General features: G+C 39.7%; 1 protein-coding gene across 1 annotated transcript; it reads left to right on the forward strand.

Annotated features, from left to right (window-relative positions):
• The first annotated feature begins 419 nt into the window (after positions 1 to 419).
• On the forward strand, positions 420 to 47,263 carry RALBP1 (ralA binding protein 1). The gene is made up of 10 exons (XM_039219090.1): positions 420 to 528; positions 24,096 to 24,394; positions 26,379 to 26,837; positions 30,335 to 30,684; positions 32,137 to 32,298; positions 33,302 to 33,433; positions 38,295 to 38,402; positions 44,706 to 44,827; positions 45,073 to 45,196; positions 46,906 to 47,263. The coding sequence occupies exons 2-10, from the start codon at positions 24,151 to 24,153 to the stop codon at positions 47,170 to 47,172; spliced, it is 1,968 nt and encodes a 655-aa protein (XP_039075021.1). The 5' UTR covers positions 420 to 528; positions 24,096 to 24,150; the 3' UTR covers positions 47,173 to 47,263.
• Positions 47,264 to 52,341: the final 5,078 nt, after the last annotated feature.

The following is a 52,341-nucleotide window of genomic DNA, read 5'->3' on the forward strand; positions in this document are numbered from 1 at the left end:
AAGCGCTTCCCCTGCTCGAGACCACCACCGCAGGCACTGCCCCCAAACCCTCACTGAAAATTCGCAGGAGGTAGGTGTTCCATCCCACCCAGTCCCCCAAGACCGCGGACTGCGCAGGCGCTTGCTGAGCACCCGCGCGGCGCGTTCTCTCGCGCGCTCCCTCAGTCTCCTCAGCGAGCCCCTGGGCCGAAGGAGGCGCGGTGCTTCCAGGGTGTTGTAGTGTGCTTCCTCGACGAAGGGCCCTCACGTAAACTGGGCGCTGGGCGTCGGAGAACTACGCCTCCCAGCGTGCCCCGCGCGAGGGCACAGGGCGTTTGCCCTTGACGGCTTTAGCCGTCCGCGCAGAGAGGAGGACCCGGGAAGCCGGCAGCGGCGGTAGGAGGGAATGCGCGTGCGCGCTGGGCCGGCTCGTCCCGTTCTGTCCCAATCATTGTAAACAGGCGGAGGCTGGGGCGGGGTGGGAATGGGGCGCCCGAGGCCGGCCAGGGGCGCAGCGCAGGAGGCGCCTACGGTGGCTGCGGCGGCACGGTGAGCGCTAGGAGGCGGCGGCTGCGGCGGGGGCGGGCGGTCGCGCGGCGGCAGGCACAGGTCAGTGGCGGGCAGCGGTGGCGTGCGGGGGTCCTGGCGGTGCCCCTCGCCTGCCCGCGGACCCCTCTCCGCACCCGCCTCGCAGCGGCGTCTGTCAGGCAGCGTGCGGGGCTGGAGTTGGGGGTGGGGGGCGTGGCTGCCCCGAGTGCGGGTTCATCCCGGGCCGGCTTCTCCCCAGTTCTCGCCCCCATGCCGGCCGTTCCTCCCATTTGCCGGCCGGGCCTCCCTCGTGGCACCCGCATTTGTGATTTGGTGTTCTCGGGGTCCGGAGGAGGAGAGTCGGGAACCGGGCCCCTCCCCCCCACCGTGAGTCTCCAGGCCTCAGGGCAGCTCTTGGGCACCGGAACGGAGGCGAGGGGACTCTGTCTTTTATATAATCATTACTTTTTAATCGCACCCGGAGTATTGACCCGTCTCCGGGACTTGCCCAGTGGGCCAGGAAAGGCTCTTGATGTTTCCCACCGCTGGCATGGAAGCCGCGGAGCTCCTTTGAGTGCTTCGGGCTCTCGTTCAGGTTTCAGTGCGAATGGACGGACAGATCTGGAGTTGAGAATCCTTCTTACAGCTCATTTTCAAGTGTGCTTGTGCCAAGAGGTCGCACCCCCTACCCCCTTTTTAAATTTATCCTTAGGAGAGTGGAACAGGCTTTACAAAATATTCCACACCTCAGCCTTAACCTGAAATAATTTCCCGCTGTGTCGAGTTTTGCGATTCTTTACTTCAGAGCCTCCCTCTTGCCGCAGCAACTTGTTTCTCCTAAGGCCTAGTAGAGTTCTTGAAAAATAATTAAAATGTGAAGTCGAGATACTCCGAATGTGCACGGCAAGAGAAGTACAGTCGTTTGGACCTTGCGTTCACACAACCATCCAGCCTCATGAGAAAAGCTTTCGCTGAATTTTTTGTTTAGTGGAGTGGGCAAGTTCAAATGCTGCTGCACTTTAGGTAGCATTCCATCATACTTGGCAGGTATTCATAAAATATTTAAGTGGTGATAAGGAGCAGGCTCACTTTTGGTTCGGTGACTATGGAGGCAGCACTTCTAAGTGAAAAAATGGCCCTGTGAATAAGAAAGGTAGCCACACTTGACGCTTTTTCAGTTATCGTGGTGATTTGATAGTTCCTTTCTGTCTTTCTGATAATGAGTAATTGCTGTGAACCGTATTGGCAGTGGGAGAGGTAGGAAGGAAGTTGTTAGAGTGGTTCCCACTTTTCAAAGTGACCCATAGATTTAAGTGGAGTAGGCTAATTTAACCAGCCGTAATTTTTGAACAAAGTATCTTGAAGCCATGTGACATAGCTTAATCTGTTCTCTGTTCAAAATAATCTCTCATTTTAGGTCTTTCTAATTTAGAAAACTGGAAGTAGCAGAAAAATGAATATTTAATTTGTATAGTTGTATTTGCACAGCTGTTTGCTTGGCCAGCGCAGATTGGGCCTGAACATAACCCCAAAGTATGTTCTTTTTTGAAAGAAGATTCCTGATAGAAGCCTAAGTTAGTATATGTGGGAGGAATAAGGAAGAATGCAGGTCATTTAGTATGGAGGAATCACTAGTAGTAATTCCATAACAGCAGGTACTATGCCAGGTGAAGAGGACTTGCAGATGGGTAAGGCACTGACTCTATCTCTTTCTTGAAACTGTTACCAAGTCCAATATGTTTTTAAGATTTTTTTGCCTGGAGAAAGTGTGGGCATATACAGGGTGTACAAAGGAGATAGCGTCAGTTTCCTAAGAGAAGAAGAGGTTGAGGAAGGTGGCAGTGGTAAGGAAAAACTATGTGTAAGGGGATGAAAACAGTAAGGATGGGCATTTAGGGTAGAAGGAGCAGTGTGAGCAAAAGCACAGGGGTCTAAGCTTCCCTAGTGAGTTGGCAGAGACAAAATTATGGATAGTCTTATACACAGTTGAAGTAATTCCAACTTTTATCTTGTAAGCAAGGAGTTACTGAAACAGGGTAAAGAAGAGAAGCCTGAGCCAGCTCAACCCATTTAACTTCCTCCTGTGTGTTAAGTGTTATGTTAGGTACTTCATGCTTTACCTTCTTAAACTTGAAGGTTTAGGCATGACCGAGGTAGAAAATGAGAGAAAGGAACTTAAGGCAGAAGGAAACCTGGACATGATTAGAGAGAGCATGGAACACGTTTAAGAACTAGAAGTCGTCCTCTACAACTGTAGCATTGGGCTTATGGTGGTTAAGTAGCAGGAGAAGAGGCTGCATAGATAGATCCTTGAAAATTGCATGCCACTCTAGGGATTCTAGAGTTTTTTCCTATAGATAATAATAGAGTTTATGGATTTTAATCAGGAAAGAGTCATGCAAGGTTTTCCTTTTAGAAAGATCATTCTGGTATTATAGAATGCAGATTTCAGAAGGGATGGAGGGGAGGTAAGGCGGGTGCAGAAGGACTGGTTAGAAGATTTTGTAATAATTGAGGTGACAAGTAAGACCCTAAACTAAGGTAGAGTCAATGGAGATACAAAGGAGTAAGTCAATAGCACAAACATTTAGAAGGTAGAATTCATAGGATTCAGTTACAGGTCGATTTTAACTTGGGTGATTGAATAGACCATGGTACAGCACAGCTGACCCTTGAACAATGTGGGGGTTAGGGGTGCCAACCCCCTCGCAGTCCAAAATTCATGAATAACTTTGATTCCCCCAGAACTTAACTACTAATAGCCTGCTGTTGGCTGGAAGCCCTACTGATGACAAAAAATCAATTAACACGTATTTTATATGTCATATGTGTTATATACTGTATTCTTACAATAAAGCTAGAGAAAAAGTGTTAAGAAAATCATAAGGAAGAAAAATACATTTACAGTACTGTTTATCAAAAAAGACCACATATGAGTGGACCTGCACAGCTCAAAGCCATGTTGTTAAAGGGTCAACTCTGTACTGAGACAGGGACTTCAGGAAGAGGAGCAAACTTGGGGAGGAACAGTATTTTAGCTTTGGGATATATTGAGTAGGGAGTTATCTATGAAATATTCAGGTGGAAACATCGGCTCCACAGTTGGATGGGTTGGTTTGGACTCTTAAGAGGAGTCTTGCTGTGAGAGTCAGCGGGCTGTATTATAGGTGTTAGCTGAAGCCTTTGATTTAGGTAATACCAATGTAGGAAGAGTTTACCAATGGAGGATCGTTCTGGAAGTAGACAATGGAGAATATCATTTAAAGCCAAATAGAGGAAGAAGACCTGGAAAGGGAAATTCCTGTGTTTAGAAGATGCAGAGAAATCATGAGAAAATGTCACAGAAGCCTTCAAAAGGAAGCTGTACTTCACAACCAACTCTGTAGCAAATTAAAAAAAAGTTCAGACAAATAAAAACAGCTGTGCTTCAAATGCTTTGAGAGCTTGAGTAAAACAAGGATTGTTAGGAGTCTGTTGAATTTAATAATAACTAAGATCCCTTTTGGGGAAGGAGCTAGGTTTCATTGAATTGAGGAGTTAATAGGTTATAGAGTGCAGAAAGTAAATGTAGATTTTTTTCAAGAATAATTAAATTTTAGCTGTGAAGGGAAGAATGGAAAGAGGTGTTAGCAGATGGTAAAAAGGGTTAAAGGAGTGATTTTTAACACGGCAAAGACTTAAACCTGCTTTTTTCTTATGTCAGTTTAATTGAAATGTAATTCATATAACATAAAATTCACCCTTTTAAAGTGTACAGTTTAGTGGTTTTAGTATATTCATAGAATTGTGCAGCCATCTCCATGGTCAACTCTAAAACATTTTCATTACTCCGAGAAAGAAAACTTTTACTCATTGTCAGTCACTCACTATTCCCCCTACTGCCACCGATTAGCAACTGCTAATATACTTGCTCTCTCAGGATTTGCCTATTCTGGACATTTTGTATAAATGGAATATATTTATACAAATATGTATATTACACAAATATATTATCATTTGTGACTGACTTCCTTTACTCAATATAATGTTTTCAAGGTTTATCCATATTGTAGCATATATCAGGACTTCATTCCTTTTTATTGCCAAATAACCTTCCATTGCCTAGTTATACCATGTGTTGTTTATCCAGTGATCAGTTGGTGACTATTTGAGTTGTTTCTACTTTATGGCTATTGTGAATGATTTTGGTGTGAATACTCATGTGCAAGTTTTGGTGTGGATGTATGTTGCTTCTGGGTATGTACCTAGGAATAGAATTGCTAGATCATACGGCTACTCTTATGTTTAACATTCTGAGGAACTCCCAAACTGTTTCCCAAAGCAACTGCACCATTTCATCATGCAGTGTAAGGATTCTGATATCTCTGTATCCTCACCAACATGTTATGTTCTGGGTTTTAAAATTTTAGCTATCATTGGGGCGCCTGGGTGGCTCAGTCGGTTGGGTGCCCGACTTCGGCTCAGGTCATGATCTCCTGGTTCGTGTGTTCGAGCCCCGCATCGGGCTCTGTGCTGACAGCTAGCTCAGAGCCTGGAGCCTGTTTCAGATTCTGTGTCTCCCTCTCTCTCTGACCCTCCCCTGCTCACGCTGTCTCTCTCTCTCTCAGAAATAAATAAAACATTAACAAATTAAAAAAAAATTTAGCTATCATTGTGGGTGTGAATTGGTATCTCATGGTGGTTTTGATTTGATGATGTTGACCATCTTTTCATGTGCTTGTTGGGTATTTGTAGGCCTTCTTTGGAAAAATATCTACACATTCCTTTGCCTATTTTAAATTGGGTTGTTTGTCTTTCTGTTGTGTTGTAAGAGTTCTTTTTGTTCTGGATGCTAGATGCTTATCACATAGATGATGTACAAATATTTCCTTCATTCTTTAGGTTGTCTTTTTACTTTCTTAATATCCTCTGATGTATAAAAGTTTTTAATTTTCATGAAGTACAGTCTATCTATTTTTTTCTTTTTTTTTACTCATGATTTTGGTGTCGTATCTAAGAACCGAAGATTGTAAAAATTTACACTGTACTCTTCTTTTTTTTTTTTTTTTAATGTTTTATTTATTTCTAGGAGAGAGACAGCGTGAGCAGGGGAGGGTCAGAGAGAGAGGGAGTCACAGACTCTGAAACAGGCTCCAGGCTCTGAGCTGGCAGTCAGCACAGAGCCCGACGCTGGGCTCGAACCCACGAACCGTGAGATCATGACCTGAGCGAAAGTCAGACACTTAACCGACTAAGCCACCCGGGCGCCCCTACACTGTACTCTTCTAAGAGTTTTATGGTTTTAGTTTTTATGTTTCGGTAGGTCCATTTTTTTGCATGTGGAAATTCAGTTTCATACCCATCTGTTGAAGAGACCATTCTTTTCCCATTGCATAGTCTTGGCACCTTGTTGGTAATCAGTTGACCATAGATGTTTGGGTTTATTTCTGGACTCCAGTCAATTCCATAGGTCTGTATGTTTATACTAATGCCAGTACCACATTGGTTTGGCTACCCTATAGTTCTGTAGTACCTTTTGAAATTGGGAAGTGTGAGTTTTCCACCTTTGTATTTTTTTCATTATTTTTTTGTGGCTATTCATGGCCCATTGCAATACCATGTTAAACTGAGGATCAGCTTTTCCATTTCTGCAAAAGAGATTGTTGACATTTTGATAGAGTTTACATTGAATCTATATTTCCTTTTGAGTTACAGCATTATTTTGCTGTCTTAACGTTATTGAGTCTTCCAGTCTGTGAAAAGGCTGTATTCCCTACATTGTATCTTTTACCTCCACAAATGGAATTTTTTTAAAATTTCATTTTTGGAATGTTCATTTCTAGTATGTTGACACAGTTTATTTTCTATCTTTATCTTGTATCCTTTAACTTTGTTAAACTCATTTATGGGCTCTAATAATTTTCTAGTATATTCTTTTGGGTTTACTCTGTAAGATCATGTCATCTGTAAATGAATGGAGACAGCTTTACTTTTTCCTTTGCAGTGTGAATGCTTTTTTTTTTTAAAGCCTAATTGTCTTGGCTAGAATTTCCTGTTCAATGTTGAATAGAAGTGGCTGCTCTTAGGAAGAAAGCTTCCAGTCTTTCACCAATAATTGTAATGTTAACTATGGGTTTTTCACTGATGCCCTTGATAGTTTGAGGAAGTTCCCTTCTATTCCTAGTTTGTCAGATGTTTTATTAAATGTTTGTTAAGATTTGTATATGTTTTTTAATTAGAAAATTATTTTTCAAATTACTGATTTTTATTGCTATTTCATTATGGTCACAGACGTACTTTATGTGCTTTCAGTCTTATCAAATGTGTTCAGATTTGTTCATGGCCTAACATACGATCTGTCTTTAAGAATGTTCCAAGTGCACTTGAATGAATCAGTATTCTGCAATTGTTGAGTGAAGTGTTCTGTGGATTTCTGTTAGGTCTAATTTGTTTAAAGTATTGTCCAAGTCACTTCTTATTGGTGTTTTGTCTAGTTGGTCTATGTATTATTAAAAGGGGGATTTTGAAGTCTTCAACTGTTGTTGAACCGTTTTTCCTTTCAATTTAGTTAGTTTTTTTTCTAGTTTTTTTTTAGGGTTCTGTAACTAGGTGCATATATGTTTGTAATTGTTATCTTACCATTTTATCATTAAATAATAGTTTTCTTTATCTCTTATAGCATAGTTTTGTCTTAAAGTTTATTTTGTTCGTAGTATAGCCAGTCTTCCCAGCACTCTTTTGGTTACTGTTTGCATGAAATATCTTTTTCCATCCTTTTACTTTCAACTTGTGTCTTAGAACCTAAAGTGGATGTCTCATGGGCAATGGATAGTTGTATCTTTAAAAAAAAAATCTGTTTTGCCAATGTCTGCCTTTTAATTTTGGGAATTTAACCAGTTTACATTTACAGTAATTATTAGTAACAACTTTGGCCCTATTGCTGCTTGTTTTCTGTATATTTTATATCTTTTTTATTCTTCATTTCTTCCATTATTGGCTTCTCTGTTTCTTGCAGTGTACTATTTTAATTCCTATATTTTATTTACAGCATATTTTTGAGTTATTTCTTAGTGATTGGCCTGGGGTTATAATTAACATTTTAATTTATATTAGTCTCGTTCAGATTAATACCAGATAATTTCAACAGTGTATAAATATGTTACTCCTGTAGCTCCACTATCCTTTATGGTGCTGTTGTCACAAGTTATATCTTCATACTTTGTATGTCCATCTGATTTAAAACTGTTGCTTTATGCAGTTGTCATTTAAATCAAATAGGAGAGAGAAAAGAGATACAAACAAAAAATACATTTATGCTGTCTTTTATATTTACCTATGTAGTTACTTTTACTATCATTAGTTACTTTTACTATCCTTCTTTATTTCTTCATGTGGATTCAAGTTACTGTCTAGTGCCTTTTCATTTCAGCATGAAGGACTCCCTTTAGCATTTCTTGTAGGATGGGCCTGTTAGCAATGAATTTTTTCAGTTTTTTTTCTTCTGAGAATGTATTATTTTTCTCTTTCAGTTTTGAAGGATAATTATACAAGATAAAGATTCTTGGTTGACAGGTTTTTCCTTCCAGTACTTTGATTATGTCATCCCACTGCCTTCTGGCCTCTATGGTGTCTGATGAGAAGTAGGCTGTTAATGAATATGAAGATCCTGTGATGAGTCACTTCCATGGGCTTCTTTCAAGATTCTCTCTTTGTTTTTGAACTATTTGATGAAGATGTGCTTCTGAATTTCATTGAATTTCTCCTGCTTGGAGTTTGGTGAGCTTCTTTGATATATAGATTAATATTTCATTAAATTTGAGAAGTTTTTAGCCACTTTCTTCACATATTATTTCTGTACTTTTTATCTCTCCTCTCCTTTCAGGGCTTCCATTATGCTTGGTGTGCCAGATGGTGTACCATAGATCTCTTATGTTCTGTTATATTTTCTTCATTAATTTTTCCTTTTGATCCCCAGTCTGATATATTTCAGTTGACCTATCTTTAAGATCACTGGTCTTTGTCCTGCCTTCTCAAATCTGCTATTGAGCTAGTGAGTTTTTCATTTCAGTTATTATACTTTTCAGCTCCAGAATTTCTATTTGATTTTTTTTAAATTATTTTTATTTATTTATTTATTTTTAATGTTTATTTACTTAGAGAGAGAGCATGCGCACATGCAAGCAGGGGAGGGGTGGAGAGAGAGGGAGAGAGAGGATCCCAAGCAGACTCTGTGCTAATGGCAGGCTAATGGCAGGCTAATGCAGGCTTCGAAGCTGTGAACCATGAGATCATGACCTGAGCCAAAATCAAGAATCAGATGCTTAACTGACTGAGCCACCCAAGTGCCCCTAAAAATAATTTCTATCTTTTTATTAATATTCTCTATCTGGTGAGACAGAGTTCTTAACATTTTCTTTTAGTTTTTTTAGGTATAGTTTTCTTTAGGTTTTGAACATACTTAAAACAGATTTTATTTATTTATTATTTTTTACTTTTTTATTTTTTTATGTTTTTATTTATTTCTGAGAGAGACAGTGTGAGCAGGGGAGGGGCAAGAGAGAGAGGGAGTCACAGAATCCAAAACAGGCTCTAGGCTCTGAGCTTGCTGCCACCACAGAGCCTGATGCGGGGCTCGAATCCATGAACCGTGAGATCATGACCAGAGCTGAAGTTGGACGCTTAACCGACTGAGCCACCCAGGCGCCCCTTAAAACAGATTTTAAAGTCTTTGTCTAGTAAGTCTAATATCTGGGATTTCTTAGGGAGTTTCTGGTGATTGCTTTTTTTCCTGTGTGTGGGCCATTCCTTCTTGTTTCTTTACATGTGTGTGGTTTTTTTTGTTGAAATTGAACATTTTGAGTAATATAGATGGCAGTTTTGGAAATTAGGTTCTCCTCTCTCCCCAGGGATGTTGCTAATTGTAGCTGTTGTTGTTTAAAAACTTTTCTGAACTAATTTTCTAAAGTATATATTCTTTGTTATGTGTGTCCATTGAAGTCTGTGTTCTGGTAGCTTATTGGTCAGCTAATTATTGGATAGGTATTTGCTTAGGAAATTTCATACCAAAAACGTCTCTTAGTATCTTCAGAGGGATGTTGTACTACTGTTGAAGTATTCACTGAGCATTCCACCACTTTACAGCTCTGGTTAGTTTTAATTTCCTGTTTGTGTAGAGGGTCATCCAGAGGTGAGCCTTCTTGGGTACGATAAACTCAGATTCACACTGAGAATCTTAAACAGTTGAAAAACAAAGAGAGATTCTTGAAAGAAGCAAGACAGAAGTGACTCCTCATATATAAGAATCCTCAATATCATTTAACAGCCGACTGCTGTGACTTATTAGCAGAAATCATAGAGGCCAGGAGGTGGAGGGATGACATAGTCAAAGTACTGGAGGAAAAAAAAGTTAAGAGCTGGCAAAATTCCTGAGCATGTGCCCAGCCCTGGGCATACACATCGCATCCTAGATTCCCAGGAATCTGTTGAATCTGTTCAAGGTCCTTATTTCCTAAAACATTTCATTGTCCAGCCTTACCTCTCAAGGTTTTTGATCAGTTTGTTTGCCCCAACTGTTACTCATTGCATCAGGCCACAGCACTGAAAACATCTGCCTGTAAATGTTTTTGGCAAACATCCCTTGTGTTCTGTAGTGGCTTTAGCTTTGGGGAAAGTCTGAGGTAGCAGTATTAGGTGAGATAAAGCAAGACTTTTCAGCAACTCTTCCAGGGAGCCCTTCGATAGGTCAAAACAAATAATTTCAGTTTGTTTGTAAATGATGTTGGTTTTGCCGGGCCAGTGCTGGGAACGTGGGCTGTTGCTTTCATGGCCCCCACTGATCTGGGGACTCAGGGTAGGACGACAGTAAAATGTCACAAAGCTCTATGTTTTTACCAAGATTTAGCTTTGTTTCTTGAATAAGTAATCCTTGGATTGCTACAAGCTTTGGGTTAGTTTCTGGTGTTCTGGAAAAGTTGATTTTGACAGTTTTTGGTTGCTTTTATGGAGGGGTGGACTTTTGCTGTGTCTCATGCCAGCATTTTACCAACATTTTCCTATCTATTATGCTGTACTACACTCACCTTTTAGGCTGCCTGTATTGGTGTAGTTCAGGTGAGTTTCATGTAGCATACAGTAGTAGGTCAATATATTTTCTTTCTCAGTGCTTTATTTTTCAAAGATTATAGACGCATTTAGAGAAGCAATATAAATAAAGGTTTTTTTGACTGTTACAAGTACAGTGTTAAGTATCCTTTCAGTTATATTCTTGCTTGCTTTTATGTATTTGAGGATAAGATTTTAATAGTGGAATTGCTAGGTGAGACTTAATTTTTGATAGGTTTTTGCTAAATTGCCCTTTTAAATGTATCAGCTTACACTTTTACTACTAGTGTATTAGGGTGTCTCTTTCTACACACCCTTCTGTTACTGGGTATCAGACTTGTTCATCTTCAGAAGATTTGCAGTTGTAAAAGAACATCTCTTTAATTTCCTGTTCCTTCATCTTTAAAATATCTTTTTTGTGTGTGTTTATACCCTCTACCATTTTTTTGTTTTTCTTTCTTAAAAAATTCTTTAACGTTTTTTATATTTTATTTTATGTAATTTATTGTCAGATTGGCTAACATATAATGCGTAAGGTGTGAATGTTTATTTTTTTTGACCGGGAAGTTGATAGAAAGAGTCCTAAACAGGCGTCATGCTTTTGGTGCAGAGCCTAGTGTGGAGCTCTATCCCATGAACTGTGAGATCATGACCTGAGCCGGAGTCAGATGCTTAACCGACTGGGCCACTCAGGTGCCCCAACGTTTTTAAAAAATGTATATATCATTTTTTAAAAATCTAGATTTTTAAAAATCAGCTTCATCATTTTAATTTATAGTTCCCTAATGATAATGGAACATTTTTCATATGTTTATTTGTCATTTGTATATTTTCTTTGGTGTCTTTTGTGGTCTTTTGTCCATTTTCAAATTGATTTGTTTACTTACTGTTGAGTTTCAAGAGTTCTTAGTACACCTTGGATAATAGCCCTTTTTTATATAGTCTTTTATGAATATTTTCATCCACTCTGTTGCTTGTCTTCTCATTCATGGTCTTAAGTGTCTTAATTTTTATGTTTACCCTCCCCACTCTCTTTTTCCTACAGAGTATTAACTAAAGAAATTAAATTCCATACTCCATAGATTTTGAAGCTTAATCAGATTAAGATTTTATTTGCTTATTTTTGCAAGGCTGATGTGTGTGTCCATCAGAGAGCATATTAAGGTGTTTCTTTTTTGTGTAAGATGTTAGCAGCAATTAATAGTCATTACCAATATTTGTTTTTAAATTGCTTATTAACTGGTGATAGTCTTTCATTTGTTTATTAGGTGGAAGATTTTGATCAAAATAAATTTGCTGCATCAACACTTTGTATAGGAAGTTCAGGATAAATACCTTTCCCCCCCTTTATTTACCAGCTATTCCAAATAATGAGATGGTTCTCTGGCATCCTCCAAAGGAAAGGGACCAGTGAACTTTATTTTTGAGTATTATGAATTCATGGATTTAAGTATACTTGGTACATTTTAGTTCGTTGCAATTATTATATTAAATTTTGGCCAGTGGGATCATCTTCTAGTTGGCTTCTGAGTCATTTTGACTTGATTTTGAGCATCTTTTGTAACTTTTTACTTTTTTAAAAAATACATTTTTTAATGTTTTATTTATTTCTCAGAGAGAGAGACAGCATGAGCAGGGGAGGGTCAGATAGAGCAGGAGAGACAGAAACTGAAGCAGGCTCCAGGCTCTGAGCACAGAGCCCAATGTGGGGCTTGAACCCACGAACTGTGAGATTATGACCTGAGCCGACGTCAGACGCTCAACTGACTGAGCCACCCAGGCACCCCTACTTTTTTTTTTTTTTTTTAATGACATGGTATTTTAGCTTCATCTTGTATATATCCTGCTCTGAGACCTGGTGTCAGCCTAATGGAAATACCTAATAATTCCATGTGTTATGTTATGTTCACACAACTTAATGTGTATTAATGTCATGATAATTTAGTAGATATTTGGAAAAAAATACACACAAATTTAAAGAGAAAATATTTTTATTTCACTCTTAAGTAACTACAATTAATGGTTTGCCTGTGCCTGCTGCGTACTGTAAATATTAATACTTTGTAATCAGATGGACATTACCACTCTCATTTCTTATCCCTTGCTGATTGTCACATGGTCCTTAAAAAAAAATTATAGCTACTATCCCCAGAATCTCATTTCACAAAGATAACGTCATTGAAAGGAATGCAGCTCAACCTAATGTTGAAATTGAACTTCTTTTAGCTAGTAGTTTGTACAGTGTCTGACAGATATTGAGTACTGCTCTTTGTCTCAAATTGAAGATACCCCGTGGCTCCTGTATGACTTGATTTATGATACTCTGGGTACCTCAGTCCAGTGTTTGGGAACAAAGACTAAGTATTCCTGCCTAGCTTCTATTGCAACCAGTGGTGTTCATTTTCAGTTTGTTTGTTTGTTTGTTTTTTAGTAATCTCTACACCCAACATAGGGCTTGAACTCATAATCCCAAGATCAAGAGTGGCATGCTCTTCCTACTGAGCCAGCCAGGCACCACCATTGGTGTGTGTGTCTTAAAAGTTACTGTTAAATAAAGTTGTTGGTCCTTGTACTCTCCAGTTAAATTCTTATTTAAGATTTCCTTAAGAATAGATTATCTGATTATGAAACGTGACAGGAAAGAGGCCTGTCTCCCCATCCCTCAAAAGGATATACCATTCCTTTAAAAATGTTGTTTCACTGATAAGTACCAATGATATTTATTAATGATTTTTTTAAATAAGAAAAATTTTTGTCCTCTGTATAGAGTGACTGCTAGTGGTATATAGCACTTTGATTTTGTTTAGAGGCAAGAGTCTACTGTGGGTTTCCCCTGATATATACTCTTTGATTTGGGCAGCTGCATGTAGGACTGAACTGTGCCCTTTCCAGCCTACCTTGTAGGCAGAAGGTGAAATTATTTTCTCTATGTTTCGGCTGCTCATTTTCCAACACCTGATGTTCCAATCCTTAGAGTTTCAACTTTGACCTTAAATAAAGGACATATAAGCTAAGCTCTTTTATTTTATTATTATTTTTTACATTGAAGTTCAGTTGACACATTGTTACATTAGTTTCAGGTGTACAATGTAGTGATTCCACAAGTCTATACATTATGCATTGCTCATCACAAGCCTAGCTACCGTTTGTCACCGTACAACCCTATTACAGTATCATTGACTATATTCTCTGTGCTGTATTTTCATCCCTGTGATTTATTCACTCCATAACTGCAAAGCCTGTACCTCCCACTATCCTTTACCCATTTTGCTTAACCGCCCTCCCCTCTACCTACCCTCTGGCAACCTTTAGTTTTGTTCTGTGTATTTATGAGTCTATTTCTTATGCTCTTCAGATTTCATTCTCATCTGGAGGTTGATTTTACAGATTGCATTCAATTTCCTGAACTACCTTGTTAGTTTTTCTGTTTTCTTGTCATTAATTGTATAGTAGTGGTCGGCATTGAAAAGGCATTCATTTTCATTATAAAGAACTTCAGAATTTTAAATTTTTAAATTTTCTTTTACATGTATATCTTGGGCATATTGGTTTTTTTCAGTTTATTTGCTGGGGGAGGGGCAGAGAGAGAAGGAGAGGAGTGAGAATTTCAAGCAGGCTCTGAACTGTCAGGATGGAGCCCTGTGCGGGGCTTGAACTCACCTGACATCATGACCTGAGCTGAAATCAAGAGTCAGACTGACGCTTAGCTGACTAAACCATGCAGGCGCCCCTAGGCATACTATTTTAATCAGTGACACTGAGAATGTTGGGAAGCTGAGTGGAAAACATGAAATCACTATGTCATTCAGTGAATTTCTGTGAGTGGCATCTGGGACTCTAATTAAATGTTTATTTGTTTGGATAGGCATCTGAAGATTAAGTCTTAATATATATAAGAAGAAGGGTATAGAAAAAAAACAATAACTTCACAGAAAGAGTAAAATCTCTATTAAGGTATAGCCCTAAATGGTTGTAAATAATTTTTAAAGGACTAATTATGAAGCAGCTCAATTGAATGACAGTTGATCTGTGGGGATGTGCATGAGAAATTATTGTCAAGCTATAAATGTGAATACTAGGTTGCGTTTACTGGGCACAGGTCATAAACCTCAAACATACTATCATGAGGAGAATCTCACTGCTGATGTTATGAACTCCTCTAAACCATATCTGCTTCATCTGAAGGATTATATATGTCCCATTTTGTTTATAAACTTAAATTTTTTTCTTGGACAGTAACATTTATATTTTAAGAGAAAGCCTTTTTTTCTTTTATTTGGTTTTAAAATAAGATTGTCAGTATTTTTTTGACATGATTTTTTTTAAGTTTTAAAATTTTATCAGAATAATTCATAAGATAGTTTAAGATACCAAGTAGTGCTTGTGTGGAGTTACTAACAGCAGGCTGAGACTGCTGTCCGTAGAAAGGCCTGCCTGCAAGGTCAGTCCTTGGCTGGCAGAGGAGAACTTGACTGTTAACATTCTACACAGTACATTAAACTTTTCCTAAATGAGAAGAGTGGCTCAGTGTGTCTCAACTGTTGGTAAAAACAGTGTGGTTTCTGCTGAATACTTGCTTGCTTTCTGGGAGCCTGGAATTCTGTACCTGCTAGGCTCCACAAAGACCTTGGGCTCAGTGTAAGGAGCTGCCTGGCAGACAACACGTCCCACGTTACTGTTGCAGCTTGTTTCTGTGACCCCACTGCAGGAAGGCTCTTGGAAGCTGGAGCCTGGTTTCCTCTGGATTTCTCTCCACGCGCCTTTTCCTTGTCCGTTTTTGCTTTGTATCCTTTCATGGGAATAAATCTCAGTCTTGGGTATGACTGTATGCAGAGTTTTGTGGGTCATGGGGGTGATCTTGGGGACCCTCTAACATAGACTGAAAGACTGAAAGCACTATTCCTTGCCTCATTCTTGTACCGTCTGTCTTATTTCTTTTGTTATTTATTTCCTTATTTCTAAATAATAGGCTTACACTGCTATTTTTTAAGATTCCAGTTGTAGGTGTGTTGTCGGTTAACTGGGTATTGCGGCAGATGAGGATTTAGGTCTCTTAACCTTTTCCTGAATTCCCTCCCTTAAGCCCTCTGATGTAATCATGCCTGTCACAGTGTCTGATTGAGTCAGTGTTCATTGTTTTCATTTTGATGACTGGACAGATGTTGTATAATGCTGAACCAGTCAATAGACCACAATTTCATTTTCTTAGCTACTTTTTTCTTTTTCTTATAGTTAATGCTTATCTTCTGTTTTTTAAATTTGATTTTCTATTCTGTTCTTATGACTGATTTATTCCAAAGGCCTCAGCAGCTCTTCACCAGATTTTACTGTTCTTTTCCACATGGTCAGAGGTCTGTAAATCCCATTGTCCTCAGGAGCTCTCCCTCCTGTGTCACTGTGGACTGTGTCAGTAGTTGCTCACAGGCCTGCTTTTCCTGGGGCTTCCTTTGCTGCTTTTCAGGGTTGCATTCCGGCCGTTGGAACTCTGGAGTAAGTGTATGAGAAGTACATTCCTTGACACTATGTCTGAAAATGTCTTTATTTTACCTATACGCTTGAATGGTTGTTGGAACTAATTTTCTTTCAGAGTTTTGAGGATACTTCTTTATTGTCTTTAAATTTCCAGTGTTCCTGTTGGGATATTGATCCTGATCCTTTGTAAGTACTTTTCCTGGAGGGATTTCTTAGCATCCTCTTTCTCTTCCCTGGTGCTCTGAAACTTTGTAATGTGCTTCAGTGCGGATCTCTTCAGTTACTTGTGGGGTGCTTAGTGGTCTCTTGTGATCTGAACATTCTTGTCTTTTAATTCTGAGAAAATTTCTTTCCACATCATTTGAAGAACAAGAATGTATTGTGTGTGCAGGTATTATTTACAAAATTTGGCATTCCCAAATAGTAGGTTAACGCTAGTTAGAGGTTCAGTACGTAGGGTATTGATGAGCCAGTATTTGGATTCTCTTGTAGAGATTTAGATTGGAGACTCCTAGTTTACAGCTTATTTTTTAAAACTATAAAAACAAGGAAGACCTGAGTTTTAGCCTATTATTTATTATTAAAGAACATTTATAAAATGCTGAATTTGTTTGACTTGTAAACTAGTTAAGCAAGTTCTTGGTTTTCTGGCATAGGTCTTTTTCTGTGTAGATATTATCAAGTATAATAAAACATTAGAGTTATTCTCAAAAGCCCATTTTGGGAGACTTAAATTTAGCAATCTTTCTTTCTTCCCTACTTATATTACTTTGTCCTTTCTCATGGGTGAGTGATTCTTATAACATGTGCTGATTAATACTGGTACCAGAGCAGAAAAGACTATTTTAAGAATAGTATATTTCGGGGTGCCTGGGTGGTTCAGTCTGTTAAGTATCTGACTTTGGCTCAGGTCATGATCTCATGGCTTGTGAATTTGAACCCTGCGTCGGGCTCTGTGCTGACAGCTCAGGGCCTGAAGCCTGCTTCAGATTCTGTCTCCCTCTCTCTCTGCCCTTCCCTCACTCACACTCTGTCTCTCTTGCCTTCAAAAATAAATGAACGATGGGGCGCCTGGGTGGCTTAGTCAGTTAAGCGTCCGACTTTCACTTAGGTCATGATCTCGTGGTTCGTGGGTTCGAGCCCCGCGTCGGTCTCTGTGCTGACTGCCAGCTCAGAGCCTGGAGCCTGTTTCGGTCTGTGACTCCCTCTCTCTCTGACCCTCCCCTGCTCACCTTGTCTCTCTCTCTCTCCTAGAAATAAATAAAACGTTAAAAAAAAAATTTAAAAAAAATGAACGTTAAAAAAAGAATAATGTGTATCCTAGTTCTATGGAGAAAAAGTGAATGTTTTTATTTTTATTTATTATTATTTTTTAAATTTTATTTTGGAGAGAGCAGGGAAGTGGGGGAGAGGGGGAAAGAAGAGAGGGAGAATACCAAGCAGGCTCCATGCTGAGTGCAGAGCCCTATGCAGGACTCGGTCCCATGACCCTGGTATTGTGACTTGAGCTGAAATCAAGAGTTAGACACTCAACCAACTGAGCCACACAGGTGCCCCTTAATTTCGTTTCATTTCATTTATTTTTGTAGGAAAAGTGAATGTTTTTAAACCACTGTTTGGTTAAACTTGAGTCCAGTTTTATGAAACTTTTTTTTTTTTTTTTTTTTGCTTTACCTCAGTGGTAACTGTCATAAAATTACTTAACACTTTTAACTTAGTACTTTTTCTTAGATACTGCAGAGGTAATATTTTTACCTTTAGTGTAGTGCAACTTCGGGTTCTGTACTGTATTTTATATGTAACAGATAATCTTTAGTATTTTAATGTTTGTACATTAATTTCAATTTGTTTAATGATTTTGCTGCTAAGATTTTGCCATCCCATTCCCATTTTTTTCCTTTACAATTTTATCTTATTTTAAAGTTTATTTATTTATTCTGAGGGAGATAGAGAAAAAGTGTGAGTGGGGAGGAGCAGAGAGAGAAGGAGAGAGAATCCCAAGCAGGCTCCACAGTGTCAGTGCAGAGCCCAATCCGTGCAGGGCTTGAACTCACAACAGTGAGATCAGGACCTGAGCCAAAGTCAGACGCTTGCCTCACTGAGCCACCCAGGCTCCCCTCCTTTACAATTTTAATTTTTTTAATGTTTTATTTTTATTTTAGAGAGAGAGAGAGAGAGACGGAGTGTGAGCAAGGGAGGGACAAAGAGGGGGGAGACACAGAATCTGAAACAGGTTCCAGGTTTTGAGCTGTGAAGCACCTGAGCCTGATGGGGTGCTTGAACTCATGAACCGTGAGATCATGACCTAAGCTGAAGTCAAGAGTCGTATGCTTAACCTGCTGAACCACCTAGGTACCCTGTGTGTAGTCATTATTGTTAAAATGGATCTTTTGTAAAAAGCACATAGCTGAATCTTGCTTTTTGTGCAGTCTGATAATCTCTGTATTTTTAAAAAATGTTTATTTTGAGAGAGAGAGTGAGCATTTGTGGACAGGGGAAGGGCAGAGAGAGAGAGACAGACAGATTCCCAAGCAGGCCTTGCGCTGTCAGTGTAGAGCCTTATGTGGGACTCAAACTCACGAACTGTGAGATGACCTGAGCCAAAATCTAAGAGTCAAACACTTAACCTACTGAGCCACCCAGGCGCCCCATCTCTCCCTTTTTATTGGAATGCTTAGTCCATTGCATGTGATGTAATTACTAGCTTTTATTCTACTTTGTTGCAATTTGTTTTCTCTGTAATTAATCTTTTCTTTGGAGGATTTCTGTTTTCCTGTTTTGCTTTTGGTTTCCCATTCTCCATTGACACCCACGTGGGGTGGCCTCAATATCACTGAGCGATGGTGAAAATCCTGACTCTTCACTAGGCATCCTGTGAGACTGCCCAGCAGGAGTGGAGCAGAGCACTTCGTTACTTACAGTTTGGGGGTGGGGGTTCAGATCCTTCATGTGGTCTGCATCGACACCCCTGCAGGAGCAGAGCACTCTTACCAGCTGGCAGGTGTGAAAGGCCCTAGCTCCCTACTTGGCCTTTTTGACAACCTCCAGCAGGGGTGCTAGGGCAACCCCTGTGGGCACAAATCTAATCTCCCTCTTACTGGTACAGATAGGGGCAGAACTACAGATTTTTTTTTGGTGTTGCCTGGAGTGGACCATTATTTGAAAGTTTTCATCTTGCAGGGCAGCCCTTTTCCTGGTCCTTTGGCTCGAGAGAGCAGGTTTTTGTTGCTTTATCTGTGACTGTCAGTGTTTCTGGGTTTCCAGCTTCTTGAGCTCCACATCTGGGATGTAGAGGCAAAAAGAAAACTCAGGCAACTTGCAGCTCTTGTTCTTAGAATCCTGAGGTCCCTAAACCACCAGTCTTCTTCCCTGCCTATCTTTTTTTTTTTTTTTTTTTAATCTAGGATCCAGGATTTCTAGGGATCCAGGAGGAATAGGGATAGGTATTCTTTTCTTCATGTGTTTACAAATTTAGAATTAGGAGTTTCTAATTTTTTTAAATTTTCTTATCCTTGTCTATTTATACTTAAATTTACTTTGAGGCCTCTTCTGCCCTTTTATTTGGTGAAATTTAGGCTTGCTGTGGCTCTAGTGCTCAAAACAGTGTGCCCTAATGGCAACACAAGTTGTTGCTTTTACATCATCCTGTATTCATGCCTTCACCTCTTCACATACGCTGTTACTTGCTGCCCTTCTTTTCACTCATTCCCAACTTTAGGGGAAGCAAGCCAACAAATATTTCTCTAGTTTTTGCAAGATAATCTATTAGGTGCTTTATGAACAAACGTGTCTTCTTCATCAGTCTAGTATGGAAACTGAGTAACGGTGATGAAGGAGCTGGGAGAACACGTGCACGTGCAGGCATGAGGTACGAAATGCTGCAGGAAGACAGGAGAGAATGACCACATGCCTGTGTGGCATTTGATTGTGCACATTCCTGCTCTTACTCCTTTTAGCGCCAGTTTCGTCACTACTGGCTTTGGACTTGGTGATGAGTCAGGTCCCACATCAAGACTGAAGTTCTCAGCTTGGCATTCGGTTGGCTTTCAATTCAGAGTCCAGCTGATCTTTCCGAGCCTTCCTTATCCTCCTTCCCAGGAACTGCTCCCATCAGACCAGCCTTGCTGCCGTCCCACAAGTAAGCCGTGTGTTTCTGCTTGTGTCTTTAACCGCGCTGTTCCTCCTGGCTTGCGTGTCATACACAAAGGGCAGTGTCGTGGAAGGAAGACCCGGTTTTGCTTCTTCCTTGCTGTCTGACTAATGTAAGTTGCTGTGGCCCCCTGAGCCCTGGTTCCCCTGTTTGTGAACATGGAAAAGTACTTCTTTTCTAACAGGATGTTAAAGGTTAATTAATGTATCTGAACATGGCAGAAACCACAGGAGCTCAAATAAAATTCGGGCTCCACTGCTTTGTTTCCTTAACTAAAATATAAGGCTAAAGGTCAGGTTTGTTCCTTCCAGTCTTTGTCTCATCAGCAGACACGGCATGTTGAGAACATGGAAAAAATGAATTAGTTCATTAAGTAAATGTTTGAGTGCTTCCTGTAATGCCCTGTGTTGTGTTAAATGCTGGAGCTCACACATTTGCTGGCCAGGACAGGTGGGTGTGCAGGCAGTGCAGAACACAGCATGGTGCATGCAGTGCTGGAGATGTTGGAGGTGTGTTCCAGAGATTTGGGGAGCACAGGAAAGGAGTGATGAGGGAGGACTCCTGGAGAAAAGAGTTGCTGGTAATTGGCCCTTTTTTGTTTGTTTATTTTTAAAAAACAGCTTTATTTAGGTGTGATTTACATACACATAAGGCCCATCTACTTTAAGTGTATAATTCAGTGATTTTTAGTAAATTAACCAGTTTGTGTAACCGTCACCACAATCCAAATCCAGGCTGTTACCATCACTTCAAAAGATCCCTCATGCCCATTTTCAGGTGTCATGTTGGAGGAGGGGTAGCTGTTGGCCATGCAAGAGTGCTGAAGGAGGGCTGGGTGCCCGGGAGTGAAGACAGCGTGCACAAAGCCGGGGGAGCATGAGACCAAGTGGCGGGGTGTGGATGGGATGCCTGTAAGGGGTTTTATTCCCGTGGTGTACAGCTGTGCTCCTTCCCGGCGGCTGTGTTCTGGCTCCTCCGTCTTTGGAGTTCAGTTTGCTCACCTGTAATGTTACGCTGTTGGGCTCCAGCTCCATCTAAATCCCATGATTGTCAAAACTTACAATGCCTTTGATTGAAGAGAAAAAAGAATGTTACTTTTAAAAAACAATAGCCAAACAGAAAAACAGAAGAATTAAGAGTGATGCTTACAGATCCTTTAATGGAACTTTCTCCTCTTTTTATGCAATAATGCATAATGGGTATAAAATTTACGAAATGCAGAAGGGTAGGAAGAAAAGTTAGGTCACTTATGATCTTACAATTCAGAGAAAACTGTTACTAACATTCTCATTCTTAACGATTTTTTTGCATGTATGTTTATGTACTTAAATATTGATACTGTGCTGTAAATAAAGTTTTTTTCCCCATGATTTTAAATGCTGCATGATATTGGGGCACCTGGGTGGCTCAGTAGGTTAATTGTCCGATTTTGGCTCAGGTCATGATCTCACAGTTCATGAATTCCAGCCCCACATCAGGTTCTGTGCTGACAGCTCAGAGTCTGGAGCCTGCTTCTGATTCTGTGTCTCTCTGCCTCTCCCTCACTTGCACGCTGTCTCTTTCTCTCTCAAAAATAAATAAACATTAAGAAAGTTTTTTAAATGCTTGATTTTTATGAAATTTAAAAAACATGGTCTTCGCTTTTTCCATTTTTTACAATAGTAATAAAAGTAATAAAGCACATGGTATGGTTCAAACTACATAGAAGCAATGAAAAAAAGATTTCCCATTTTACCACTTCCAAGAGTTAATAATAGTTAACTATTTCTTATAGGCTTTCAGAAATTGTGTGTTAATTTACATTCCATTATGTGGATAAACCATAATTGAATTGATCTATTGACAGCCATTTAAGTTATTATGCTTTTGCTTTTATAGTGCTGAAATGAATATTTTCATGTGCACATTTTTGAATTTTTATAAAAATATATCTGAAGGATAAATTTTAGAGGATTCCTCTAAAAGAGGAATGCCTGGATTAGAGAGTACATTTTATATATGTTAAAAAAAAATTTGGGGCGCCTGGGTGGCTCAGTCGGTTAAGCGTCCGACTTCGGCTCAGGTCATGATCTCACGGTTCGTGGGTTCGAGCCTCGTGTCGGGCTCTGTGCTGACAGCTCAGAGCCTGGAGCCTGCTTCCAGTTCTGTGTTTCCCTCTCTCTCTGTCCCTTCTCCCCTCACGCCCTCTGTCTCTCTCTCAAAATAAATAAAGAAAAAAACATTAAAAAAATTTTTTTTAATGTTAATTTTTGAGAGTGAGAGAGACAGAGTGTGAGGGTCAGAGAGAGAGAGGGAGACACAGAATCCGAAGCAGGCTCAGGACCTGACGTGGGGCTCAAACCCACGAACAGGGAGATCGTGACCTGAGCCAAAGTTGGACGCTTAACCAACTGAACCACCCAGGTGCCTCAGTACATTTTATATTTTAATAGATATGCCAAATTGTTTTTCAAAAAATATTGTGCTAATTTATACTTCTATTATTAGTAGAGAGTCTCATGAATCTCTCTTTGCTTATATCTTTACCAACATTGGGTATTATACACTTTTTTGTTCTTTGCCAGCCTGATATTAGAAAAGTGGTAACTTATTGTTTTAGTTTATACTTTAAAAATTTAAATTGTACTTGAACATTATTTTTTGCAGGATATTAGTCATTTTTCTATGAATTGTATCATGTCCTTTGTGTAGGTTTCTTGTTCCTACTTTTACTGATTTGTAAGAGCTCTTTGCTCTTTAAAGAACTTAGCTATTGTGCATTACAAAAAAGTTTTTTTTTTACAGTTTGTTTATTTTGAGAGAGAGCTTGCAGGGGAGGAGCAGAAAAAGAGGGAGAGAGAGAATCTCAAGCTGTCAGCACAGAGCCCAGTGCAGTGCTTGAACCCACAGACCTGAGATCATGACCTGAACTGAAACCAAGAGTTGAACACGTAACCGATTGAGCTGCCCAGGCACCCTGCAGAATTTTTTTTTTTTTTTTTTACATATGTTTTTCTTTTGACTTTGTTCATGGTCTGATTTATTAGTCTTGTCATTTAGGGCTCTTGGATTTTTTAAATGCAAAATAACCTTAAAAGTGGGTACAAAGAGAAACAAGTGATTCTAATAGTTTTTCAAATGAGTATCATAAAGATATTAAAGTGGAATAAGAACTAATCTAAGTAACTTTTGGATAATGTACATAGACTGTGTAACCTCTGTCTAAAGAAGAAGTGACCAAACCTTGAACTCTTACTGCATTTGTCCTTTAGAGTGTCCATTCTAGTGAATCTATTTAGTGTGTATTTTAGGATTGAAAAATTGAAGGTCCCCTTGTTTCTTTTAACATAACTGCAGTGCAAAATAAAAAGTTATTAATCAACACATGAACTACCTAATATCATGCAATGTAGACCTATAATGAATGATCTATAATTGTGTGAATCCTCAAACATATCACTGTAAATATTGTAAATTTTAATTCTCATTCTGAACTATTCATGTGTACTTGTATAAGTTGTCTTTGTAATTTATTATTCAAGTTGTTTTCTCATAACTTAAAGAAAAATAGTAAGATTTTATGTTGGATAGAAAATCAAAATGAAACCCCTTATGATGGGGACTTATTTTTAAAAGGATCTCTGTATTTGACTTTGAGAACTCTCATTCGGTTCATTTTTCTAATACTTAAAGATGCCAGTGTGTTCTACCTCTTTAAGAACTGAAATGTGTGATTAATGTAACTTGAGGTGATAAAATGAATATTTTTAAAGGGGTTGTGAAGAAAAATATTTTTGATTTGTAAATGTAAGGTTAATCACCATGTTTGTGTGTGTGTGTGTGTGTGTGTGTGTGTGTTGCTTTTGTGTTCTGGTTGGTGTTAATGATCTTTTCTCCCTCTGTGCAGGTGTAATGGATAGGTAACAGAGAAATCCTCCTCACTGTCTCGTCAGGGAGGCAGAATGACTGAGTGCTTCCTGCCCCCCACCAGCAGCCCTAGTGAGCACCGCAGGGTGGAGCATGGCAGTGGTCTTACCCGAACCCCCAGCTCCGAGGAGATCAGCCCTACCAAGTTTCCCGGATTGTACCGCACTGGCGAGCCCTCGCCTCCCCATGACAGCCTTCATGAGCCTCCTGACATAGTATCTGATGATGAGAAAGACCATGGGAAGAAAAAAGGAAAATTTAAGAAAAAAGAAAAAAGGAGTAAGTGCCATTTTTCTGTACACTGTGTATTTGGGGTAAACTTTCACTTTAATCACGTGTACCTGCCGGCTTCTGGGAATATATCCAAAGACCCTTGTTTGACATTTTCTGTTCTTTACTTTTCTGGGTCTTTATTTGTGTATACTAGAATTGTATCTTAGGGTCTTACTCTTGCAAGCAGAAATACTAAATTTCCAAACATGGTAAAGTTTTTTGTTAGAGATTTCTTAACTGGGTCATTTTAAATAATGTATAAAAAGTAGATACTAAAATTTTACCCTTACAGAATATTACTTTCTTGGCAAGGTTGTGTAGGCCAGTTGGCGTACACTTTATTAGAACTGTGAAAAAGGTAGTTATTTTTCTTAAGCAGATGCGACGATGCATTCTCTTTATAGGTCCTATTCAGTAGGAAAGATGAATTGTTTAAGCATAGCTCTGTATGTTAAATGCAAATGAGGTGACTTATTTTAAGTTACGTATTGCTTTGAGTTTCACATTATACTTAAGTTAATTTGTTTTTTGAAGCATAACATTGAGATAGAATGTACAGATTGTGTGCACTTTGAATGAGCTATCACAAAATGGACATGCGTCCTTGTAATTACAAGCATCTGAAAATAGAGCATTATCAGCACCCTTAGAAATTCTCTCCCATTATCCCTTCAGAGAGAATCCCCCACGCTTCCCAAAGGTAAGCTTCTTTCAGTATAGCTTGAAACTGCCTGATTTTGAATTTATGTAAATGAAAGCATATTTCCTTTTGTGTCTAGTTTCTTTTGCCCAAAGTTACATTTGTTAGATTTGTCCATGTTATTCCATGTGGCAGTAATTTGTTCATTTTTATTGGTGGATTTTGTTTCATAGCATTAATATATTAGAGTTTATTCTGTTATTAGTCATTTGTATTGTTTTCAGTTTTTGACTGTTGTGGAATAGTGCTTCCGTGAATGTCGTACGTGGTTATACATTTCTGTTGTGGGATTGCTCTTAGAAGGCCAAGCTTATTTTAGCATTAGTAGATCCTGCAAAGCGATTTTCCAGAGTGGTCATAGCAGATTACACCCACACAGCAGTGTCTGAGAAATGCAGCTGCTCTATATCGTGGTATTCTCACCCTTAAGATCTGCCCTTCTGGTTGGTGTGGCATTTGTGGTATTTTAAGTAGAGGGTAATTTGTGAAATTTTTCAATTTAATCTTTGTTATGAAATGGCTTGCTAAGGTAGCTCACTAAAGAAAAGAATAGGAAAATTACATTTTAAAATAACAACCAAACCAAAGTAGGATAACGGATAGAATATAAAACAGGTGTGTCAGTGTGTGAAAACCAGGGCTTGAGAGGGAGAGAAGCAGCTTTATGCATTCGGCCACCATCCAGAGATTGGGGAACTTTCCTGGTTCTGCCCTCTACCCAGTTGAGACTTAAGCCCTAGCTGCAGTCTCCAGAAAGAACTTCAGAGCTAGTGACAGGAGGGCAAAGTGTGACAGGGAAACGGCTGGAGCATCTAAACAGCAGGGCCACTTGTGTCGTGGCGTCAGATTGCTTCAATTACAGCCACCAAATATAGGGGAAAAAATGTAAGTTGAGAGCACATTATTCAGATGATGAAAACATGCTCTATCTTATAGAAGGACACTTTGCATTAGCCCTCTCTGAAGATACTTTGTTGTGTATTTATAATATTTGATTTGGTTTGCCCAAATTCTACTTACACACATGTAAAATAAACCCGATTGCAAAGGTGACTGGCACTCCTCATATCACCCTCTTGTGGTCAGGAGATGTCACTGCAGCATCTCATGTTAGCTGAGAAGAAACCCCTTTCATTATTGGCAGCACTCAGGAGGGATTGGCCGTGAAGTGAAAAGCAAGGTAGCCAGTGCCAGGTAGCACTGTTTTGTTTGGTCCTGTTTTTAGAAAGTTCATGGACGGTCTGACATTAAACAGATGTATGACTTCTATTCCTTGAATTTCTTTGGCAGCTGAAGGCTATGCTGCCTTTCAGGAAGATAGCTCTGGAGATGAAGCTGAAAGTCCTTCCAAAATGAAGAGGTCCAAGGGAATCCATGTTTTCAAGAAGCCCAGCTTTTCTAAAAAGAAAGAGAAGGATTTTAAAATAAAAGAGAAACCCAAAGAGGAAAAACATAAAGAAGAAAAGCACAAAGAAGAGAAACATAAAGAGAAGAAGTCAAAAGACTTGACAGCAGCTGATGTTGTTAAACAGTGGAAGGAAAAGAAGAAAAAGAAGAAGCCGATTCAGGAGCCAGAGGTGCCTCAGGTTGATGTTCCGAATCTCAAACCCATTTTTGGAGTTCCCTTGGCCGATGCAGTAGAGAGGACCATGATGTATGATGGCGTCCGGCTGCCAGCGGTTTTCCGTGAATGTGTAGATTATGTAGAGAAGTATGGCATGAAGTGTGAAGGCATCTACAGAGTTTCAGGTATTGGGGACAAGCACTTCTCTCAGGAGTTCTTAAAAATTCACTTCCATTTTTCAAAGGAAGGAAAAAAAGATTAACTTATGTGGAAAATTGTGCCATGGTTCCTTTAATAAGTCTTACTCATTTCCTCAATCCTTCCAATTGGACAGAAATTCCCCACACTGTGTGTGTGTGTGTGTGTGTGTGTTGGCAGTTTGCTTTTTTTGTGATATTCCTTTCCATTGGGAGCCTTTACACACGAGTTGTTCACAGTTTGCAGGAGCCGGATGAGTCTAAACAAAGCATATGAGTCATGTGCCTTCACTTGGGTGCACTCAGGCTATGCTTTATTCTTCTCACCTCCTTCCCTCTCTGAGCAGGGCTCAGTGTTGCGAGGGAGATCAGTAGGATGAGGAAAGATTATCTGGGTTAAGGGATGCTTTTTGGCCAGGAGACACTTTTATTGACCTAACCATATAATGTATTTCCTGAGTTTGGCTAAGGAACGTGAAATGTTACTGGCTAAATGTTTAGGCCCCAAATGTCAATGTTTTTATCAGCCATGTGCAGCTCTTATGTATATTAGTGAAATTGATTTTCTGTTTATCTAGGTTTTCCATACATGTGAAAGTTCAAATTTCTTACTTGGCAAGAATGTAATTCATATTGGGTGTCTAAAATCCAGCTAAATGTAGGCTACTTAAAAAAAGGTTACTTCTTACTAAGTAGTAGTATTTTTGTACTGTACAGTATGGAAGTCCTGACCTGTGGCAACATCTATGTTCCAAATCATTACCTTCTCGTGATTTAGTTCTTGATACTGGAGACCTACTTATTTTTAATTTTTATTATTAATTTTTTAATACATATTTATTTGGGGGGGAGGGGTAGAGAGAGAGTTAGAGAGGGAATCCTAAGCAGGCTTTGCACTGTCAGTGCAGAGCCCGACATGGGGCTTGATCTCACGACTGTGAGGTCATGACCAGAGCCGAAATCAAGAGTTGGACACTCAGCTGATTGAGCCACCCACGTGCCTCTGGAGATCATTTTATAAAACTTGGTCACACATTTTCATGATGAGTCAAATCATACACACTTAAAATATAGAGAGATAACACTTAGTTTTCCCATTGATTTGGTTCCACACATTTTTAGAGGGCAGATTTGATATTTTTGATTACTGGGGAAAGGACAGGCATCTTTGATAATTGGGGAACCCTTTACATAGTACCGCTTAGACAGCATATCATCATTTAAGCATATTTTGGTTAACAGGCTACCATTTTTAGAAAATAAAATCCAAAGATAGGGCATTACATTTGAATTTACAATTCTTTAGTAACGTGAAAATGAACACATTTAAATGAACTTGAGAAGTTGACTTTTAAAACTAATAATGAATTGATTTTTAAAGATTTAAATAATACTAACATAGCTGCTTCTCTCACTTGAGTCTGATAGGCAGGAGGGAATTTTGTTTTAGGTGAAAGTTTCTTTGAAGAGATTCTACAGCTTTGTTTAAAGGATTTTTTTGTCTTTGACCTATTTTTGATGTTTGCGTTCTTTTGGAGTTGGCGTTGCAGAACTCTGTGTGTCAGAGCATTCAGAGGGAGCTCTTACCCTGATCATTGATTCCTGAAGGCTGGGCTCCTTCCTGCTTTGATCAATTTTTTATCATTTTTAAAACTCTGACAGTGTGCTACATTCAGTGTACCGTGGATTAGAGTTTATGGCTGTGACTTTATTTTCTTTCTTTAAATGCTCATAAGACTGTTTTCTGCTGGAGAAAACAGTCCCTTTTTGATCCCTTTTTATTCCTGTTATAAGTGCCAATGTTATTTATTTATTTTTAAGTTCATTTATCTGTTTTGAGAGAGAGAGAATGCACGTGTGTATGCACATGCATGCAAGTGGGGAGGGGCAGAGAGAGAGAGAGAGAGAGAGAGAGAGAGAGAGAATCCCAAGCGGGCTCTGCATTGTCACCGCAGAGCCTGATGCAGTGCTCAAACTCCTGAATCGTGAGATTATGACCTGAGCGGAAATCAAAAGTTGGACACTTAACCGACTGAGTCCCTTTGTGCCCCCATAAGTTCTAGTTTTAAAACATATATAAATGTTTTAAATGTATGCTCTTTCTCTACCTGAGATGTTTTTTTAAGTGTCCAGTTTTTAAAAAGAAAACATTTTGATAATTTCAGAGTAACAACAAACCAGAGACATTCTAATTGTTTACTTGTGCAATTTTCTGGGTAGGCACTAGTGGAGAGAAAAATTAGATGTATATAAATACAGATGAGAGAGAGAGGTCTTTGCTAAGAATTTCAATTAAAGTTACCACTCACCATGTTTTAGTCATGTTGTCATAAAAGTAAAAAAATGGAGATTATTTTCTAACCTTTCTGTGTCAAAATAAGGATTATACGGAAATAAACCGTATATTGTTACTTTCATATTTAGAGTTATTGCTTTTATTTTGTCAGCACTGGATAAGCTACATGTTTTTTTGTAATGTCTTTGGAAGGTTTTCACATAAGATAGTAGCCCAGGTATAAGCATCATTGATTATAAGATACTCTTCAGATTAGATGACACTTGAGCATTTGCCTCCAGACCATTACAGTCTCTCAGCCTTAATCTTGTTTCAGATAATTGGCCTGAAGTTTCAAGTATTAAACACAACAGAAAGCTTCCTTGTACTTTTATGAGCACTTGCTGGCACCGAGTCCATATCACTTAAATTCAGATTGGACTGAGGACTTCAAAACTTATAAAACGTTTAAAAAACAGCTGTTTTGTGTGTCAGTGTTTCTGTGCAGTTAAGAAAGGCAAAACAATTTGATTTGGGAAACCCAGGTTTTACTCTTTTGGTGGTGGTTCAGCTGTGTTCCTGATTAAGAAAATATACACAAACTCAGACTTAAAAATAGAAATTAGATGGGGATTATTTAATGGACACGTTTTTTCAAAAAGTATGTTTAGATAGCAAAACCACATTCTGTATTTATGATACAATATTTGCTTATAAAAAAGTAATGACCCACAGCTTTTTGGAACATGCTTATAAATACTGAGTTGTGCTATATGTTGTCAGTCTTTGACTTATTCGAAAAGGCCATTGGCTCCTTTTGTGGAGGAAGATATATGCTTGAATCGTAGTTGATTTTTTTGCCTGAATTTTTCCCTGCCTAGCTTTAAATTAAAAAGAAAGAAAGAAAAGTCCCTTGAGTCAGTTGGCATATTTTGAAACTGAAAATGTTCTGTGATTGCTCTTGAGTTTTCCTGGGATCATTCAGCTTTTGGTTGACTTCACCCTCACGATGTAGTCTTTTACATTATCATCTTTACAGAGGAATTGTACGAACTTGAGCAGATCAGTACTTCATAACTAGAGGTGTGTTGCTGTCAGTTTGGCTCTCCTCAGATCTCTCCCCACAATAGTGGGTGCCATGGTAGAAAGAGCTGTGTGTTTGATGATTTTCTTCATACTCTCTTTCTCTTTGGAATTTGGATGTTTTCAGGAATTAAATCAAAGGTGGATGAGCTGAAAGCAGCCTATGACAGAGAGGAGTCTCCAAATTTGGAAGAATATGAACCTAACACCGTAGCCAGTTTGTTGAAGCAGTATTTGCGAGACCTTCCGGAGAATCTGCTTACCAAAGAGCTGATGCCTCGCTTTGAAGAGGCTTGTGGGAGGAGCACAGAGAGTGAGAAGGTGCAGGAGTTCCAGCGCTTGCTCAAAGAACTGCCAGAATGTAACTATCTTCTGATTTCTTGGCTGATCGTGCACATGGACCATGTTATCGCAAAGGAACTGGAAACAAAAATGAATATACAGAACATTTCTATAGTGCTCAGCCCAACTGTTCAGGTACACGGCCTTCCCTGCACACGTGCCCTCTGATGCTGACCCTGGGGAATCATTTTCTGTTGCTGAATTGCACACCAAGCAGTTAACCAGCAATAGTAGATAATAGAATATCGGTCTTTTTCTTTCAGAATATGGACGGTGTCATGACCAGCTTGTAGCTGTATAATTTGAGTATTGTACACTCTTTGGTGTGGTTTTCTAAACCAGTTTCTAATGACAGTGATCCTCATGAGTAGAGTAGGAGCCCATGGTACCCACAGTTACAAAGTTCATCTATAGACTTTTAGAGATTTCATTTGTTTCTTCAAATAGCATTGTTGCTTAATTATATTGGACCCATATATCAGACTCCAGCATAAAGGGGCTGGTCAGGGAATTACTCGGTTGATTTCATTCATAAAGATAGATCCTAGAGAAAGATTTTATAGAATTTTAATCTGAGGAGGCATTTCAGGGAATTGGGTAGTATGTTAATCGGTGTCTCTTTACAGCATAAATACTTGGCCTTTGTTGATTGCTGTTCACTTGGTGCTGGCACAGAGTGTTTGTATTCACTTAATTAGAGCTGTACAGTATGCTCGATGTTTTATTGAGGCCAGATACAAAGGCAAAAAAATGAAGTGATATTTGTATTTCTTACTTTAAGCTCTTTTTGACTAGTATATTAGGTTATTATCAGCTATTGTTATAAAGCACTATTGTAAGAGTATTTTCTTGTATTAAAGATTCTTTCACTGCTCATTGATTATATTTTGGAAGCACTATGTTTCTCAGATTTCAGTTTGATCATTCAGACTAGTCAGGATTTCAGAATTTGGTAAATATCACATTGTTACTTAATATTACTATAATAGGGATGATAGTTTCATAGAAAGATCAAGTGTGTTGTTAAGTTTTAGATAGACAGTAACAGTGTCCTGCTCTCCTAACATGAATGTGATATTTACACACTGGCTGTGCATATGTGCCTGCAAGGCATTGATTTCTGGAGTGAGGGCCCTCATACCCTCAGCCCAGCTTGACAACCCCTGGTGCTCTTCCTTCGTCATTTCCCTCAGTACATACACTGGTATGTGTTAAAAGGTCTCAGAATAACTCGAGTATAAAGAACATAAGATTTTTAAAATCAGTATTATATTGCTAAAGAGAGAGCAAATTGATGATCATTGAGTTCTGCATCCTTTTTACTGTCCTTTTATTTACTTACTTAGTTTTTTAAATTTCTTACGGTGCTTGAATACATGCTTGAATATATGCTGTTTTTCCATTCTCCTCTTTAAGTTGGCGGTAATTTAGCAGAACATGTCCAGTCACTGCATTGGAAAAAACTCATTCCCATGTCTAGGATTAAAGGATGTACTATGCAACAGACACAAATTAAATGAAATAAAATGATAATTTGAATAGGTTTTTTTTTTTTTTTTGCAAATCTTTTTATTTATTTTTTCTTAGATTAGCAATCGTGTCCTATATGTGTTTTTCACACATGTGCAAGAGCTCTTTGGAAATGTGATACTAAAGCAAGTGACAAAACCTCTTCGATGGTCTAATATGGCCACTATGCCTACACTGCCAGAGACCCAGGAGAACATCAAGGAGGAGATCAGAAGACAGGTGTGTGTGCTCAGCCCCACCTTCAGCCCTAAAGAGCCTACCTTTGCTCTGACCCTTTTGGAGAATTATGATGATCAACAGTGATGACTAGGAGGAGGAGCTCGTGGTCACTGAGCACTCTCTGTGGCTCTGGAGATTGTCAGACACGCTGTTCATGGCATGCCGAAGGCAGAAATTTCTGTCTGGCACTATTTCATGCCAGTGAAGTCAGAATATTGTGGTAGAAAGAAGACAGATTTTGAAATCCAAGAGACCTGGCTTTAAATTCTTGCTGTTAAAATTAACGGATTTTTAGGTATACTGCTTAACCTCTGTAAACCTTGATGATCCCATCATCTCGGTGGTTTGATGTGAAGATTACTACCATAAATGAGATAATGCAGCCAGGCATGTTGTAAGGAGTTAAAAAAGTTAGCTTATCTGGACAAGGTTGCTGTTATCAGCCATGTTTTACAGATAAAAATAAACTTGGAGAAATTAACTCACTGTATCACATGGTTTTACTAAACTGTAGAACCAGGATTTGACCCCAAATCTAGTGCTTTTCCACTATCCTATTTTGATAGGAGAAATAGTTCATTTGGTGTGTGTGTGTGTGTGTGTGTGTGTGTGTGTGTGTGTGTTTAAGCAAGACTGATTAAGAAATTCAGGACCAAGAAATCTACTTATATTTGATAATTATTATACTTTTTATTTGCATACATATCAAATTTTTGCTTGGTTTTCTTTCCTTTTATCTGCTCTCCCATCATTAGTTGTTGATGTGTTGTGGGAAGGGATGTTAATGAACTGTTATTGAACCAATGTAAATTAATGATGAGAACCCAGTGCCCAGGCAAAAAAGATTTTCAGCGATAGCCTTGAAAAAATAATTCATGCCATTATATCATTCGCTTAATGATAATTGAAAAATGGTTGTACATCTTTAGAAATTGCATATGATTTTTATTTTAAGATGATGAGACATGGGATACCACTCAGTGTGTGGTATATTGTTTTCTAGGAGTTTCTTTTAAATTGTTTACATCGAGATTTGCAGGCTGGGATCAAGGATTTATCTAAAGAAGAAAGGTTATGGGAAGTACAGAGAATTTTGACAGCGCTCAAAAGGAAACTAAGAGAAGCTAAGAGACAAGTGAGTAAATTTGGTATTTTGGTACTGTCATGTTGTTAATAGAATATAAACAGAATGCACTGGAATTTTTTTAAGTTTCTTTTAAAACACAATATATACATGTCTCTTGAAGTAAAGTTCCCTGATTGTTCCCAGTTTTGGATTATTGATCCTTCATTTTGGCATCAGGGAAATGTTTATTTAGAAAGGTTTTTTTTTTCTTTTTTTTAATTAAACATGATTTTACTAAAAGATGTTTTGTCGTTTGCTGCTTGGTTGTACTTGTAAGCAGAAGCAATTGGATAGTGATACGTTTCAGAGACTGCTGGGGGATTTGAAGCCTTTGAGTCGGCTCTTGGGAAACACAGGAGGTACTAAAGATCAGAAGGAGTTTTATTCACCAAATAAAAGGAAGAGTAGCAGGTGGCTCCAGCTAAGTTTGGGGTACACAAATCAGACTTTTCATCTCCTCTCATGTATCTTGGTTCTGGGATTGTGGGTGGCTTAGCCACAAAAGGCTAAGATTGCAGATCTCTGGACCCTCTTACAACCTGTGTTCAGATTCAATAGCAGGCCCCACCAGTACTTCCAGGGTATGTTGGTTAGCATTCATCAGACTGATAGAGCTGATCAGTGGTGGGTCACCATTGTGGTTGTGCTAACAGACAAAGACAGCACATGTATTTATGTTGCTCTGAGATTAAAGATTTGCATTTATGTGGAGGTTAGCTTTGTCAGAGAGGAAACATGAGATTTTTACACATGCTCTCTAGGACTGGCAGATTGGCAAAAGCCCTTTGTGTGTTTTTGTTCCTTTTTTTTTCCTGCTTACCAGATTATTTGTCTTTTGATCCCTGTGCTTGTTGTCATTGTTGTTCCCCTCATGCCTCAGCCTAGGACCAGTGACTGACCAATTGGCCCTCATGGTTGTAATTGTTAACCATGTGGCATAACCTGTCCGATTGAAATGAAGGGTCTCTGACCTGTGACAGGATAATGTATGTTTGGTTTTCATTACTCTTGCTTCTACTCTCTCTCGGATAAAGGAATTATGACAGAGCAAACCAGAGCCACTATAGAAAGGGGTGGATTACTCTTAATTCACCAGTTTTCTTTATTCTATCTCTTTATAGGTACTCATTTGTTTATAAAAATCTCAAAAGGTTTTGTCAAGTTGATTTCAACTTTTGAGGAATAAATTACTTTTTTTTTTTAATGTTTATTTGACAGACAGATAGAGAGAGAACAAGCAGGGGAGGAGCAGAGAGAGAGAGAGAGAGAGAAGACAGAGGATCCAAAGCAGGCTCTGCGACAGCTGAGAGCCCGATGCGGGGCTTGAACTCACAGACCGTGAAATCATGACCTGAGCTGAAGTCGGACGTTTAACTGACTGAACCACCCAGGTGCCCCAGGAATAAATTACTTTAAAGATAGAAGTAATATAATTCATTATATTAACAAGACTAAAAATAAGAAAAATCCACAAGATCCTGTCAATAGATGCAGAAAAGGCATTTAGCAGAATTCAACCCTTATTCATGATAGCTCTCAGCAAACCTCATTCTCAGCCTAATAAAACGTGTCCATGAAAAAGTCTACCATTAATATTTGTACTTAATGGTGAAAGTCTGAATGCTTTCTTCTAAGATTGGTATATAAGGCAAGGATTTCTGCTTTTGCCACTTCTGTTCAACATTGTACTAGATGGAGGTTTGCTCTAGCTAGAGCAATAAAGCAAGAAAAGAAGGCATACAGATTGGAGAGAAGTAAGTCTTTATACGTAGATAACATGACAATGTATAAAATATTTTTTTTTTTTTAATTAAAAAAAATTTTTTTTTTTCTGAGAGACAGAGACAGTACAAGTGGGGCAAGGAGAGAGAGAGAGACACACACAGAATCCAAAGCAGGCTTCAGGCTCCCAGCTGTCAACACAGAGTCTGACGCAGGGCCTGAACTCATGAACTGTGAGATCATGACCTGAGCTGAAGTCGGAAGCTTAACTGACTGAACCACCCAGGCTCCCCAAAAATCCTTTATACGTAGACAATAGGACTGTCTATATACAAAATCTATAAAAAAAAACCTGATAAGTGAATTTAGCACAATTGTAGGATACAAGATTAGATACACAGAAGTCTGTTGTATTTCTGTATATTATCAATGAGCAAGCAGATATTGGATCTAAAAAGAAAAAAGAAGACCTAAATAAATGGAGTGATTTATGTTAATATTGTTAAAATGTTAGGTTTTCTCAAATTTATCTGTGGACTTAATCCCAATAAAAATCTGAACAAGTGGTTTTTATAGAAATTAATAAGCTCTTTTAAAATTTATGTGGAAATACAAATGGTATAAACAATTGTAGAAAAAGAACATTGGAGGACTCACACTACCTGATTTTAAGACTTGCTATGAAGCTACAGTAACCAAGATACTAGGTGTTAGATAAAGACAAACATATAGAGTAGAACGTCCAGAAATAGACCCACAGATATATGGGCAGTTAACTTTCCACAAAGATGGTAAAACAATTCAATGGGGAAGGATTTTCTTTTCAACAGTGGTGCTGCAACAATTGGGCATCTGTATGCAAAAAAAAAAAAGAACCACCAAAACAAAATCTTGACTCTTCCCATACAGCATATGCAAAAACTAAGTCAAAGTGAATCTTAAGACCTAAAAAGAACTTCCAAAAGGAAACATAGAAGATCTTACTGACTTTGGCTTAGGTCAGGCAGTAATTTCTTAAACAGGACACGATACCCACCAACTGTTAGATTACATTTCATCAGCATTCTAAAACCTCCTCTTCAGGGGTGTCTGGGTGGCTCAGTTGGTGGAGCATCTGACTCTTGGTTTCAGCTCAGGTCATGATTTCACAGTTTGTGAGATCGACCCCTGCCTCAGGCTCTGCCCTGAGGGCGTAGAACCTGCCTGGGATTCTCTCTCTCTCTCTCTCTCTCTCTCTCTCTCTCTNTCTCTCTCTCTCTCTCTCTCTCTCTCTCTCTCTCTCTCTCTCTTTCTCTTTCTCTTTCTCTTTCTCTTTCTCTCTGCCCCTCTCCTGCTCACACATTCACGGTGCTCTCTCCTCTCTCAAAATAAACATTAAAAATAAATAAATAAAAATAAAACATGCTCTTCAAAAGACACTGAAGAAAATGAATATATAAGAAGCTGTGACAAAATAATTGCCAAAACACATATTTGATAAAGGACTTGAATATGTAAAAAACTTAAGAAGATGACAAAGGGTTTTTTTAGACTTTATTTTTTTAAAGTAAATTTGGATTCATAGCAAAATTGAGAGGGAAAGTACAGAGATTTCCCATATACTCGCTGTTCTCCCACCAGAGTATGGTACATTTGTTATAATAAGAATTCAGTTTTTAAATAGGCGAAAGTTGGGTGCCTGGGTGGCTCAGTCAGTTAAGTGTCTGACTCTTGATTTTGGCTTAGGTCTTGATCTCACAGTTCATGGAATTGAGCCCCACCTCGCCTTCCCGTCCCCCACTGGGCTCTGAACTCACAGTGAGGAGTATGCTTAGGATTCTGTCTCCCCCTCTCTCTGCTTCCTTCCCCTTGTGTGTGTGAGCCCTCTCTTAAACATTTTTTTAAAGGTAAAAAAGTTGAATAGGAACTTTACTAAAGATCATGTACAGATGGCAAATACACACATGCAGAGGTGCTCAACATCATTTATCATTACGGAACTACAAATTGAAATCACAGTGAGATACCACTACAGACCAACAAAAATGATTAAAAATAAAAATACCAGGTGTTGCCAAGAATGTGGGGCAACGGGAACTCTCGTTGCTCTTGGTAATGCAAAATGGTATAGTAATTTTAGAAAACAGTTTGGCAGTTTCTTATAAAGTTAAACATATGGTTACCATATGACCAAGCAATCCCACTTTTAGGTATTTAAAAGAAGAAAGCATTTATACCCACTCAAAGCATATATGTACGAAGTGTTCATAACCGCTCTAGTTATAATAGTTCAAAACTAGGAAGGATCCAAATGTCCGTCAGCTGGTGAATGGATAAACAGATTGGTGTACATTTATCTCATAGCATATTACTTAGCAAACTGCCAATCGATACAAACAACAAAATAGATGAATAATAAAAGCATTATGCTGAGGCACCTGGATGGATTGGCCAGTTAAGTATCTGACTCTTGCTTTTGGCTCAGGTCATGATCTCATGGTTTGTGGGTTGGAGCCCCCTGTCGGGCTCCGCATTGCCAGTGTGGAGCCTGCTGGGATTCTGTCTCTCTGTCTCTACCCCTGCCCCTCCCTCTCTCTCTCAAAATAAATAAACTTAAAAAAAAAAAAAAGCATTATGCTAAGTGAAAGAAGCCACATAAAAAAATATTTTACCGACTGATTCAATTTATGACACTCAAGAAAAGGCAAAACTATAGCAACGGAAAACAGGTCAGTGGTTGCCAGGAGCCAGCAGATGGTGGAAGAACCCAAGAGTACTTTGTGTGGTGGTAGAAATGTTCTATATTGTGATTATTGTGCTGGTTACTTAACTATTCATTTGTCAAAACTAATTGAACTGTATACTTAAAATGACAACGTCCAAAAAAAAAAAAATTACGGAAGTTCATTTATATGGGTGGGTTCCAGATATGGTGAGCACATTAACCAGAATTAAACATTTTTCAGAGTGCAGCCACAAACTAAGATACACGTTATTTTTGAGACACAGTTAACAAAGCTCATCTATCCATTGGTTCACCTGACTGTTACTGTTACTTTTTTGATTCTAGGAAATGAGAAGGAAACTTCGAAATGGTGATGGTGTGAAATTGTTGAATATGTGTTACATATGGGCTGAGCTGTTATTTTTCATTTGTCTTACCCAACAGGAGTGTGAAACCAAGATTGCACAAGAGATTGCCAGTCTTTCAAAAGAGGATGTTTCCAAAGAAGAAATGAATGAAAATGAAGAAGTTATTAATATACTCCTTGCTCAGGTAAGCTAAACTTTTTTTCTACTTTGCAAATTCATTTCTTTAATAAAAATAAAAATTGTACATAATTAAGGTGTACAGCGTGATTGATAGACTTATACACAGTGAAGTTATTACTACAGTGAAGCTAATTAAATTGTCTCCTCATTTTTCTTTTGTGATGGGAACACCTGAAATCTATTCTTTTAGTACATTTCCAGTATTTAATACAATGTTACTAATTGTAGTCATCATGCTTGTATACTAGATCTCTAGACTTACTTATTCTTTGTAATTGCAACTTTGTATCTTTTGACTAACATATCCCCATTTTCCCCATCCCCCAGCCTCTGGTAACCGCAGTTCTGCTCTCTACTTCTATGAATTCTGCTTTTTTTTTTTTTAAGATTCCACATGGAAGTGCGATCATAACAGTATTTGTCTTCCTGTGTCTGGCTTATTTCATTAGCATAATGTCCTCCAGGTTCATTGTCATAAATGGCAAGATTCCCTTCTTTCTCAGCTGAATAATATTCCTGTGTATACTTGTGTTTATACACACCCCACATCTATCCATTCATGCATCGACCATTGGATTGTTTTCATGTTTTGACTATTGTAAATAATGCTGCAGTAAACATGGAAGGTTTCTCTTCAGTATCCTTTTCATTTCCTTTGGGTATATACCCAGAGGTGAAATTGCTGGATTATTAGTTCTATTTTTTGTGTTTTTTAGTAACTTCCATTCTGTTTTCCATAATGGCTGTGTTCAGTTTACATTCCTACCAACAGTGTATAAGAATTCATTTTCTCTATGTCCTTGCCAACAATTGTTACTTTTTTTTTTTTTTTTTGATAGCCATCCTAACAGGTATGAGGTAATATCTCATCATGGTTATGATTTGCATTTCCTAATGATTAGTGATGTTGAGCATCTTTTTTTTTTAAGTTTTATTTTTATTTATTTTGAGAGAGAGACAGCACAAGTTGGGGAGGGGCAGAGAGAGAGGAGAGAGTGAGAATCCCAAGCAGGCTCCATGCTGCCAGTGCAGAGCTTGATGTGGAGCTCAAGCACATAAAACCAGGAGATCATGACCTGAGTTGAAACCAGGAGTCAGATGCTCACCTGACTGAGCCACCCAGGCGTCCTGAGCATCTTTTGATATATCTATTGGTATTTGTAGGTCTTCTGTTTAGAAATACCTATTCAGGGGTGCAGATGTGTGTTAGTCGGTTAAGCATCTGACTCTTGGTTTTGGCCTAGGTCATGATCTCGTGGTTTCATGGGTTTGAGCCCTGTGTCAGGCTCTGCACTGGCAGCATGGAGCCTGCTTGGGATTCTCTCTCTCCCTCTCTTGATCTGCCCCTCTGATTTCAAAGTATACTGATTTCAAAAGCTATAATAAAACTATGGTACTGGCAGAAAAAGACCAATAGAGTGGAACAGAGAGCCCAAAAATAAATCCACAGATTTATGGCCAACTGATCTCTGTCTCCTGCACTGTCTCTGTCTTTCTCAAAATAAATAAATGAGCTTAAAAAGAAATGCCTATTCAGGTCCTTTGCCCACTTTTTAATTGGGTTATTTTCCTATTGTGTTAGGTGCATTCCTTATACACTTTGGCTGTTAACCCCTTATCTAATGTATGGTTTGCAAATATTTTCTCCCATTCCATAGGTTGCTTTTCATTCTGTTGCCTTTTTTGTTTGGTGTGCAGAGCTTTTTAGTTTGATGCAATCCCATTTGTCTGTTTTTTGCTTTAGTTGTCTGCTTTTGGGGTCATATCTAAAAATCCAATGCCTAGACAAGTGCCAAGAAACCTTTTCCTTTTTTTTTTGTTTTCTAATAGTTTTATGGTTTAGGTCTTATTTTAAATCTTTAACTCAGATATAGATATAGATATAGATATGGAGTAAGATAAGGATCCAGTTTTATTTTTTGCATGTAGGAGACAACTTTCCCCACACCATTTATTGAAGGGATGGTCCTTTATATGTGTTTTTGGCACCTTTGCAAAGATCAGTTGGCCATATATCTGTGGATTTTGACCATATATCTGTGGATTTATTTTTGGGCTCTTTGTTCTACTCTATTGGTCTTTTTCTGCCATTACCATACTGTTTTATTATAGCTTTTGAAATCAGTATACTCTGAAATCAGGTAGTGTGATGCCTCCAACTTTGTTACTTATGTTTGGGATTGCTTTGACTATTAACAGTCATTTTTTAGGACTTTTTTTTCTATTTCTGTCAAAAGCACCATTGGAATTTTGAATCTTTAGATCTCTTGGGGTAGTGTGGACATTGAAACAATTTTATTTCTTCTGATCCATGAACATGGGATATTTTTCCATTTATTTGTGTTTTTAGTTTTGTTTTTTTTTAATCAGTGTTTTAGTTCAGATCTTTCACTTCCTTGGTTAAATATATTCTAGGTATTGTATTTTTTGATGCTATTGTAAATGGAATTTTCTTAATTTCTTTTTCAGATAGTTTGTTAGTGTATAGAAGTAGAACTAATTTTTGTATGTTGATTATATGCTGCAACTTTACTGAATTGGTTTATTCTAACAGGTTTTTTTGTTTTGTTTTTTTGGAGAGTCTTTAGGGTTTTCTATATATAAAAATCACGTCATCTGCAAACAGATAATTTTACTTCTTTATATCATGAGGGGCGCCTGGGTGGCTTAGTTGGTTAAGCGTCCGACTTTCGCTTAGGTCATGATCTCGCGATTGTGGGTTCGAGCCCCGTGTCAGGCTCTGTGCTGACTGCCAGCTCAGAGCCTGGAGCCTGTTTCAGTCTGTGACTCCCTCTCTCTCTGACCCTCCCCTGCTCACGCTGTCTCTCTCTCTCTCTCCTAGAAATAAATAAAACATTAAAAAAAAAAAGACTTTATATCATGAAAGGAAACACTTCAAATTTTGTCATATGCTTTTTTGCATCTATTGAGATGATCATTGGATCACCTTTCATTCTGTCAGCATGGTGTATCACGTTTATTGATTTGCATATGTTGGACCATCCTTGTACCCTGGAGATAAACCCTACTTGATTGTGGTGTATATGATCTTTTTAATCTGTTGTTGAGGATTTTTGCATCTGTGTTCATCAGGGATGTTGGCCTGTAATATTCTTTTCGTATAGTGTCTGTGTCTGGCTCTGGTATACTCATAATGCTGGCCTTGTAAAGGAAGTTTGGGAGCATTCCTTTTTCCATTTTCTTGGACAAATTTGAAAAAGATTGGCATTATTTCTTTAAATGTTTGGTGGAATTTAACTGTGAAGCCATCTGGTTGTGGTTTTTGCTTGGTTGGTTTTTTGATTACTGATTCAGTGTTTGTACTATGTTCAGATTTGCTAAGTCTTCATGATTCAGTCTTGGTAGGTATTGTTTCTAAGAGCATAACCATTTCTTCTAAGTTATCCAGTTTGTTGGTATATAAATGTTTATAGTAGTCTCTCATAATGCTTTTTATTTCTGTGGTATCAGTTGTAGTTTTTCTTCTTTCATGTATAGTTTTGAGTCCTCTCTTTTATTCTAGCTAAATGTTTGTCAATTTTGTCTTCTCAAAAAACCAAGTCTTTGGGGTGCCTGGGTGGCTCAGTCATTTGATTGTCTGACTCTTGATTTTGATTAAGGTCATGAACTTGTTTGCGGGTTCAAGTTCCATATCCCATGTTTGGGATTCTCTCTCCTTCTCTCTCTGCCTCTCCTCTGTGCACACTTCTGTGCACATGCATGCTCTCTCAATAGTCAACATTTACAAAAATTAAAACCCAACTCTTAGTTTTACTTATCTTTTGTATTGTTTTTCTAGTCTCTGTTTCATTTATTTCTGCTCTGATCTGTATTATTTCCTCCCTTCTGCTGATTTTTAGTTTGTTCTTCTTTTTCTAATTTCTTGAGGTGTAAAGATACGTTGTTTGAGATCTTTTTTCTTAATGAAGGCATTTATCACCATAAACTTCCCTCTTCAAGTTGTTCTTGCTGCATCCCGTAGTTTTGACATGTTGTGTTTTTACTTTCATTCATCTCTAGATATTTGAGTTCTTCTTTGACCTGTTGGTCATTTAAGAGTGTGTTGCAAGACTCTTAATAGTCATCATATATTATAATTTGAGAAGCTCATCTACAGAGGTGTGAATCTTTTAAAGAAACTTGAAAGATGATGTAGTGGCTGTGAGATTGGCATTATTTCTTTAAATGTTTGGTGGAATTTAACTGTGAAGCCATCTGGTTGTGGTTTTGCTTGGTTGGTTTTTTGATTACTGATTCAGTGTTTGTACTATGTTCAGATTTGCTGAATGAGATTGTGTCTGTTGTATGTCGTGTTTGCTGAAGTATTAGGCAGGAGAAAGAAACTATACCCCCCTACTGATTACTTCTTACTGGGCACTGTTCTAGATGCTTACTCTCATTTTATACACATACACCCACACCCACACCCACACCCACACCCACACACACAGGTCTGAGTTATAGGTGTTTTTCATAATTTATAGATTAGTTGTAACTTATTTCATATTAATTAGATGGGACTTTATTTTCTTTAAGTTTATTCATTTATTCTGAGAGAGAGAGTGCGTATGCACATGAGCAGGGTAGGGGCAGAGAGAGAATCCCAAGCAGGCTCTGCACTGTCAGCACAGAGCCTGACACGGGGCTTGAACCCATGAACCATGAGATCATGACGTGAGCTGAAACCAAGAGTCAGACACTTAACTGCCTGAGCCATCCAGGCACCCTGGCCTTTAATATTTTAAAATGTGATCTTCCTGACCACAAAGTTTGGGATCCTTGAAATGTAACAATATTGATTTTATCTGATTGTTGTTGCTGATAACACCTGTTTAGATATTTTCATTTTATTTTTTGTGGGTGAATGTCAGTTGCTGGAGATGAATTGCTTTATTATTCATTCATTGATTTGATGAATAGCTCTTGAGTATCTACTGTATTCCAGGCATAGAGCTGGAGATGAGCTCCTTTCTTTCTCTCTGCATTTCTCAACATTGTTCTGTTCTGGAAACTCCCAGAGGTTAACTAGAAATAAAGGTGTAGGTTCTGACAACAGTCAGCACTTCCAGAAATTCACATGTATAGGCCACCTAAAGCTTTACCAGTTTCATTCCTTTTTCTGTCACTTTTTTGTTTGTTTGTTTGTTTATTCATTTCTGGGAGAGGAGAGACAGAGTGTTAGTGGGGGAGGGGCAGAGAGAGGGGGAAGACACAGAATCTGAAGCAGGCTCCAGGCTCTGAGCTGTCAGCACAGAGCCCAGTGCGGGGCTCAAATCCATGAATGGTGAGATCATGACCTGAGCTGAAGTTGGACACTCAACCAACTGAGCCACCAGATTATGTCTTTGGTTCAGAGTTTTTTAGTCAGATATTTCTCAGAACATGAGCTTTGGCAGGTCCACTAGGGTAAAGGGAAAGCATCTGTGTTTAGAAACACGTGGGGAAGGAACACTGCATATCACACCTCCAAGAGCTTGCTCGTGCTTGCCGGAGGCTTTGAGTACTTCCCTCTAGAACTTGACCACAGTGTCTTTCTGTTTCAGTCGCATTGCCTATCCTCTCAGCAGCTAGGAGTTGGGAAGGAAATGCTGGAGACCTTTGCCTCCAATTACTTGTTTTCCATATCCTTAGATTCTGAAATTTTGTCTGCTTTGCTTCTTTTCTCTAGGTTGGGGGCGTTAGCTAGATCTTGAACAGATTGGGATGTTTTTTCCCTTTGGTGATCCAGTTTTAGAAACGTATGTCTGTGAAAGCAGAATATTTACTGTTTATCATCCCTGAGGACATGGGTTGAGGAGGACGGTGGATTTTGGTGAGGAGAAAAGATTTCATCTGGGAACATCTTTCCTTTACTAGAACTGCTTTAAGGTGATAGTGACATGAGCTGCATATCTCCTGGGTCCTTCTTTTCCCCAGTGACACTATTCAAGACTGTCTTGACCCCGAAATAGATGAGAGAGTAGTAGGAAGGCATTCAGGAGAGATTGGGAGTCAGAAACAGGCACAGCCACTTGACATTTGTGTCAAGGGTGCTGGCCTCATAGGGACACTTTGCAAAATAAGGACATGGGATTCTGAGGTGGCATTTTATGTCTTAAGAAAAATCTAGATACTCCTCCCAAATAAGCTAGTCTACCTTTTCCCAGCCTTTCCATGACATTAGGGGAAAAGGATTATAAGCTTTGCAGTACAAGCTTTCCTATAACTTGTGTTATGTATGGGGCTAAAAAATTTAAGGAGACCCCGGAAAGGTGACATTCCCTAGACTCATACTCTCGAAGATGCTCACCAGTGGTTATTATTTCAGGAGAACGAGATCCTGACTGAACAGGAGGAGCTTCTAGCCATGGAGCAGTTTCTGCGCCGACAGATCGCCTCCGAGAAAGAAGAGATTGAACGCCTCAGAGCTGAGATTGCTGAAATTCAGAGGTAAAGGAAAGCAGAGGGTTTTAGTTTTAAGTTTGCAAGAATGTTTACTTAAAAATACGCATAGTTGTTTCATCTCTCAGACTTCCATGCAAAAGAACTAGGCATCCAAATCAGTCATCTTTAAGTGTCTTCCTAAGTCACTCTATTGGGTAGACTTGTGAAAAGCTGGTGATTGGAAAAGAAGGGCGGGAGGGGAGCGGGGCGCATTCTTCTGCTCACCGTCTCTCTCGGCCTCCCACCCCCAGCCGCCAGCAGCATGGCCGCAGCGAGACAGAGGAGTACTCCTCCGACAGTGAGAGCGAGAGCGAGGACGAAGAGGAGCTGCAGATCATTCTGGAAGACCTACAGAGGCAGAACGAAGAGCTAGAAGTGAGCACCAGCTTCCAGAAAGTTTCCCGTAGAGGCTGTCCTCTTTTCTGTGGGAACCAGCGGGAGGCTGAGGAGAGAGTTTAGGGGGCGTCTCGCCGGAGCATGCAGGGCGAGGGCGGTGCTGGCCGGGCACGCAGCACAGCGTGGCCTCACCGGGCATCCCTGGGCTGTGGTGACTGCCCTTGAACCGCTGTGAGAGATCTGGGCTAAGTTCCCAGAGATGAGCAGAAAGAGCGGTGCTGGTGGAAGAAGGAAGAGCCTCCTGACTCTCCTGGGTAAAATGGGGACAAAGTTTTCCCTCGTCCCTTAACCCTTGGAGCAGCCAGTGTGAGTAAACTCGGCACCAAAAGTCTGGGAGGCAACCGTATGGTGAAAAGCAAGAGATTTCTGTGATCTCAATCGGAGTTTCCCTTCTTACCCCAGATTAATCATTGTCTCCAGATGTTGTACCTCAGGGATTGAGAGAGGAAAGCAGTTTTCGTCTTACTCTAAGAATGGTGGGACAGCTTTCTTCCCCTCATCCTGGTGCGCTCAGCTGCTGGGGCAAATCAGAGCCTCCCACTGCATAGAAAACTAGAATTCCATATGAAACCACTGCTCACAGAAGTCCTGTGGACAGAATCCAAACGCACTGTCCACTGAGGTCCATGACCCAGGACACTGGCCACAGCCACAGGTGTATCATGGGAGAAGCAGAAGAGCGGTTGAGACCTGGGCTACCAGGTAGCTTCTCTTCTTTAGAAAGACCTCACGTTGGCACTTTAGTTTGCTAGGAAAATATATTCCAGAATTATAGTATTTGGGATATAGGTGTGGCCGCTGTAACAGGGAATACTCTGAACAAGACAGTTACATTCCTCACCTGGCAGACATCCAGGTCTGCCACACTCCACACAGGATGCCCTCCTCCCAAGGAGAAAACATTTGGGGTCCAGAGTGGCCACTTAGGTCTTGCCCACTCTCAGCAGGAAGGGGGAAGGGATCCAAGAATGCCTGGTGGTTAAGGGCTTCTGCTCACACCTTGTTAGCAAAGGCTCAGTCACACGGCTGTAGGTGAGACTGGGTGATACATGCTGCGTGGAAATGTCACAGCACAGAGAGGGGAGGGTGCACTGTGCAGCCAGTATCCTGCTACCAAGGGAGGTTTGCAAGATTCTGGGATTAGCTACTGTTTTCACTACCTCAGCTTTACTGAACGCACGCAGAGAATTTAGAGCTGATAGTTTCCAGTAGTTTGCTTAAGTAGCACGGTTCAGATGTAAAGTAATACGTTCACCAAAGACAAAGGACATTCACTTAAGATAAATCTGGGATTTTATCCTGTCTCTAACATCCCCCTCTAATTGTTGGTAAAGTTACTTTTATCTTCCACTCACTTAAGGGCTGGTTAGGAGCCAGTTCAAAACATAAACCTATTTTAAACACTGAAATATTTAATATTATTAAGCGAACTGTTTTCTCTTGGTACATTTATGTTTTCCAGATGTGTTTACTCTTCTGTAATTAGCCGCAGTTTCATTCCTGAATGTTGTGCATTCTGGGTTGAGGTGTTGACGTGTCTCATTTGCGCATCCGTGTTCCTGTCTCACAACTGAGTTGCCTTAAACAGAATAGATTCCTGTGTAGGATACCCTTGCTAACTGTTGTCTGTTCCTGAATCTGTTCCTTTGGAGCTTCTTGCTTAAGCTGTTCTTTTGTCGTTCCTCAAGATAAAGAACAATCATTTGAATCAAGCAATTCACGAAGAGCGAGAGGCCATCATCGAGCTGCGGGTGCAGCTCCGCCTGCTTCAGCTGCAGCGAGCCAAGCCTGAGCCGCCGGGGCCGGACGACGAGGAGCCCGAGAGGCGCGGGGGCGCCGTCCAGCCGCCCAGAGACGGCGCCCCGGAGGCGAAAGCAGCTAAGGAGCAGCCAAAGGCGGGCAAGGAGCAGGCCAAGCCGTCACCAAGCAGAGACAGGAAGGAGACGCCCATCTGAGCAGCCCAGACCCGACGAGACCTGTGCATCTTACTGTAATCCCGAGAGTCAGAGTGCACAACTCTCTGCTGTACATTCTGTAAAGATGTCTTTTCTCCTCAGACTCTTCCTTCTCTCTCTCATAGGACTTCTCCGCGTCAGGCTCAGGTTACACGGGAGGACAAAGCAGTGCACGCATTGTGGGCTTGTAGGGGACAGATGAGTTTTCCAGATAGTGTCCGCTTATTTGAAGATTCATTTTCTTTGTTAACTTAAAACTATTTTAACCCTTGAGTGGCTTCTTTTTAAACCAAAAATCGTCTGTCTTTGCTTTTTATTACAGCAGAATCAAGATCTCTTTCTCTCGTTCAAGGGGGGGAACCAGACAAGGTAAATTCTGTTCCTGCCTTGTGGATTGCCCCGTAGTGTCACCCTCCGGGATCTCTGCTTACTAGTCACTCTTGCTTGTGCCTTTTACACCTTCTCGGTGCAGATTCTATAATGGGGAGCTGCCTCGGATTTCCTGACTGGCCAGAATGGCTCTTACTGAGGTTACCATTGCCCACCCTTGTCACCCTCTCCTTTGACGGCCCTAAACCCCAGTCCATGAGCCTGAGTCACAGGATGGCCTGACCGGTCACAGACAGAGCTGCCAGTGAGCCTGCCTGCCGGCCCCGGGGCAGCATGGCCCCCCTGGAGGAGCAGCCGCCATGCTCCTGCGGGCTCCTCGCTGCCGGTGATCAGCACATGCTTTTCACCGGGTTGGTCAAAGGTGGCTGCCCGACCTAAGGCATCCGCACAGAGGATCGGTTCTTAACCCGGAGATCTTCTCATGTGACTGATCTTCCATTAAACACAGGATGACTTAGATTGCTTGCTTGGGCTAGAATGTAAAAGTCTCTTTGCCTGAATAAGCCATATATGCTCTTAAACGAAAGGGTTCAGTTGCCCGTATCCTATGATCTCAGTGAACCTGCTGATGGACTCCCAATTGACAAGATTGAGCAATAGAAAAAAATTTGTCCTTTAAATGATAGCTGTGATCCCCAACCCTGTTTTCTTGCTTCTGCAACTTCTCTGGTGACTGAGGCATCTGGGAGGTCGGCTCTCAGGCACCTGTGTTCAGTCACGCTCTGTCTGAATAAATGGCACCCATGAGGTAGGTCAGCTCTCATGGCTGTGAAGATAAACCCCACACACTCAAGGTGATGGAAACAAACCCCCCATGAGGGCTCTGTCCTCTCCTAGTTACTATTTATTTTCAGCACCTGTTTGATGCGGTTTTTTATTCTCTACCTATTGCACTGTTGTGACTTGTTGGCCATTGTTTGATTTTTGTACGAAAAAAAGCTTTGTTATAGAAATCAGCATACTATTTTTTTAAATCTGGAGAGAAGATATTATGGTGACTGAAAATATGGTCAGGTGTCAAATATAAACGTATAAAAGCCTTCTTGCTGTCCTGTCTGTCATATTACATTTATTTTATATTTGCTGGCAATATCGAAGGTTTCTTTTTTGTTTGTGTAAACTCTAATTTCTATCAAGGTGTCATGGATTTTTAAAATTAGTATTTCATTACAGTTGTCTCAGCATTCATTAATTTTTGCCAGGACCATTACTGATCAAACAAATAAATTCAACAGCCATTTGAGGAAAAAAACCCCAAAAGCATCTTGTTTTTTTGTGCACCTTCTTTCTTTGAAGTAGTTAGTGTCCTGTGGCCGACAAGGAGTTGGTCTGATACTTCGTTAAGGCCCAAGAGTGAACTAACATTTTGTTTGGACTCCCTGTGTGCTCCTCGCCCTGGTGGACTTGATCCCCCTCGCTGGTTTCTAGGGTTTGCTGTCCTCCTTCCCCAGTAGGTGCTTCCTGCTGAGGGAGCACACGTTTGTACAGCCAGCTGACTGGGATCGGGTCTGCGGTGTCCTCTGAGCGACAGAACGTGCCCTTCGAAAGTGATGCACAGGTCAGTCAGCCCAACGCGGCAGAAGAGCACGTCGATTATTGCAAAGTCCCTTTCCTTCAGGGGCTGGCATTCCTGGTTAAGATTCCATCGCCAGGAGAGCTGAACGTGTAATTCAGTTGTGGTTTGCTGATGTGGGGCTTAGCATAAGCGACTGGTCCGGGCCTCTTGTCTGGTTTCTAATAATATCCCCCTTTCGAATAGACTCTCAGCCTTGAGAGGTGATCAAAACGTAAGACACTAGTGCTCCTCTCTGCTGCCACTCTGGGGTTCTTGGAGTTTTTGCATTTTTCAGATCATGGTGTTGGCTTCAAGTGGGTCATTCTCTGTTCCTTTTCTAATGCTCTACCTTAGAGAGAGCATTTGTGTGGTGCTAAGTAGCCGCAGACATGCATTTAAAACTTTTGAGAGATTCAGTGCACCATGGAGCTACTGTGATTATAAGCAGGATAATCCCAGCATCTGGAGTGCACTTCGGAGTCATGGTCCCCTCCACGTAAGTGTCAATCCAAGTGCAGCGAGTGGCGTTGACTGTAGCACAGACACCTCCTTGCTCAGCTGCCAGATAACTGAGGGCTTTCCTATTATTGAGACTATCTTTGGTGAGAGAGCTGAAGGGTTTTTGTTGTCATGGGGCAGCTAATTGCTCTAGCAGCAGATTCTTTAATATCTTCAAGGAATTCAGGTGAGGTTCCTGATCATAGCTTCATTTGCACTTAGCCGGGTGAGTAAGGGCATCTGTTGAAGGAAGTGAATTTGGAATCAAGAAAGCCTCTTGGAAATTCTCGTTTGAGTCTGTGGCTTGGGACTGGACAGCTGACAGCCATGGAAGCTAGTATAATTTCCGGAGGCTGCTCAGGTCATTTTATTCTAGTCAACATCTTGTGTCTGTTTCTTTGTCCAGAGCCTGGATGCAAGGTTCCCCGGGTTTGGGGTTAACTAGAGACAGGGAGATGGAGCCTGAGGATTAGGGAGCCTGACAGGACTGAGAGAGGGCTGAGCTTGTTCAAGAGAAACTGAGGCATCAGAAATCAGAAATTTGCAATGGACAGAACTATAGGATCTCCAGCATCATGGCAAATCCGGCAGTTGTTTGGACATGATTGCCTGCTTGAGATATTTTCTGGGCCAGAGGCAAGGCAAAAAAGGCGAACAGAAGAATCCTAAAGACCTTCATGATGTAAGAATTAGGAAAAGGATGGCCAGAGAAGGCGGGAGGAGTAGAAACATTTGTAGCCCCATGTCTTGGGATGATGTCAGCTCAGTGCAACGACTTGTATTCCTGGGCAGTTTTATTTTGAGGTCTCCAGCATTTGCACAGGACTAGATGTCATGTGGTGCCATCTTTAGTTGTGATGTAAATACCCAGGGTTCAATCTCTCATAATTTGTCAGCAGAGTAGGTAGTCAGAGACGGGTGGGGGGGCTCTCCAGGAGTCTCACTTTTCCAGAAATATTAGAGTAAAGCAACAGTCTGTAAATGACAGAAGACTTAAACATGGCTGTATTAATGATCTGATGAGTTTACCAGAGAAGGAAACGAAGTTACTTCTGTGGCAGACAATCATTTAGGGTAATAACTGGACAATGAGAGTTCTGACAGATCTCTAGGAACTTTAGTTTTCCGATGTATCCATGTACATATAACCTAAGGTTTGCCGTACACATACAACCAAAGCATTTGACAGTGCTTCCCACGTATTTTAACATGTTAAATTAATGAGAGACAGCCTTTGAGGTTTTCCAGGAGCCCTCTGGGATAAACCCCATCTCAAAGTTAGTTTGAAGTTAAAAAGACTGTTGAGAATTTTAAGAAAATGTTAAAAGATTTGAACATTTGACTAAATAGGATCATAGATAATTATGAAATAATTGTATGACAAAAGTGATGTTAAGGTAGGGGTGCCTGGGTGGCTCAGTCAGTTGGGGGTCAAACTCTGGCTTAGGTCATGATCTTCGTGTTCATGGGTTTGAGCCCCACATCGGGCCCTGTGCTGACAGCTCAGAGCCTAGAGCCTGCTTTGGATTCTGTGTCTCCCTCTCTCTCTCTCTCTGCCCCTCCCCTGCTCGTGCTCTTTCTCTGTCTAAAGACAAAAATTAAAAAAAAAAAAAAAAAAAAAAAAGGTTAATATAGGAATTTAAGGTAAAGGGGCGCCTGGGTGGCTTAGTCGGTTAAGCATCCGACTTTCGCTTAGGTCATGATCTCGCGGTTCGTGGGTTCGAGCCCCGCGTCGGGCTCTGTGCTGACTGCCAGCTCAGAGCCTGGAGCCTGTTTCAGAGTCTGTGTCTCCCTCTCTCTCTGACCCTCCCCTGCTCACGCTGTCTCTCTCTCTCTCTCCTCAAAATAAATAAAAATATTAAAAAAAAAAAAAAAAGAATTTAAGGTAAATACAGGTGAACAAAAGTTAGCTCTCTCAATATGACAAAGATTGGTTTTCTAAAGTAATCAAAGACCTGATCTGAGATTGTGAAAAGCACAGTAAGTTATTTGGGGGAAAAAAAATCTTTGCTGTCCAATGGTTAAAAAAGAACAACCACAAAACAACCTTTGCAGTTTCTTAGTAGCAGACCAATAATCTAAGAAAACTTTGTCCTCTTAACAGAGAGAAAACCAAATTCTAATTTTATACCAGTGTACTTTTGATATTAAAACTTAAAAAAAAAAAACCTCTTCTAATCTAAGCCAGTTTGACCACATGTAAGTCCTTTCCCAAGATTCCTTTTCCATAAACCTTCTACAACTTTTTTCTATACAGATTTTATCCTAGGTTTTCTCTTAATTCTGCAAAAATTCAACCTGTCATTTTACTTTCCTTACCTACTTTATATACACAGACATTTCCTTCCACCCTTATAATTTCTAAGTAGCTTTCATTACATACATTGAGAAGAATTTGTAAGCCTTAGATCCTTTGTTCCTAGTGAAAACTAAGAAGTGAGCAAATGTGGCCTGTTAAACCTGCATTCTGTGGATTGGCAAATTTCTAAATACACTTCCAAGTTGCTAAAAGCATATTCTTTCTCTCAGTAAAATTTCCAACACAGCACAAAACGTGTTTACTGATAGACCCAAATGTCTTCACCTCCTCTGTAAAAGGAAGCCAAAAGTGGTTAAACCTTTCTTAATTAATGTTTCGGTATTTTTATCTTATTTGGAAACTGATCTATATATTCCATGAATATCCGTTTTGTATCTCAGTATAACTTTAAGGCTTCAAGTTACCA

Source organism: Hyaena hyaena, unplaced genomic scaffold (assembly GCF_003009895.1).
Source record: "Hyaena hyaena isolate Hyena2069 unplaced genomic scaffold, ASM300989v1 scaffold_786, whole genome shotgun sequence".
In the NCBI taxonomy this organism is placed as follows: domain Eukaryota; kingdom Metazoa; phylum Chordata; class Mammalia; order Carnivora; family Hyaenidae; genus Hyaena; species Hyaena hyaena.

Coding starts and splice junctions, on each gene's coding strand:
- RALBP1 (XM_039219090.1), top strand. CDS start 24,151: ATGACTGAGTGCTTCCTGCCCCCCACCAGCAGCCCTAGTGAGCACCGC. Junction 26,838..30,334: donor AGGCATCTACAGAGTTTCAG/GTATTGGGGACA, acceptor GGATGTTTTCAG/GAATTAAATCAAAGGTGGAT. Junction 30,685..32,136: donor TGCTCAGCCCAACTGTTCAG/GTACACGGCCTT, acceptor ATTTTTTCTTAG/ATTAGCAATCGTGTCCTATA.